The sequence below is a fragment of the Corvus moneduloides genome, chromosome 3, assembly GCF_009650955.1.
Source record: "Corvus moneduloides isolate bCorMon1 chromosome 3, bCorMon1.pri, whole genome shotgun sequence".
NCBI classification, from domain to species: Eukaryota; Metazoa; Chordata; class Aves; order Passeriformes; family Corvidae; genus Corvus; species Corvus moneduloides.
In genome coordinates this window covers 51,177,580-51,249,668 of record NC_045478.1, presented here as the reverse complement: position 1 = coordinate 51,249,668, position 72,089 = coordinate 51,177,580, and positions in this window count along the sequence as shown.

Below are 72,089 nucleotides of genomic sequence, written 5' to 3'. Positions count from 1 at the left end.
ATATTTTCAGGAATGGTGACTCCACCACTTCCCTGGGCAGCCTGTTCCAATTCTTGACACGTCTTTGCATGAACAAATTTTCCAAATACTCAATCTAAACCTTCTCTAGCACAGCTTGAGGCCATTTTCACTCAATCTTGTTGCTTAGGAAAAGTGACCAATCCCCACCTGGCTACTCCTTTCAGGTAGTTGTAGAGAGTGAGAAGGTCTCCCCTCTGAGCTTCCTTTTCTCCAGGCTTACCTTATAAACATATTTAGATATTCAACTAAAAAGCTACATTTATTTTAAACTTCTGATTGTTTCATATTTTCAATGAAAGCTACAATACATTTCTGAACTCTGAATATATATGTCTTTAGGAAAAAAAAACAAAACCCAAAATCCATAGATGCCCCTGTCTGCTACTAACTTGGCTTTAACGTCTGAGCTGTGAACAAAAGAATTATTGAAAAATGTAGGTAAGGAAATAAAAAGTTAAGTACCTTTCCAAATAGCTTTTTACATTGTGGTGGGTTGACCTTGGGTGGCAGCCAGATGTGTTATCAATACCATTCTAGCTACAAATAAAAGGCGCACTGCTATTAGGGCTGCTATGGGAAAGTTAACTCCATCCCAGCCAGACCCAATACACAAATAAGATAAACTAAACTGAAGTTCAAACATAGCCCAAGTTGTATGCCAAGCTGTATGTGCTTAGTCCAAACATAAACTTTTAAAGTGACTTTTTCTCTGTTCCATTTTGTATTTTTTCATCTGTACCATTTATCTAAGCTTTCTTAAAGCTGATGCATTGTGCACAGCTACACAAACCTTTAATATAAAACTACTTCGTGCAAACATCTCAGTGACGTGTCATCTCTCTAAATGTTGCTGTGTTTTTAGAAGTCTCCTATTTTACAATCAAAACTTAAAAAGGACATGTAATCTACTGCAGCAGTATGTCAGAAAAATGTTGTAGATATAGCTCATTCAAAAGGAGGCTTTACTTTCCAAATTCTATGAATTGCTTTGAACCTGTACTTTTAAATATGCTAGGTTTTTCCATAACAGTGATTTTGGGAAAGACATGGTGCTTTCTTGTTATACTAGGGTATAGCTGTGGGATTACATATTTTGGTAAGGTTCAACAGTTGTATACTATACTAACACATTTTTCCTCCATTTTAATCCATGATTTATCATGCTGTCAGTAATGGGCATCAAATGAAGATTAACATTAACATTATATATTGAAATAATTTTTCACAAATCAAACTGCACATGAATTTCAGGGAAGGTGGAGGGTGACCTAATCATAGTTCTCAGCTTCCTTTGCAATATTGTGTGAATACCTGTCACTATGTGTAGCACTGAAACTCCTGTTTAGATGTGAAAATGAAAAACAAACACAAATGTTGGGGAAAAAGAAATCCCCCACAATTTATCGATTAAGAGCTTTTCAAGTTTTGCAGAATATAAAAGGGAGGCACTAAAATAAGGCACAAAATGAAGATCCCATACCTACCTTCACTGCCTTTTACTTGTTATTTAGCCATTGTTCCTCATTTATGTCAGTGTGTGAGTAGTCAACATCTTTTAGTCATTTATGTTACTATTCAGATGGAATAGTGATCTTTCACAATGATAAAATAAGAATGTGAAGCTAGGAGAAATAAGGTAAAATCAGCACTAATATGTGCCTATCATTCATGGTGTGTCAGGTATGATTAGGACATAGCAAGGGTAAAGATTAAACACAATGGATGAACTCATATTCCAATGTGTACAATTAGACATTTTGCAAGCATGGTATGCTTAACAAAAATCAACCTTTTATTTTCAGATTTTGACAATTGAATATGGCTTCTGATATCACTTCTTCCTTCTGCTGTGGCGATACAGTGGAAGAAATAATTCACAGCTGTTAAAGTCTTGAGAGCCAGCTCACATGCCTGCATTAATTGAGATGTTCTGGTACACTGGTAGCTACGGGTGGTTTGTATTCCACATTGACAGAGAATATAAGGTTCACCTTGGCATTTGAAACTGTGTCTGGTCAACTCAACTGGACTTTCTCAACAGTTACTTATATTGACACCTTTAGAAGGTGATTTTTCCCTCCTGCCTTAGCTAACTTTGTTAAAATGGGTTCAGCCATGCCCTGGAAGTACCTGCCTGTCTTACCTTGTTTCCCTCTTCATATCAGGTCTTGTTGAACCTCTGCAAGGGCATTGGTGACCTGTCTATCCCAGTGACATAAAAGCTGAAGTCTTCAGTATTTTCTCTGTTCTCTATTGTGTTATAGAACATGTCTGGGGATGGGTGTCTTTTTTTTTTTTAAATTTCCATTCCATTTGAAAAGCCATTTACTGCATAACTTCATAGTCCAAACTCATTTATATTTGAAATAACTTCCTTGCTTTTGGTATATTCTTGTACCTTCTACATCTCCATTACCTCTTGACATGCTAGTAGTGGTATTTGCTCTCCAAATTTGAGCATTTACAATCTCTGAAAATTTGGGAAAATTACTCAGTTCAACATTTTTCTCTTTTAACCTCATGAGTCTGGGTGCGCATTGCCCTACATATTTTCCATTTTCATTATACATTAACCACTGTTAGAATTATCTGATTGTGAAATAGTGACTGCTAATTAAATCAGTGCCATTTCCAACTTCAAGTGACTTCTTACAACGGAAAAGCACAGCTGTAGTTTATTTATAGGCAGAAAATTTGAATGCCCGTTGTCTGTGAAGGAGGACTTCTGCTCATAGCTTTCTATGTAAACAGGGAGTTGAGTACTTTATCATTCCTTAATGGGATAGGACAAAGGCAGTACTAAGAAACAGAGTAGTTAAATAAGCCTGTGGCAAATAAGAGCTCCACAATGATGAATTCTACAGTGTTTTCCATCTACTGTAAACATGTGTGTTACAAGCCTGAAGTTTATGAATAATGGCTTCATTTTGAAGTAATTAGAATTCTATGCCATTAACAGCAGGAAGTCTGGATAATTGTATTTCAGAATTAAATGCCTGGGAAAAGACATTTCTGTCTCTATTACAATTATGTTTATGATTAATGACAGAAATGACAACCTGCAATATAAATACAAAACAGCAAAAATTAACTGTATCCATCATGGATGACAGTATGAAAACTCCAGTGAATCAGTGATCATAGGTAAAAAAAGAGCTTGATAATCTTGTTTTGTTTCATATTGGAATATCCTCATATCCTTTCCCTTATTTTTGAGGTGTAAGCCTTCCAGCTGCTTCATACCAGAGTAAGCATGAAATAGTAGAGATGATTAGGTGCAAAATGATATATTTTGTAGACCAGTCAAGCACTATTTTGTGGGTGTGCTAGAGCTTATCTTAATGGGGTCAGGAGTGTCACTCAAACACATCTGTAGAGCAACAGAACTAATAGTGTTTTATTGGCACAATATTTATTGAAGTCGATTCTCTTTTCTCTGAGCTAATAAGTACTGAAATACCTTAGGTAATATAAAGTTTCTTACAAAGCAGATTAAACTGCTTTTGGAATTGACCTGAATTTGTTTCTTGATGCTTCCACACTCCCACTTACAGGAAGAACTATTTTCTCATGTATTACTTCATGTGAATTGCTTCCATTCCCGAGCAGCACCACGCCTTTGTGTCTGAGATAAAACCTCTGTCAGCTGCTGATTTTGTAGTACTGCAGCAGGAAGTCTCCTGAGTTGCACCATGAGGAGCCTGCTGGCAGACCTAGAAGGACTAGAGCCATGGTATAACTAACAAGTCACATCAGATCAGGTATCACTGAAAAATTCCATCTTTGACAACAATCCATCCCGTAGCAAATTGTAGACCATGCCACAGGACCCGGAGAGCAGTCATGATCCCAATGAGTCATTTGCGCATTGCTCTCTCCTCCTCCTGCCACATCTATAGATTCAGGTGGAGGCAGACACCACTCTCTTCCCTCCTGTTTATATCTTCATTGACCGTATGGGGTGTTAGCTCACAGGAGTGGGTACTGACGTGGATAGGCCTGGGTCTGCTCAACCAAGTTCATCAGTGTAATGACAGCTAAACTGACATCCTCAGGGTATTGCACTTGCAGGAAACTGACATTGTCCTGTAGGAGAAGTGGAAAGTTTTAAAACCAAAATTTTAAAATGTCTGAACACATTTTCATTCACTCTTACCCCACAACAAATCTTGTCAATACAGAGGTTCTCAGCAGGACATCTTTGTTGAATTGCACTTCACAGTAAAGTTTTCTGAAGGTATTCGTCATCATAGCAGTCTGCACTGATTCTATTTTTCTTTGTTTAGCTAGTTGATGCCTTCCCTTCATGACTTCACAGGTAGGTACTGGGTACTCTGTGTCATGAAACAGGTGTAACTCTGATATAGCTGGTTCCTCTGGCAGGAAAAGGTTTTCTCGTTTGTTTATTTGCTGAAGACTTTATTCAAATATATTGTCTCTGTCTCCTTGTGTTTTGCTCTTGTTCTTAATTAGCCCCTCTATTATCACTTAGGCATTGTTCTGCTTGATCTGTTTATCTGTGTTAGACAGTTTATCAATCTAAACACCTCAAGGAGAAGGACAGCTGAAAACTGTCCCATAGGTTTTTCTTGATAGCTACTGAATAAATATATGCTTTTGGAAGCATGGGCATATCATTGCACAGTTGCCTAAGTTAAGGAGATTGATTGCAAGAACCGAAAGGGTAAGCCCTCCTAGGCAACAGGAAAAAGCCTGCCAGTCAGTGAAGGTTCCTGCATTCTGAAGCTGTTCAGTAAAGAATAAATAGCCTTGAGTGATTACTCTACAAGGGGGTACTGTAGTAGGAAATAACTACTCATGAATATTTTGTAATTATTTTCTCTCTAAGAGTCCTGGCTTGTTCTGTTTATCACTCGTAACACCTTTTGTAGCACCTATCACTCACAGGTCTCTGTACTCAGCTAGCTAGGAATATATTCTTTGCCTGTGGGATTTCTCTTCAATCATATATTGAAAAATGTCTGCACCTGCCATGAATACTCACACTCTGTTGTGCAGGAATGAATGAATATGGGTTTCTGCTATTTGCCTTGAAACCCTTTGTACACACCACTGAGGTGCAAAAACAATGTTGTCTTTGCACAGAGTCCTGCCCCACTGTGCATCAGTTAAGCTTATCAGCAAGAAAATAAAGAAAAGAAACAGTTTGATGCCTAATGTGGCAATGTCCAAGAACACCAAAAGACAAAAAAATTTTTTTTTTTTTCTAAAAGCAGTTTTTCTGCAAACCCCGGGGTTCTGGCTCTCATAAAAGGTGACGATGTGACATGGGGCACAGGTCAAGCTTCAGATCTGGAGATGTAAGAGACAGTCAAAAGATCACCTCAAAGCCAGATCATGTTCTCTTGCTGTCAGACAAAAAACTAAATCTACATGGCCATAGGCATTACCTGCTGGTAATCGATGTGAGACTGTAATGAATTCTGCACGTTATCTTTACTAGTGAGAATTTCTGCTAACAGTTTCTGCTTCTATTTCACACACACTAAATCATACAACTGGTTTATACAATATCATACTGAATGTGATTTCTTTTTTTCCTAATTAATGTTTTAGCAATTACTGAGCTTGTAAATATGTGCTACACTTAAATAATGGTTTTGTGCTAATTTTATTTGTTTAAGCAGTATCCCCAAAAGTGACACTAACTTTCAGGTTTGTGGCATAGATTTTGACTTAGAGTCTTATCTACATATTCAATTAAAGGAGTAAGATTATACATAGGACTAACAGATGCAGAGTTCATCATTGTAATAGAAAGGATAAATAAGGATTGTAAGACTGTGCTTTTACTCACATCCCTTAATCACTGCTCTTTCTTAATAATTAACTTCAATGGAATTCTAGATATTAAGTAAATAAATAGTCACCAGAACACTAATTTTTATGCAAAGATCTCACAATGCAAGATATAATTACTGCCAGGTAATATTATGAATATTTTATAGCTTTTCAGGTTTCTAGCAAAATCATTGTGTTCATTGTGTTTGAATTTTTGTTTCTATTTTCTGGTGATGACCTACATATGACTGACAGTTGACCTGAAAAAGTATTTCCCAGAACAGAAGGGAAGAGAATGTTAAAATAAAACATGACAAAAACATGAAAGGGCAAAGGTAAACCTGAACTTTCAGCAAATCAATATCTCTGTGTGGTATTCTATTAACACAATAAACCTTTACAATGATAAGAATGTTAGAGAAAGCACTATCTTAATAAATTTATTCTCTCTTGAAATAAAGATTGTGGTAACAGTGATCAGAAACATCAAGTCCGAAAATCACACCATCAAGGCAAGAAAGTAATCTTGCAGCCTACACAAGGGTTTAAATTTTCACAGTTCTGTTTTGGCCCAATGCCTACATGAAATCCTGCTTCACTTCTGATTTTCACGTTAAAATCTGTAGCTTGCTGTCATGTAAAAATAGGACAAAAAATGCCTTGCTACAGTTTCATATAGAGATTGTATATTTTAATACTCACTTTGGAATATTTGTTCCTTGGGGTACATCACCAAAAGACTTTTAAGCTAATGTTGTTTTGATGCCATGAAGATTTTTTGCCTTTTCTTTTATACCCTTGTTATACCTTTTTACAGCTTCTGTATTCTTAGTGATTTTGCCTACATTCTAGGACTTGTTTGTTCAGCTAGGAGACTAAACATTTTAGAAGTTTCATAGCTAGGGATCAGTGTGCCCCAGACACCAAGGTCCTCTCCAGAACACATTCTTTAAACTGAGATAGAACTCTCGAGGGGAAGGCTCGTTGGGGAGGGGGGCTCACTCAAGCCTCTCATTGGAGAATTTTCGGTAGATATGCTAATTAGTAAGATCTAAAATGTTATACGAGATCTTTTGGGGGCACTGCGGTGTGCATTTCGGTGCATTCAACTTAGACATAGTGCACCTAAAGATCCTTAAAATAAATACCAAGGTAAAATCCCTTTTTCCCTTCTAACCGTGTTTGGCTCTTGATTTTAAGACCAGGAAAAGGCATCAGTCTAATATAGAGTGAAAAATTACAATAAAAGAAAAGTCACCAAATGGAAATGACTGGGTATATGGTCTTAGAAAATTATATTTGCTATACAGCAGGCAATGTTATTCTTTGTAGCTAAAACTTCAGCAATTAGGGTTTTGTTCCTCCATGCAATTTCTCCAGACTCTTTTTGCTTTCCATCTCTAACAAAAATTTTACAGAGTCATCTCCAGCTGTCACATGTAAAACTTTTTTTTTCATGAACAAATAATGCACAAGAATCAAACTGTCAAGGAAAGAATCCCAACAATCCACATCGATGAACCTAAAGCTATGATTTTTCTGGTGTAATTCTGTTTAGTGTTCAGTGCAGTATAAAGTCTACATGTAAGGAATTAGAAAAGCCCAACAGCATAGAAATGCAGTGAGAATATATAATCAGGACCTTGTGAAAACTGTACCATTAAAAACATTCCCAATTAAATATAAGCACTTCAGGTACTAACTACCTTTTGAAAATTTTATGCACCAGGTAACGAAAAAATCTTTTTAGAATGTGTGGTGATGTTTAGAAGAATTCCATTTCTAGAAAATATGGGCTTGTGAGATACTATGGAAATTGTGCTGAGTTCTATCCTCAGATCCATGGCTTCTCTAGGATAACTGTTTATAGGTCACCAAGTACAAGACGGGCATTCATTTCTAAAAATTTTATGTCTCTACATGCTTCTGGCTGCGCCTTACATATAATATTTTATGTGTGTTTATATTTTTATACTTACAGGTATATCTTTCTATTCAATCTGTGTACATATGTAAAATGCATCAAAGTGAAAATGAAAATGTGCTGCAAATTCTGCAGTGAATGTAATTGTATCTATTCTTGGTAATTGTATGTATATGTAATTGTATAATTTGTAATATGTAATTGTATCCTATATCCTGTCTTTCTCTTGTTAATTCTCTGTATCCACGAAGTTGTCTACTTTTGATATATTCATGCCCTTTGTGGACTACTTAACACATCATATAATCATACTATCATTTACTAAAATTTAATCCTAAACCTATAAGTAGGCCTATTTATCAATTCCAAAATTGTTAAGACATTTCTCTCTTCGATTGGTCAATGACACTCTTTGCCGTCACGCTATGTTTTCAGGTGAACATCTTTGTGCTGCCCCAAAGGCTCCCTCTCTCAGATTTGGAAGATTCCTTCCTTATATTGATAAAAACTTTCCCATTACTGTCCCATTTCCCGGCTTTCTTTTTTCTAAACAATGGAAACACAATGGTCAGGTGCATCACTGAGACCATAGCTTATAATGGTGACCAGAGCTGTATCATCTCTGTTTACATCTACAGGCCTCTTAATCTATTTGTTTTGTCTAAATGTTAATTTCCTGTTTTATGAGAACACAACCAGGTTAAGGTGGGATAGACTGTGAATTACAGATTTTTCAGCAAGTGTACATTCTTCTCATACAGCTTTATTTAGTTTCCTGAAGAATATTTGACATGCAGGAGATCAGATTTTAGACTATCCTACATATTCTTCATAGAGTAACAGATGAAAAATGTGGGTTTTGGGTTTTTTTTTAAGGTACTGGACTTGTTTGCTCAATACTTTTCCATACATGATAAGAGCCTGGTCCAGTTGGGCCCCTGAATGGCTCTGTCTAGCAATGTCTAGAGCAGCAACGTCTAGAGCAGCAATAACTAGTCCCACAGTCACCCAGACTGTGTTAGCATGTCGACATATTAATGACCATTTCTAGCCAGTAGTTTGGGCAGGGCCATGCTGCTCTAAAGGAGGAGAGGCTGAAGTTAAGCAGTCTCTAAGTTAGAAAAAGGTGTGTAACCTCGTCCCTTTCTTGGTATAAGTGTAACCTCTGATAATGCTGCAATACAAGTAATAATTATGTAGGCCTAACACCCAAAAATTTTTATTTCTCTCTATATCTGACAGTGTTGTGGTTTAACCCCAGCTGACAAAAGCCCTGCACAGCTGTTCACTCAGCCCCTGGGTAGGATGAGGGACAGAATTGGAAGAGTAATAATGACAGCACTCATGGGTTGAGACAGTTTAATCCTTAAAGCAAAAGCCACACATGCAAGCAGAACAAAAAGAGAAATTCGTTTACCACTTTGTATGGGCAGGCAGGTGTTAGGCTGTCCCCAGGAGAGCAGGGCTCCATCAAGCTTAATGGCTGCTTGGGAAGACAAATGCCATCATTCCAAAGGTCCACCTCTTCCTTCTTCTTCCCCCAGCTTTACATCCTGAGCATGACACCATATGGTATGGAATGTCCTCTCTCAGCTGTGTCCCTTCCCAGATTTTTGTGCACCTCCAGCCTCCTTGCTGGTGGGGTGGGATAAGAAGCAGAAACAAACTTGACTCAGCGTGAACACTGCCCAGCAATAGCAAAACCATGCCTGTATTACCAACACTGTTTTCAGCACAAATCCTAAAAGAGCTCCCTACTAGCTACTGTGAAGAAAATTAACCAACCCAAGCCAAAACCACCACACACAGTCACTTGTGGATCACATATCTTTCAAGTCCAAAAGAAAAAGATGTTGAGAGGAAGACTGCGAACACTGTGAATTTGAAGGAAAATGAAAATATAAAGATAATAATCCTGGAATGACCTGTAGCTTGAGCAATCAGTTCATAATCTACATTTAAACATAATAATTAACATAATCATTCATAATCAATCCTTGCAACAAGTTCTGCTGAACTTCCTTACAGGAGGGAGGGAGGGACTGGAGGAGATGGGAATGGAATCTGATGAACTACACAGAATCCATGATAAAAAGAATTATGATTGTGACTTAGGGAAAGGAAGAAAGGTACAAATGGCAAGTATGAATGGAAAGTGAACACTATGATCTTAGCATATGCCATTAATGGCTGACTTACAGGTAAATAATTGCAATTTGTCTGAGTTGAGACAACTCAACTCCAAGTCAGCCTTAGATAGCATTTGAGAGCCACGTATATTATTATTATTTTATGTAGGAATACAGAAAAATAATTTAATGTATATTTTAAGGTGATGTATTTTCACAGGTGCATCTTTCTGTCAGACAGCCTCTTAGTACCTTAGCACCTCATCCCAGTGGTGCAGGTTTTTGCGAGAAGAAAAACTTGATAGATGTAAAAAAATCAAACTGTTTTCAAAAACCTGTGCCACTGGGTTACACTGCCATGGTAGCTTAGACAGACTGTACAGTGTGACACATGCCTGAACAACCTTCCAGACAGCTGAGACTCTCTCCTCTGGGATCATGGTAGGACCCTATTTCCTGAGTGACCGCTCATCAGGACTCAAAGCTCAGATTAAAGACACACTAAAGACGTGGTTTTGGTTCATGAGATGCCATGTGACTTTCTGAGTGAATGAGTACTCATATCTTTTATCTGGGCTTCGAGTCCTGATGAGCGGTCGCTCAGGAAGTAGGGTCCTACCGTGATCCCAGATCAGACTGTCTCGACTTTACGCTGAGTGACCTCAAGGAGGGGAAGCCCATAAGAGAAAGCTCTTCTCAATCTGCCTAAAAGTGGGGAGAGTTGCCCACTTGTCATGCTAGCACTATGCTTGTGTGCAGCTGAAGAGTGCTGTCTGTGGAAAATGTCCTGTTTCTATCCCTGAGACTCAGCTTGCGAGCTTTTGGTCTCCATGGAAAAACAGAGGCAGCTACAGAGTACCCTTTAAGAAACTGTATGGAGATCTTTCAGCACCATGATGAATCTGCTGCTGTAAACCTATCACTGCTCATACAGTACTCTGTGTCTTCAAAATGTCATATAACCAGTTTGAAAGATGATGAATTTTCCTTCTCTCTCCAAGAGAAAAACCATATGGATTGACAGCTCTCTGTATTAACAGGGATTTGCTGTAATTAGTTAATTCTCACAAAGTTCAGTGACTGCCAGATGAGCAAAGTAAAAAACACTCTATGTTTTCTTGCTTTAAATTTTTGTGAAAGTCCTTTGTTTTTTAGCTGGATAATTTTTTAAGATAGCTCTTACTTCCAAAGTCATTCTTGACCTCTGAGCAATGTTCCCCACAGTCAAAACCATGCAATGAGGTTCCTCTCATTCATCAAGGTTATATTGGCTTTCTCCCAGCCCTTTTTCCCATTTTCTTTCAGTTTTCTGTCCTTTTCTGTTCCATGCTTCTTTACTGACTTCCATCTCGCATTCCTTCACATTCTTACTTTCCTCAGAACCCTCCACAGTCCATTGCACAGAATCAATCTACACAAGCCCACTTTTTTCTCCCCCAGCACCTCCAGCCACAGCCATGTTTTCTGTAGTCTCATTACATTTTCATTTGTTTCTTGGTTGTTCCTTCAGGTTTTCTTCTTCCTCCTGAAAAATCAATTCCACAACTCCCTCTTCCCCTCTGTGTTCTGTGATTAAAAACAATGTACTGTTATGCAGGAGGAAAAATGAACACACACACACATATTCAGTCACAAGAGAACTCATAGGAAAACTAAAAGAAATGGAAGTGCTCCTGTTGGCCAAAATATTTACTATACAGAAACATTTTAATTGCCATACTTTTAAAAACACTAAGGAAATGATAGTAAAAGTAATCATTGCATGTCTCCACACTATGCAACCGGTGAGAAAAAGGGAAAGTTAAACTGGAATACCTGAAGGTTGTTCAGTGTTCTCAGTATCCAAAGCACTTACTGGCTTTAATGAAAATTCTTTGTCCTCCCTGTGCAATTAAAGGGATATAATATTGTACCACACATTGCCTTGATTTTAATACTGATATTGTGTGGGTCCCAGTTCAGCAAAGTGCTTGCTCTTATCAGCTTCCTGGGACTTGGGTAGATGCTGCAGCTACTTGGTACCCTGTAAAATGGTATTTCAAGTAGGCAGAGGAATTAATGAATATTCATAACCACCGCCTACGATTCAGATTGGATATCATGAGGAAGCTACTTGCTGTGTGGTTTTGTACAATAGAATGTCACAAGTTATAGAAACCTCTCAGTCACACAAAGGGCATTTGTTGTAAATGAATTTAAATGTAAATTGTTACAGAGTAAATTGTTTCTCTGCCTGTTACTTTTTGAACTCAGGACTGGAATACTCAGGAGTTGTAATAAATTTAAAAATAAATGGTTTCCCAAGTACTCACAGAGGCATGTTATTAAAATGATGCATGCATGTATATTCATGAAGAAAATGAGAAAAGCTATTCTTAATCAGAAAAAAAGTCCAAGACAATTTTCTGCAAAGAACTCTTTCTAAAGTACCAATTCACAGATAGCTCAACAACTCACCTCCTGAAATCACAATTTATATATCTTGGTGTCTATGTTGTCTGAGTGAAAACCCTTTTCTGTCCTTGCAGATATCAAACTACATTTAAGTTTGGCAAATGACACAGTCAAGACTTGTATACAGCATTTTTCAAGTCATCAACTCAACCATTTAAAATATTTTCATATAAATATATATATATGCATGTGTGTGTGTACACACACAGCCTTAAGGGAACTGCGTTTCACAGAAAGCTGTCATCACAAATATTCACTCACCTGTACTGTGCAGCTATGGAACATCTGCTTGTACTCACACAAGGCACTACAGACCTTTTGGTAGGGAGCTGCATTGCAGTGATGGATGAAAACACTGTGCTTTATTTATAAGGGCAGCCTTTCTCCTTCCATGAAAGCAAGTGCCTTTTCTAACATTCTGAAACACACAGCACAATGCAAACTGATACTCTCCTTATTAGTCCATTAATAAACATAGTGCTGAGGTGATTGAAGCTTTGCTTCAAGCTGAGCTTTCGTATCCCAAAGCTGCTGAAGCTTGGCTAACTTTATTCAATGAGTTACAAAATCTGAGTAGAAGAACCACCTGGTTTGTGATCAATGCTTACTTGACGTTGTTGAAATGCACTGACTGTAAATACATATCACAACTTTTAACTACATAGTCTTCCTTTAACACTAAGGATTTCATGCCTTGCTTGTTGGCTTTAGTGTTTGTATAAATTGTATCAATGCAAAAACCCAAACAGAATACATTCATATCAGTAATAGTTAAGCTGAGTGCATCGTTTCCTTTAGGGAAACATCCCTCTTTTATGAGGGCAGAGAACTACAGAAGTCAAAATATAACTGGGAAAAGTCCTTCCCACAGTGAAGAATAAATCCAATTGCAGCCATTATGACAAATTTAATCCCTTTCTCATGTCGTATTAATTATCACTTTTACACTTACTGATTTGTGAAATCACATGGGAATTTTCAGTTTAATTTCTGTAGATAAATTTTTGGGAACATAGGACCATAACATATCATACCATGGTCTTACAAGAGGAAGCACAATTTTGCAAGAATATGTTTGTGATCTGATCAGCCCAAACATACTGTTCTAAGGATTCAGATAGAATAGGAGGAAAGAAGAAAATGTATGATGTAGGAATTTTGATAAATAGTGTTTTAGCAGAATTCTGTTGCCTAGCCATAGATAGGCATCTATTACTGTTTGCAAGAAAGCCGTGACTGCCTTTCTGTTCCTTCCAAAAGATGAGGGAACATACATACAGTGGTCAGGCAGTTGTAGAGACTGAAAGCCTAAGATTTGTGCTCCAAACCCTGCACCAGCTCCGTTGCCCTTCTCTGGACTTTCTGCAGCACCTCAATGTCCTTCCTGTAGTGAGGGCCCCAGAACTGGACACAGGATTTGAGGTGTGGTGCCCAGTACAGAGGGAGAAACACTTCCCTGGTGCTGCTGTCAGCAGGGATTTTGATACAGGCCAGGATGCCACTGTCCTTCTTGGCCACCTGGGCACACTTTGGCTCACGCCCAGCCAGCTGTTGACCAGCAGCCCCAGGCCCTTTTCCTCTGGGCAGTTTTCCAGCCACTCTCCTCCAGCCTGTTGGACTGCTTGGGTTTGTTGCAACACAAGTGCAGGACCTGTTGCTTGGCCTTGCTGAACCTCATGTCCTCAGCCCATCCATCTGGTCCAGATCCCTCTTCAGAACCTTCCTGCTCTTCAGCAGATCAATGGTCCCACCCAACTTGCTGCCATCTCCAAAGTGACTTAATGTATGCTTGATCCCTTCATCCAGAGTGTTGATAATGATATTAAACAAAAGTGGCCCCAATGAATATGTTTAAATATGCAACCTGACATACATAAGTAGATCCCAACGCACATTCAATACCACCAGGTATTGAAATTACTTGGAAATGCAAATTTCTTCCTCTCAGTTTCTGCTGGAACAGTAAGAAGAGAAAAGAGAAGCTAATAAGTGTGAGAAAATAGCACATTAATTTGTGTTTATGTTGAAAGAGTAACACTTAAAATTTTCAGTAATGTTTTTCTTCATATGCAGCTGCCCTTTCTAGTGAGAAATCAATACGAACTATCACTCTGAGGAACATGTCTGTGCAAAACTTAAAGTTCTGGAGAAAGTATGACCTAATTCAACATTTAGTGATCTCACTCCCTCCAAGTATGTACTGAATTGTTTTGGCAGCAGGAGAGGTGCCCAGTGTGACTCCCAGGCAGAGTCAGACGCTGATCTAAAAGAGCAAATGACCCAAAAACTAAGAGATACATCTTAAAAGACATCTTTCCTTGTCACATTCCCAAGTAAAGGCCTAAAAGATAATCTGCAAGGACAGTTTTATACCTCTTTCTTATAGATATGTGATTTTTTAGGGCTACTTTGTGTTAATTTCTCATGAGACTATAATTTTAAATTTTTGCTAAAAAAAATTCCTTAATTTTTTTTTTTTAAATACTGTAAAATGTCCCCTGGAATTAAATCCATTCAGAATAAAAACTGAACAGTCTTAATGAAGCATTTTCTCAGTATGCTTTGATTTTCTCCGGTCTCTGAAATTAGGATATCTTTTTACCATCAACACGGCAAAGAAATGGTATTACTTTCTGACCAGAAATCCAGGCTGCTTTTCTTTTTTCCTTCATCCTGATTTGGAAAAAATATTAGCACTTTTTAAAGCAAAAAAGCATGGCAGAAACAACAAAACTAGGATTCTCATTGTGACACAGCAAATTTTGATAGATACTGTTTTGAGAGCAGTGAAATGTAGATATTGTCCAGGCTGCCAAAACACTGGGAACATTTCAGTTTCCAAAACAAATATCCTTCCAGACCCCAGCCAGTGCAGACTCCAGCAAAAGAGCTTGATTTCTGTGATATCAGGTAACCCCCACCCCAGCTGGAGAGCTTGTGAAGCAGCCAGTTGGAGAGCCTGGGAGGCCAGCAGCTCACCAGGTGAACAGCTGGGAAATCAGATGTCCTGGAAAGATTGGCAGTCTACTCTTCAGGCAGCTAGCTGTCAGGAGAACTGTCCAGGAGACAGAGTAGCTGGTCTCGCCAACCTATTTCCCTGTATGATTTCCATCTAAATTAACACAAAAAAATTAGAGGGCTGACAGTAGGTCATCAGAATCTGTTTATATGTATGTGTGTATATATGTGTATATATATAAAAATATATATATGCATTATATGATCTCTAATTCAAAGGTTTCGCTCTTGCCCTTCCATTCCATCTGTCCCTAGAACCTAGTGCTTAAGAAAGCCATTATTTGAATATATGAATTTTTATCAGCGTTATTGCAGCTAAGAGGATGGACAAGCCTCTCTCACGGCTGTCATATCTCATTATTCCTCTGTTCCTTCATTCTTATCCTTCTTTCTTTTCTTTTATCTTCCTTGCCCCTTATTTGTCTCTGACCAAGACATTTTCTTTTGCTTAGGTACCTGGCTGTTCCCCTCTTGAAGTGTCCAAGCTTGGTTCAACCCTTTTGAAATCACATAATTTATTTGGGAGGCAAGTAGATGAGGTATGGATATTTCTTTTCATATCACCATTTACTTACACCATCAATGTAAGTAAAATAAAGTCAACTGACAATTCATGTTATTCCTCCCAAGTGTTGGCAGAATATTTCATAGCCCCTCACAATTGTCACATTTGCTTGTCATTTAACACCTCGTTCTTACTGTGCTGTTTCTCTAGTTGAAATCTAAAACAAACTTAACAAGGGGTTTCAGAATTTAATTTGATGTCAGTAGGACTATGTGGAAATGAAGTGGTCTGATAACTTTTCTTATATTTTTAACAGGAAAAATTAGGTAGGACACATTGTTTTGTAATCATTTTGCCCTTGACCCCTTTAAGACTAACTCTTGAATCACGGAATCTGTGTGTGAGCATGAAACATGGTAGCTCTGTCATAGGTATATAAGAAATTTGGTACATTAGTCTTCGGGCTTTGATAGAAAGTAGGTAAAATAAATTATCTCTAGTTATATTGAGAGGAAAGATTTTGCACAAAATCTGGGAACCTAATTTTAAAATCAGAAGTAGAAATTCAATGTCTATTGTTTAGATGTTATCTCAGGTACAAGAGATAACAGGTACAAGAAATATTCCTACAGAAATTTTTCCAATTTAAAAAAAATTAAATGGTTTAAGTGCACAAAATACTCTTTTTCTGACTAATGCATGCTCTAATATCTGTATGTCAGACATATTTTTTAATTTCTGCATTTACGAAAAGTTCCAGAGCCACACTGTAAGAGAAAAATAATAAATAATTCAAAAAGGTGTTGTAACATTGTTCCATTTGGATAACCAGAAACTTCATCAGAAAGTGAAGAAATCTGAGGTTGTAATAAATCCAGTTATTCAGGCTTTTTTCCATCACTGTACCCCTATTTGATTTTTTTACCCATTTCTGGGTAACGTATAAGCAATTCCACAGAAAGTTTCTCCACGCTGTCTGCCATCTGTCAACAAACTCAATTCTGACAGGAGTAGCCAGCATCTCAAGGGTGCAAATCAATTTACTGTCAGTGTTGGATGTGTTCCAGTGCATTTCCTCAGCACAGATGAAAGAAATTGTGTCAACTGAGCAGTGTTGCATATGTTTTTATCTGCTGTTGGCTGGGGATTGAGCTAAAACTACTAAATTCACTTCATTTAAAATCTCAAATTTCATCTGGTACAGGCATAGCATTCAGTGTATAGGAGACGTAAATCAATAGCATTGGGGAGCAATTATAAAACAAAGACACCCAGGCAGGTATGCTAAGAACTGAAGTAAAAATATAACTGTGAGTGGGCTTTGATAGGGAAGAAAAGCCCAATGCAAATAATGGCAGATAAATTTCATCCCTCCCACAATTTTCCTGAGCTATATATTGCCTTGCAAACCAGGACTGCCATGGCAAGAATAAAGCATCCCTTCTCTAAAAAACTGTGAATAATTTTCATAAAGCAATTCACCAGTATTCACCTATTACCTTTCTTTTCATGAAATTCAGGGTGTATTAAATACCCCATTTCTAGGTACTTATCTCATTTACACCAGACTAATATAATCATTGATGGCAACAGTTCAGAGCCCATGAATTTGACCTCTGTTTTACCTGAGCAATTAGAGATAATAAAGGGCATGCAGAAACTTTCCAAACATAAATTCTTGATGCCTCCTTTGATAAGGAGAATTTAATGATCTGTAAGGGTTTGGAGACATGAGCATGTTAATCCCTGTAAATCACACTGCCACAGTTTCAGAAAGCTGTGAATCCTGAAAGTAATCCACATTTGAAAAAAGCAAGCTAGGTCCCTCCCTAAAGTGGTAATATGCAATGGATAAGAGGGGGCCATGTTTGTCGCTTTTAAATGTTGGTCTTTCTACATATAATCTAACAATTTTTTCACAATTTGAAATGTATGCTGAGCTCATTTGTTTCTGGCTGCTGCTGTGTTCTGCTCCAGGGTTATTGCAGTTTTACTTTTCCATTCACATGTTCACAGATTGGTAAAAAATTGCAGTATTCGTTTATAAGAACCTAACCTTAACTTCTATCAATTTTATTACTAGACACAGGTGATGCTTTCCCTGTTTTCATGCAAGACACTCAAGAATATTTGAGAAAAAAAATAGAAAAAGTCACAATTGTGATACATCCCTTGTCAAATTCCTGAGTGCTTTTTAGAGAGTTGTTGACTAGAACACGGTACAGAGAGCCGTTTGTAAAACAGTGAAGCAGCACGTAACCACCAAACTCCTGCATCTTGTTTGGAAGAGGTTGCAGTGAGTAAGAAATTTTGGAATCATAGAATGGTGTGTGTTGGAAGGGAGCTTTAGATACCATCTAGTCCAATGCCTCTGTCATATGCTGGGGCATCTTTCACTATATCAGCTTGCTCAAATCTCCATCCAACCTGGTCTTGAATACTTCCTGAGATGGGACATGCACAGCTTCTCTTGTAGGTTCAAGGGTGAGTCGGGACGGACGTAGACGGATGGAGAGATCTCTATCGGCAGGTCTTGGGACACAGTCGGTTTATTGTAAAGGGCGTGGGTATTGGGGCACTGCTCAGAGCTGCTAGACTCAGCTCTGAGCAGGCCCAAGAGAGTAAGCAGGTGAGAGAGAGAGAGAGGGTGTAAGAGCAAGAGTGGAAGTAAGAGTAGAAGTCGAAGAGAGGAATAGAGAAGTGTCTGAAGTCCTGGTTACAATACAATAAATCATCTTCTGTACTGAATATTCTAATTGTCACTAACCAATCTAATACAAGATACAAATCCTATAGCATTTACATACAGCCTATAAGAGTTCTTATATTACCATAGAGTGTTACATCTTAACTTCTAAAAACTACTCTTTGGACCCCTTCTGCTGAGCTAGTAGGGTCTGCTCTGACCCTTGGACCTGTTTGCAAGCAGAGGGTATTGTTCCATCAAGAGGGGATTATCTTCAGTGGCCATACCATTGTTTTCTAGTTGTTCAGTAACTAAGACCTGGTATTTCAAAAGTGGCTTTCATTTCGATGTTGCCTGTAGTTTTCATATTCCCAAAATCTTTTGTCAGGCAATCATATTTCCAAGGTTTTCCTGTTCCATCTTCCCCAACATTCTCTAAAAAACTTGTTTCAATGTCTAAATCTACCCTCTTTCAGTTTAAAAATATTGTTTCTTGTCCTGTTACTGCATGCCTTGGTAAAGCCTTTTTCTCTCTTTTTTTATAAGCTCCTTTTACGTATTGAAAGACAATACAGTCTCCCAGGAGCCTTCTCTAGGATAAACAACTTCAGCTTGCTTAGCCTGTCTTTGTAAGAGAGGTGCTACAGCCCTCTGATCGTCTTTGTGGCCTACTCTGGACTCTCTCCAACAGGTCCATGTATGTTTTGTGCTGTACCCCAGAGCTGGACACAGCACTCAAGGGGGGGGTCTCGTGAGAATGGAGTAGAGGGAGACAATCACCTCCCTTGACCTGTTGGTCTCACTTTTTATTTGTACAACTCAGGATGTGACTGGCTTTACACAAGGATCCCCAAAAATGGTTTGCATGGATCTGTGAGAGCTGTTATGAGTTACTGTGCTTAAATACCCACCAAAACTTTGCCCTCATAATTCCACTCCTCTAAGGTAATTTGCTATATCCCCATTGAGTTCACCTCTGTCTGAACTATTGAACCGAACATTTCCCAGGAGTTTCTTTAATGACACACCTAATGCTTGTCACGAATTTCTTTCTTATTCTCTCTCCGGTGGTAGAAAATGTAGTGGAAAACTTCTCTTTCTAAATATTTTGGTTGGGTTTTTCTACTGTTCATGTAAATAGCTGCATTTCTTTTCAGGAAGGTGGCAAAATTTGAGTTGGGAATATAAACTGTTGTGATTTGTAATACCTATTCCAGCATTCATTGCAGAAACAACCTATTGGTCTAGAATATTGTGCAGAATAGCACATATGTATAGGTCACATTCACGTGTATGCATATGTCATATTTTGTCTTTGGCCAAAACCCATTAAAGGAGAAATGCAATAACACAGTCTGAAGGTGTGAGATCGTCCTCTAGTCTCTTTGTCTCATAAATATCTAAAGAAATTGGTTAAGATCCTAGCCAAGGCTGGAGAATTCACTGCTGCAAAAGATAAATATAACCACAATCTGAGCCACTTTTCACTCACAAAATTCTCATCTTCGATTCACTTTTACTCAGTGAAGTTTTCAGAAACATAAAAAATTATTCAGTTGATTTGTCTTCAAGTAGGGAGGAAAGTAAGAGTGGAAAGTTGTTATTTTGATTTTTTAATATTTGGCTATTATAGTTAATAGTTGCCTAGGAAAATAAATAAACAACTAAGAGATTAGATAAGAATATATGAAAGAAACACTTCACATGGCACACTGCCAGTTTACGAAATGAAATACCTCTGGGTATAATGTACTTGAATATTGTGTAGAAGAATAAAAGGGAACCAGATAATAATGACTCAGAATATATCTGTTAGAATAATCAAATCCTGTACTTTTGGATGCATACTGATCACTTCACTGGAGACATTACTTTATTTTTATAATGCATAATATATTACAGAATTTTCTGCGTGGACTTGGGGCATTTTTCATATACCTTTTAAATATTATGACTGGAGGAGAACTGGATACATTAATGCAAAATACAAAAAAAGTAACATAAAATATAGGAGACATTTGAAACAAAGTTTACCAGAATTTAAAAGAGGATATCCCAGAAAATGGGTGGATTCTTTATTGGTACTTTTGTGATCACCCAGTGTAAGGTACATCACAAAATTCTAAAAAAATAATTCGGAATAAGAATAAACACAGGCACCATAACGATCATAATTTGTATCTGCTTTCAGAGTACTATCTTCTCAGCAAAATGAAAGTTGAATTGTATCTCCAAGTATCATGACTGTGGATAAAACATTAAAGCAAGCTCTATTTCTGTGCTCTGGAGTAAGAAAAAAAAAAAATAGGATTATCACTGTCTGCTAAAGAAAGAGCATGACCAAATGGTGAAACAATAGACTTTTGCAATGAAGAAAGTTAGATTAAAAGGAATGTCTCGCTGTGTAAAACTACACTTTCGTTTGTGCCTAATTATGGAATAGCAACAGGTGTGATTCCATCACCTCCATTAGAGCTAAGGGCTTTGGTCATACCTAAAAAGATATATAGCTGGTACACACCAATAGACTCATAATTTATGCTCCCTGCTCCATGAGATCAAAGTGAGAGAAAAATTTTATAAACTTTTCAGACATCATCTTTAAGTAATGTGGATATATTTCTCCACCATTCATAGTGGCAAATAGTTGAAGACCACCACTTTGTTGTGTGAAGAAACTCTAATTTCTAGTTAATGAATGTGCCTTTCTCTCTTTAATGTCATGCCTTTAATATTATACATACGTGTGTGTGTGTGTGTGTGTGTGTGTCTAAAAAATGTATATTTAACTTAAGATACATTTAATCCCTGGAGGTTACTTTTCTATATATTTATAAATAGCAGTAGTATCTTCAAACACACTTTAATCATTATTCCAAAATCTAGAATGTTCATTTATGCAGAAGCCAGTCAGTTCCTTTTACATTCCACCATATTTTACAAGCAGAACCATTTGCTGCTGTTACTAATACAGAAAGATTTGTAGCACTGGAGGCTCAATGTCCAGTTTCTTCCTGTGCATTTTTGAAGTTCTTATGCTGCTCTGAAGCATCAGACAAGCTGCCATTCTCCAGAACCTGAAACTTAAACTTGTTAACAGCCCCAAAGTTTTTCCAGAGCCTTTGGAAGATTTCCCTCTTATCACTACTGTTCAGCTGCAGAGTTGATAGGAACTTGTAGGAACTTGCAAGCTAAGCAAGGTTACTTTTAGCTTCATTATCTTCATGCCTCCTTAAAAAGGGGGAATGCAAAGTTATTCAACATCGAAAGCATTGTATTGTCATGGTCTATAAATGTATTTGCTGGCTGCATACTGTACTTCCTTTATCTGACCTTGCTCATTCAAAGATGCACTTGTTATAGTATGTCAGTCACTAATGAGGCCTAAGTAATTGAGCCTGATTGAACTGGCAAGATGCTGCCTAATTATAATGATAAATGGAATTGGCTGATCAGCTATGGAGGGTGAATGGCGTGGAGAACATTAAAACAAGGTCACTCTGAGAAGGAGAACCACTTTTATTCTTTTTTTTCTTTTTCCTTTTTTTCTTTTTTAATTATTCTCCCCCTTTCCTGTGGCTCACCAAACTCAGACTCTTCATCTGTTCATCCTACTACATAGCCAGGCATCCAGTGTTTAACTGTACTGGGACTGTATAGGACAACAGCACTGTAGACCAGTCCAGCAGCTATCACCTCCTTCCCCTAACTATACTTGAAAATGCATATGGAAAATATCTAAAAGTATATGATGGAAGGGTTAACAGGTTTTAGATGTTCATAGTTACTGGATAATATCATCCACACTCATTACCCCAGAGAGGAAAGCTTATTGTTTTTAGATCGGATGAGTAAGTTCTAATTTATTTTTTAAGAAATCTTTAATTAACACCACCAGCTCTTTATGTTCTTCAGCTCATTTCAAATCTGTGACCAGAAAGAAACTCTGAAGGATCTACTAGGAAAAGTCACATTTTGTGAAGTGAGGTATTGACATTTTATCTCAGAAAGAACCTGAAATGTTCTTGTAAGGAGAAGTCAGAATTTTTTGGGGGGTTTTTGAGCAAATGTTGTACTTTGTATTCCACAAACTGATGGATACTGAGGGGACCTTTTTCTGAATGTGAGGATAAGGAGACAGCTGGAAAGAGCTGGCATAACTTTACCAAGGACAGGTTTTGCATTACCTATTAAATTGCCTTTTGTGATTAGAATAATCCCTCTGTGGAACACGGAAGATCAGTGGATTTTGTATATTGAGCCTAGGAAGGCCTTTAAAAATGTATCTGTAATTTCTTGATAGCCATGTGGTGAGATATGGAACAGAGAACAGTAAGGTGGGTGGACAATGGGATGGACTGGTGGGCTAAAAATGTTGCAAATGGGCAGAAAATACAACTGCTTTCTAGTTACTAATGCTGTTCTTCGGGCTTGAGCAGTGGGATCAGCACTCTTTGCTTTAGGTGTACCTGTCTTCATCCCTTTTTCTGACCTTATTTCCCCAGAATGACCTCAGACCTAATTAGCAGCTTGGTTTCGAGTAATGTATTTGGCCACGTCTCCTGGGTGTACCCTGGAGCTGATTCATTACTGTGTTGGAAGCTGATAGTAAACTCGGTTAGCAGCAACTCAATCTGTCTACTGTGTCTAGACCTGGTGAGATGATGCCAGCTGGTGAGGGTACAGACTGAACTAGAGTCACCCTTGGCTTCCAGATTGTCATCCCTCATACACAAGGCCTGCTCCAGCTGCCTTCTGACACACAGAAGTCTAGCAAAGACTTGTAGTAGGAGAGCAGGAAAGATTATGAGTGCTGCCCAGAATGTGTATTTGCACAAGGGCTTGAACCATGGCACCTCTAAAGGTGCACCTCCACCTTCATTTGGATGCTTCTCTGCTACTCCAGAAACGTCGGTGGACATGCATATACACAACTATCTGGAAATGAAAAAATCACTTGCAAAAATCAGTCTTTCTACATAAGGACAGCGGTAGATGGAAGGGATGTATGATCCTTTTGCCCCCATCTCTTTCCAATGTAGAGATTGAGCAACTAGTTCATGTGTGTTCCTAGCAGAAGTTGAGAAAAGATGGAGAAATTGTTGAAATATTCCCGTCATAGTTTTGTGTGCCAAGTAATCTCAAGGAACAGGGCAGAAAGTTATGTCAGATGGTGGGGGACTGCTTAAATGAAGATCATTGAAGCTCAGGTTCAAAAATCCCAAGATTTAATGAGTATCCATGGGTAGGTTTATTTTATAATTGCAGATGATATTTAGAAGAACAGGACTAATTAGAATTGATTATAAATGTGTTTAGGCTTAATTGAAAGTAAGATTTTCCCATGTTAAATTCAAGATGACTGTGTTTTAATTTATAGAGTTTTACTTTAAGTAGATGTGGTGTAGAACTAAAATCTGATATCCATATGTCTTTTGCATGTTAGACTTCATGGGGTTTTTTTCTACTAAATTTTAAAATAAATTCTAAACATCCAATTTACTTTTGGTCTTGAGGCAATTGAAATTAATTTGTAACTGATTTTAGTACAAATAATAAAGAAAAGAAATAAAATGGCAAAATTCCCTAGACATCACATAGCTTTTTGAATGGCTGTGTTTGTTAGCCTAATGTTTGTCATCCACTACAGCTACCATATATATATAAGCTCTAAAGCTTTTAAATTATTACACATACAAATGTAAATAAAATTAACAGGTATGTTCTATTATTAATTAAATTTCTAATTATTATTCATAAATGTTGGGATTTTTAATTAGTATTATGGACTTTTGATTTACATAGTAATGTTATTATGTCTCATAATTAGACAGCACATAAAGACTGTTCATAACTGATGATAAGAATGGTTCACTACTCCTTATTGCTGAATTTTAGGGTGATTAATAATGTGCAGCTTTTACAATCTGGGAGTCTTGAACACAGCCAATACCTTTATGGGTGTAACTAAGCTTTGTTTGCTAAGTTTCAAAAGGTTTGAAGAGCTCATCTAAATACTATTGCAACGTTTGCTGGAAAGCAAAGCTTGTTCTTCTGGACCTGTATCTTGTTTGTATTTTCTGAGTAGAGCAAAGGGGGAAGAGAGAGACAGGCTGGACATTTATTCAGAAGATAAACAAGTTTTGTCTGATTAGTTTGCTAGGCTATGAGTACCATAATTCACCAATGAAAGACAACAGGTCAGTAATGAATCTCGAATGCTGTCATTTAACAGCTGGGATCTAAATGTATGGGAAGTAAAAAATTCATAGTCATTTGGAAGTAGAGCAGTCTGTCATTGAAGTTTCCAAGAATAAATCAACATAATGTGGCTGATTTAAGAATTCACTTTTTAAGCATGTACGACTCTTATGTACATAATTACCTGATAGAGCAGCCAACTATCTGATCATGGTTGTCCATGGAAAGGAGTGTACCTGCACATTACATTTTTCATAAGATATCAAAGAGAAAGTCTGGGTCAGCTGGCATTCCTTGTCCACATACATTGTTAGAATGTTGTACAGACTTGAACATAAAGCAGGACTTAAGCTCTTCAGGTGTAAGAAGTGCATACATGCAAGTAACTGTGCATGGAGTAGACATCTAAGATTGGATTATAATCATGAGAGGATTTGCTAATACATTCAAAGCTCGTATTCTGACAAGCAGCTCCTAATACTCCACTCATACTAGTTAATTAAAACTGCCTAGACAGATTCTAGGCACTGAGGTCACCTGGAAGAGACTGCCATGTGCTCATGCCAGTTAAGTGTCCTGTGTTTTAAACTACAAGTTGTCTACTGTAATGGTACCTGTACCATTTTAATAGCTAAACCATCCCATGAATTGTCCAAGGTTAAGTCAAATTAATGGCAGGAAATGTTCTAAGTGTTAAAGACATTTACTGTCCATTGGCAGGAGCATATCCAAATCTGACAGAATTTAAAGTGGTACAACTGAATTGCTCTATAGAGTCCTTCAGACTTTGCATGTTGGAGCTCCATTGCCTTTAACAGAAGTCTAGGAACTGAGATGACATGCAGATGCCTACCCTAGATATTGGAAATTTTTGACTTGTTTGTGAGAATAAAAATTTAAAATTTAATTGAAGTTATTTATTAATGTTCCAGAAAGACTGTATTATATCACTCATATACTTGTGGTTTTATCTCTTACAGTAATTTTAACTTTAGTACATTTGTCCTCCTTAGGAACTTGGACTGTGTCAAAGAGCAATAAATTTGTGCAACTCATTAGACAAAATACTGAAGTAAATTAACAAAGGGAGAAAAAAGCCTGTTGGGATAAAAAAAGTACATGTATAAACACACAGCACATATGTTTTGAGGTGGGGGTCTAACTTTGCAAGAAGAACTGTGGAACAAAGCAGACAAAAAGAGAATTTTTCCTTCCTGGCTTTCACAAAAACAAACAAACAAACAAACAAACCAACCTTAAATAAACGTTAGTTAGAAACTGAAAGAAACTGTAAGAAACTGAAAGAAACTTCAGTCCAGGAACTGATAGAGTATGGTTAGATTGCTGGGTCGCTGTAGAACCCTATCAGAGTTAATAGAGCTCCATGTAGCTAAAACAATCTACCTGAAAATGATCAATTTCTGGTTTATGGATAGAAAGAAGACTATTATATGTTATTTCAAGGGATGTGATGACTGTCTGGTGAGGGAGAAGTAACAGTGATTGAGTGAAATCATTCTGAAAAAATACAGACAAGACCACCTCCCCCCCCCCGCCCAATTAGTAGATACTGATCAATAAAAGGCATCCAGCAAATTAAAAATTATGCAGCTGAGAAGATACAGATGTTTCCTGAAGAAAAGGAAAAACAGCTGAGGCAGAAAAGAACTAATAGTAAAATAATACTTATTAGTAATTTGAATTAATCCTATGGAATTTTTTCTATCACTATGAGAAAATTCAGTGAGAAAATGTTATGAGTTGTTATCCATCACTTCTTTCAACATTATTAGCAGCTTTCAAGGACCTTTGAAGAAAACTGCATGTAATAAAGTTAATAATACATGTATTTTATCAGTAAAGGTTACATCTGTCTAGCATTTTAATTTTTCCACCTCTTACTAATGTGGTGGTTAGAATTACAATAAAAATCATTAGATCAGGTATGACTCATCCATTACAGTCTGGAGAAAAGTCAATATTGACACTCCCAATGATCTCATATGCACCTTTCATATATAATTTGTTGATGCTATTATGTATCTGTGATCCATGCTTCCCAGGGAGGAACATCCTCTAAGGTTAAGTTCAATAATCTTCACAAGAAAAGATGATTAGAGGACCTGAATATCCTTAATAAATTTTAGATTAACAGACAAGATGACATTTAAGCACAAGATGTGAGCAATGATTAAAAGAACATTATGAAGAAGGGAACATGCTGTGGTTTCACGATTGTGTCATCTTTTCAACACTTTAGGCTTATATAACAATCCTTGAATACTTGCTTCAGCTACTCTGGGCAAAAGAATCCCAGTGAAAAAAATGTCCTTATACCAAAGTTAATGGTTTCAATTCTTCACCTACTTTACTTATCTTGGACTAACATTTTTGCAAAATAAATATAAAATGGAGTGTTTTGTAGCCAGTTCTGCATGTAGTGCTCTGCTCTGACCTTATCCTCTCCTTGTGTGTGGCAACATAATGTATATAACACAGGGAAGTTCAAAATCCTGAGGGAAGTGAGGAAGGCAAGAAGCAGAGTACAAACCCTGAGCTTCACTAGAACAGACTTTGACTTATTCAGAAGTGGTAGAAAGGATCCTGTGAGATGAAGCTCTGAAGGGCAGAAGAGCTTAAGAGTACTGTCAGACCTTTGAGAACAACCTCCTCCAAGCACAGGAATGATGTGTTCCGGAAAACAAGAAACTTACCATGAATAAAGAGGCATGATTAACCAAAACAAACAAACAAACAAAAAAACCCCAAAACAAACAAACAAACAAAATATATATACAGGAAGTAGAAGCAAGGATAGGGTGTAACAGAGGAATACAGAAACATTACCTGGTCATGCAGGAATGCTGATAGACAAGTAAAAGCTCGAGTAGAGTTGAAATTAGTGAGAGATGTCCAGGGCAACAAGAAGAGCTTTTGTGACTGCACTGACAGTAAATAAACTAGCAATGAAAAAGCTGACCCACTGCTGAAGGAGGTGACCGATGTAGTGACAGTGAATACAAGATGAGGATGAGGTACACAATGCCTTCATTGATTTTCACCAACAAGGTCTCCTGGGCCTCTCTCTGTGGAGGCAAGGTTGCAGAAGGAGAGAACCAACCAGCAGCATGTGAGAGTTGGAGTCAGTGATTTTTTGAGAGAGTTTGCTTCACACTAATTCATGAGATTAGGTGTGTTGCACACAAGTGGACTGGGAGAGCAGCAGCAGGAGACAAATACTTCAAACATCTTCAAGCAGTCTGAGGAAAATTGAAATAACTATGAGCATGTCAGTCTCACTTCAGTTACTGTGAAAATCACAGAGCAACTCTTCCTGGAAGCAATTTTGGCTTGCATGAAGAAACTGACTTGAAAAACTAACCTGAGCTGACATTTAACAGGTTGTGTTTTATAGTTACTTTGCAGAATAAAACTACTGGATCTAGAGAGGAAGGGGAATGTTGACTCTCCCTTAGTCACAGATAGGAAAAGTGTTTTGACTTTAGTGAGGTTTTCAACATAGTCTCCTCTAACATCCTTGTCAACAGATTTGGACATAGTAACATAGATGAATTTATTACAAAATGAGTGGAAAATATTCTGGATTGTGTGGCTCAGGGGGTAGTAGTTAATAGTTTGCAATTTCCTGGCAGGAATTTACAAGTGTAATTCCTCAGAATCCTTTTCTAGGACCTGTTAGTCTTGTTTAACATCTTTACCAGTGACCTGGAGGAGGCAAAGAAATGCTCCCTTTTGTCAAGTCAGAAGACCAATGTTGAAAGACCAATCTATATTTTTGAAGGCAGGTCTGCTGTTCAGAGACTTAGGCTGAAGGCAAGGGCTAACAGGAACCTTATTAAATTCATCAGTCCTCCACTAGGGATGGACCAAGCTCTAGAGGAGCACAGTGTGGGTAAATTACTCACTGACTGACTGCGTAAGTATCTCTGAGGAAAGGACTTGGGAGTCCTGGTGAACTGCCACTGATTAAATAGAGTCCCATGAAAGTCATAGCAGGTGCTGAGACTATGACTTCTGGCAGTGGAAAACTAGCATCAGTTTCCTCACAGTTAAACTAAGATAAACTTTTTAAATATTGCGTGTATATAATGTATACAATTACAAGTACTTATAGAAAGCAGATAAAAGAAGTGTTGTGGTCTAGAAATGGACATTAAGCCCCCCCAGAAATTAAAAAAAAAAAGGTTTTTCATCCCTACTTCAAAGCAAAATATGCAGAAAAACATTTATCTGCCTGTTCATAATTCCATGCCTTTGCTTTGTGCTCACTAGAGATGTGCAAAGTGATTTGGTTCACATATTGTGCAGGTATACTTCTGCTTCCTATTTCCCTGAGTTAAGGTCACCATTGCAATAATTACAGATTTTCTGTTTGGTGAGGTTTTTAGACTGAACACATTGGTTTGATTCTCTGATTCATCCCCTTTTACTGACCTCCTTCTCTTATCCTTACAGCATCATTTATATCTACACCCATTTTTACAGAAAATATTAACTGCCTGCAACCTTAGGTCAGTGATCTCATTTTTTATGAGTGTTTCTACACATTGCAAAATAACCCAAACACCCAGAAATTCATAATGCAACCTGTTAGATGGCACAACATGGTCCAAGTCAGCATGATCCATGGAAAGGTACGAATGCCTTGCATCATTAAGAAACAGAGGAAGATTTAGGTCTCCAGGTCATTAGGTGTCAAAGTCTTTTGTCAACCTGGGTTTCTGAGGAGGGCATATTCTTACTATGAGAGAGGGGGAGGAATTGCAGATTTCATGCTCATGTATCAAATATATTTGAAACCAAACTTGCAGTTAAGTACCCTTCTCTCTGGCTGCAGATTCTACAGCCCAGATTCACCCCCTATACACTTCTTAAATCTTTTATTCCAGAGGCACTACCACTGTCACTGATGGGCTTGGCCTCACCCTGCAGTGGGTCCATCTTAGGGCTGGTTGGAATTAGTTCTCTTGGATGTGGGGGAAGCTTCTCCAGCTCCTCACAGAAGTCAGCCCTGTAGCTTCCCTGCTACAAAAGCTTGCTGTGCAAACCTACGGCAGGGGATATCATACACTCTGCTTCCCTGTAAGTATGTTTGCAGCAGAGACAAGTTTTGATAGGGACTGTTTGCCCTGAAGGGTTTAAACTAGAATTTGGTCATATAAAGGATAAGAGAGTAGAGGGGAGGAAGGAAAGAGAGGAAAGCAAAGAGAGATCAACACCAATGTTTCCAGGAAGTAAACAGCTGATTCTGGTCAGATTTCCAGGAGGAATATGCTTGCTTATAAAATGCAGTCATATTGAATAAGGTTAGTTGTGACTGATCTCATGATAGTCCAATCTACTATTATGAATGAGATTTGCAGAATTACTTTATGAAAGGGTAGGGAGGTGGTTTGTCACCACATAAACGATGCTGTTAGCTTCCAAACATGCATACTCATTGTAGAAACAGGGCTTTGCTTTGGTATTTTTGTCATTGTTTGCTCAAAATTATACCTTGTATTTAAGGAGAAGCTGTTGCTTCAGACACAGCCAGTTTGCTTAAGGTTGCATCTAATTTTCTACAGAGCTTTACTCTGATATAAAAATAAAATATTTGACATAAAATCTCAAGTCAAAAATATGAGATAAAAATATGCTGATAGGTTTACTGTTCAAAAGATAGGGAAAACATCGGGGTAAGAATGATAGAATTCCATTCATAGTGTGAGAAAATACAGAAAAGTTGTTTTTTCTTAAAGTTTTTTCTTGGCACAACTTTTGCAAATTTCAGTATATAAGTTGCTGCTTATGGATCTGCTCAGACCATGGTTCAGTAATATAGTAAATGGCAAATATTAACGTAGGTCTCAGCATGGATTCAGAAATGCTGTAGAGACATTCTGTTGCAGAGTGAGATAAGCTTGCATTTCTTTTTCAGATTTCTTCAAAAATTATTTGTGGATTTTCTGACAAGTTACAGGTGATGTAAACTAGGTATAAAACCAGGGAGTCAAAACTCTTTGAGGGATAGTCTGCATTACGTATTCTGGCTACGAAATGTGATTGTGTGCCTATGCCTAATGTAGATCAGGTTAGTACTGCCTGGTAATGGGACAGTACAATGACAGTACAAAAGTCTGGTATTGGTGACTGTGGAAGAGCACAGCATCATGTATGAGAAGTACATGGCTCCTGAGAGTCACCTGAGGAAAGCAATTGCAACAGAGATGAATACGCTTCCCCACAAAAATCCACAGCTGAATTAATTCAGATGTTTCATAACTGAAATTGTGTACAAGGATTACACTATTGAAGAGCCTTTAGTTGAAAAGGTGTGGAACTTGGTCTCACATGGAACACTAAAAGAAATTTTGAACATGTGGAGAAAGCCAATACCCTGTGTTCTTAGGAATCCAGAAAAAAGCTTTGAGAGGTTAAGCAGTTTGCCTTACACTAATTTGCCAATGTCTTTTTTCTTAACATAAGTACTTCAAGGTACAAGTATTACCCCATGAACATTTGTTTTTTTACATATTAAGGCTGTGAATGTCTTGCCAAGACATTGCAATGAATAGTCATGAGCAGTGTGCTCTACACCCAGCCTCAGACAGAAAGGGCATGTTAGGCATGTGGAACGAGTACTAAGAATCATTGAAAGAGGAAACTGCTTTAATTTACAGTGGAAGAAAGTACAAGTATGATCCATGGTATGACATGTGCAGCTTTACTTATTCAGGCTAGTGCTAGAGGAAGAGGAAACACACATCCTCTCTGTGTGAAACTGATAGAGCTTGCGCTGCCTGATCAGTTTGGCTTATTTTCTACATCGGTACTTACAGGTTCTACTCTTCCTTGGTTTGTCTGGATGCAATTTTCCCACTGATGTCAATGGGAGCGCATCTCCACAGGGAGCATCTGTGTAAGTGTTGGTGTACATGTGCTTTGGTACATTACTGAACACTCTGACACAGATAAATTAATTTGTTCAGATGGTACAAGGGGAAGGGTTAAAGGCTTTTGTATAGAACTGCACCAAGAAGTGTTTTTGTAACAACTAACACCAAATCTTCACTAAAATGTAGATTTTCCTTTTAGTATAACATGAAAAAATGGCAAGGAGGTAGTAAGTCATCTGAGGAAAATGGGAATACTGGAAATTAGAGCGAGTTTTGCTCTATCTCTCATCTTTTTGCTTTTTTAAACTACTTTCTTATCACCTGAAAAGGCACACAGAGAGAAGGAAAAGGGGAAAAAAAAAAAAAAAGAAGCCCCAAAGCTTTAATAAAGCGTTACATTTGACAGAGCAGACAGACAACTAGTGAAAAGAGGAGACATCTTTGGCAAAATGACATCGAGAGCTTTCAGAGGTGCTTGCTGTGTTCATGCTGGAGAAATCCTTTATGTGTACAAAAATCTACAGCCATAGCCTTGAAGGTTTATTTCTCCATCACCTTTCACCTTCCTGACACCTGAGTTCTCAACATACCTGAACACCAGTAAAATGAGCTGGAAGGCTCTCAGCTATTTTTCATAAAATCTAGTGATTGGATAGACAAATAAAGAATGTTTGGGATTTTTTTTTTTTGTTGTTGTTATTCTTCTTCTGTATTTTCCTCTTTTATGTGGCTTGTATTTGGTTAGTTGGGTTTTACTTGTTTCAAAGAAAAAGCTGTTTTACACCTTCAGAGTGCTGTTACCACAAGTGAGCATCGACAGTAATGGACTTCATGTATAATTCATGCAATCAAAACTTTGCAACTGTGCAAAATTGCATACCCCACATCCTGTGCCTTCAAATCCTCTTCCATAAACTGTCAGAAGTTACAGCAGTGGGGCTCACTCAGTGGCCATAAGCTGAAACACTAATGAAGCTGCCTGAACAGCACCATAGAGAGCCATTTAATCAGCCCCTGTTTTTAATTTTGGTTGGCTGACAGGTGGCCAAAAGTACTAAAACATTGAAAAGAAAAAAGGAAACCTGATTCAGTTATCACTAAACAGAACAGGAAACACATAAAGAGATTTTTATCAAGGCTTTACTTTTGATGGCCAAAATTAAAGATTACTTTGAAAACACCTAAGCATTTGTGGTATTAAATATTGAAAATACATTATCCAGCTTAATAATTATGGAATTAGATATGAATTACTGAAGTAAATCCCTTCGAGGCATTGAGAGCAGGGAGGTGTGTTATCTCAAATTTACATATGCCTTAGATTTTTTAAATAAGATTTAAAAATAGTATCAAGTTCTCAGCTCCCCAGATTATACTTGAGCTCCTTTTCTTTCTTCCTTTCCCCACTTAACATTGATTTGATCTAATCAATGGTTCCCTGAATTTAGGCAGGACTGACTGTGCTGCCCCAAGAGACAAGAGTAGAAAGAGAGATTTGTTGAATCTAAATCCATTCAATTTTATTAAATACACCAACTTAAAACCCAGCTGCTGAAGTCATAGGATGCTAATTCTTGCCACTGAGCCCAGTGACTATGGGGCCCCACCCATGAATTGAGCTCAAGCACAGTAAAAATCTGTAAAGAATGATTTTATTCTGTCCACAGCCAGAGAGCTGACCTCCATAAGCATAACTAAGTGTAACTTTGGTTTCTTGAACATTCTTTACCACCTGATGATAAATATGTAGGCTATCCACACACATCTGGAATCTCTGCTTCTTCCTTACAAAATTCCTGATGCTGATATTATCCAGAGGTATGAGTTTCTGTAAAAACATAACCAATTTTATCATTCTGAGGTGTGTCAGCATTCGGTTGCTGAGTGGCCACTGGATTAAAGACTTAGATAAAGGATGAAATCTCCCTCTATAGTATTCTCCCTTATTTGCTCAAACCTGTAAAACCTCCAGCTTTTCAGTCCTAGAGCTTGCATGGTTCCTTCTGTCCCTGAATCATCCATGATACTAAAAGAAGAATCTCCAGCTCATGTTACTGGGAATTATGATTGCTCTGAAGACACTGCGCATGGGATATTAAATATAAACTAAAAAATTACAAATACTGGGCATTTAGATTTCATTTTAATATGGAGTGTGTGTACCACTATCCTGGAAAAATAAAAAAAAAAGTTTAGAATCTACTTAGCCATGAACAGTGTGCACAAAAACTTTTAGTAGTTTATCTTCTTCAAAAGTTCATGGCAACAGTTTCCTTGGTACCCCTGCACATATTCCCAAACCATAGTGGTGTCCCATGTCTTCCTCAACATTCATCTCTTAACAGATGGATAGTTTTCTTAAGCCTATGAATAGGACCAGTGTACAGTCTGTGCGGAGAAGAAATAAAAAAACCAAAGTAGTAACAGCATATAGGATGGTAATATGTTTGGGATCAGAAAAAAATCCATAAAATTCTACTCAGAGGAAAATGAAAGTACAGAAGTGCGTTTCTGTCCATGGCTGCTGTTTATCCTTTCAAAAGATGCCCGAATATTACAAAATCCCATTGCAAATCTAAAGCAGAATTGGCAGATGTTACACTTCCAGTGCTACATCTGAAGCTCTTATCATGGGTGACAACTTTTAACTACTCTTTATCCCTCCTCATTGCCGTGAGTGAAGTCAGGGAGGCTTTGTCTGCTCTCTGATTTCATTAATGAACTGGGTTATTCATTCTTCTAATGTTACTGCATCTAATTCAAGGAACCTATGAAACAGAGATTAGCCTTTATTTCTTGTATGTTTTAGCTCATGAACATGGCTAACAACCTTCTATATGCTATGAACAAAGATGAGATCAATCCTGGCAATATTAAGGTGCATAGATCAGCTCAGCAGAACACTGAACCTAGATACCATTGGGAAGGGTATGAACAGAAATAACTCAGAAAAAATGAATTAACTTCTGCTTGTAACGATTGGCACAATGAGAAAACATGTAATGTACAAAACAAACCTCTCAATATTTATAAATATCATTGTTCACCTATTCATAAAGAAATCAGTATGCCTCTTCTACAGAGCTTGCTTTCAAACATAGAGCTCCAGAGTCTTGAAAATTTTGAGCACTATATAAATTGCTCTTCCACGTTTTTAATAGACTTCCTCATTAATTACATAAGACAGCAAACAACAGTTTTGTGTGAGCTGATAATTAGTGTTCATCTTGGTGCATATGCTTCATGGAAGAATTTCCATCAGACACTGTTTACTTTTCTCCATTCTCCCAGCTTATTAGGTCCTGACTGTACATGAAATAGGTTAAAGAAAATTTTGACAGTTGCAATTACAGTCAGAATGCAGCAAACACACAAAAATTCTACGGCAAAAATAACTTTCAATTTTCACCCCTTTTCTTTGACATTTTCGTCTTCAACTTTGCCTTGTCAATTAAAGTTACTGTTAGACAAAGGCTGTATCTACAGTGATAGAACTAGGAGAATTTCCAGGAAATATCAGCAGCAGAACCAGAAGTACACTGACAACCCTGCACCTTGACACTGTGTGATGAGTGTTTAAGAGAAGAAAGGAGCTGCAAAGTACCCTGTATTTCTTCCCCATACAGTTTTGTTTCAGGCTGTCACCTGTCTGAAATGAGATTGGAGATAAGATGAAAAAGCTTGAAGACATCTAGAACAGGATAAGAAATGCAACAGTGTGTTCAGCAATGTCCTATAAGAACAGTCTCAATTTCATAAATTGAATCTATAAAAATTTTGATTGAAGGAATAATAGAAAATGGCTACCTGAAAGCTACCAAACTGAAGAAAAGAGTCAAACTGCAAACTCTTGAAATCATATATCTTCTCTACCAAAGAAACTACAAAATTACTGCCTGTATAGCAATACAAAAACCAACCAAACAAACCCAAAACCCAATCAAAACCAAACCCACCTAAACCCCAATACCCTGCATATTATGAGTCAGCCTATAGATCTTGTGTTCCCAGTGTCTGAATATCCAAGAGGTGGCAGCAGTCGCCATGTGTACCGTCTGTGTCTTACTGTAAGGTGGCTGGACAGATAGAAGTGCTACAAGGGCTTCATGATAGACTATAAGGCCATAAAGAACTGTGAGCTGTGGAGGCTGCACCAGCCCTTTCTAAGCCTTGTACTGGATGTAGAGGGCAGCCTAAGATGAACGCTCTCTACCTCTGTAAAGTATTCAGTTTAGTTACAAAGCCCTGGCAGCTGTAAGACAGAATTGTGACTGCCGAACAACTACTGAGAAAGAGAATCTGGTCCAGATTCTTTAGGACTTCTTAGTATTTTTGTGCTGTGTGTCTTTGTAATTTTTTCCACATTGATTTAAAAAACGGGTGTTGGAAGAAATTAAAAAATCCTCACCCATATCCTTCTGGTCATTATTTTTATCACATATGGGCAATTTTGGAATTCATCTAAACTTCTTTAGGCAAAATACTAGAGAACTACAGTGTTTCAAACAAAATTTTACTTTCACTCATCATTTCCATCTTGGCAGTGTAAGAGTTGTACAAAAGGATTTTCTTGGATGGGTCGTCCTGACATGAGAGCAATGATTGTTTATCTTCATCACCAACAAGTAGACCATCCTGCAATTCTGAATATGTCAAGAGACTTGTTGTGCCTGGAGGGCTAAATATGTTTGCCTTTCTTGGTTTTGTAATACAATTAATTTCTATTTCAGATATTATTTCATTAAAGTGCATTTTCTCTGTAACTCCATTCAGAACCCATTTCTCACCTCAGTTAAAATGAGCTTATGTGTTTTATATGCCTTTACATTTTGTACTTCAATTTGCAGTCTTATAACTACTGGACACAGCTCTGTTGGTACTGCAGGGAGAATGTTCTCATTCACTACTTTTTCTAACCTATGACTTCCTGCATTGCTGATATTTAATTTCTTGCTCTATAAATTGCCTTTTGTCTACTCAATATATAAAAAGGCACAAAATGAAACCAAACCCTGACTCAAAAACCTGTGTCATACTTGCATATGCATGTACGGTCACTGATTTTACAAGACGCACATAGTGCCTGCATATCTGAAAGCAGACCTGGCTTCTGTAGTTCTTAGAAATAAGAAAAGATTTGCCATTTCCAAGACTGTGGTTTCACTTGCCTTTTATTTCTAAACTTGGGAAGTATCCTCTATCACACCATAAGAATTAAGTTTGCAGAAATCAAAAATACATTCCTGAATCCCTACCAGAACAAGTCTCTTTTATGACACTTTTTACAAAAATTAGTGTTTTTCTTGATTTTCTATTGTTAGAATATATTAAACTTTAATGGATCCAAACAAGAATTGAATTGCAAAAAATTAGAGCTACTGTCATAATTTTATGGACTACTGAAGAAAAGAATGGTAAAAAATGCATGGGGTAAAGCACAGCAGGATTAGAGGGGGAGAAATTTTCTAAGATGTTATATAGAAAACATTCTGAAAATCGTGATTATAGATATACAGTCAGTTCTCAAATTATATCCAGTGGGATATTTTCAGCATGATTGCAGCACAAATTCTTACATAAATGCTAGTATTGCAACTAAGGCAAACTATAAAAATTTTCTCTTCCTCCAGGTTAGACTATCATATTCTGTATGCTCTCCTATCTGCCGAAACATAAATTCAGCTAGAGATAGCTATTTATAGAAAAAAAAATTCCTTAAATATTTAGTTGAAAATGTTAAAGAAGAAGATGAAGATCTGCAAAGATGTACATACCTGTGTAAAAGTTTCACTGGAGACTTTATTCCTATCTCATTAAGGTCTCTGGAGCTTTGCAATTATCTCTAGTATGTATAATAGATGAATTTCTCATTTCATAAAAGGTGTTATATACATTTACTAAACATTATGAATGCCTTTGCCAGATTGAGGGTTTTAAGGTCACTTGATGAGTCCTCATTCTACAAATTAATACATATAATTTCTCCCATTGTCTGTCATTTTTAGGAACAGTTTTTCTGAGAATAAAAAACTGTTTATTTTCTGTGTTGCAGGTTTCAATTTTTTTATTTTTTTCACTGGAAGGATTACTCAATGGGGTGAGAAAGAACAAGAGCTAAAAAATGCAAATTGTATTACTGTCCTTTTTCATCAGATACTTTCAGCAAAGGATTTCTAGCAAAGTAACTCTCCAGTGGTTAGAAAACAGACCACTTAATGTATATACCACAAAAGAAACAGAGAGACACTTCAATGGAAACCTTGGTGAATATTTGAGTATTACCCATTTGTCTTGAAATAAGTGACCCTTTACAAATCATAAAGCATATCTATTTCTAATGCCCTATAAATTCCTGTTGGTTGAAACGTTTTCAAATGCAAATGTAACTCCAAAACAAACTCAACCATAAATTCTTATGTCCTTAAGAAATATAATGAAAAACTGAGGAATTTTGGTCATCTTGTGTATCATGTCCTCCTGTGACAACTGTGTATGTTATAAAATTTTCTAAAAGACTACTGTTCACTGGCATAGACAGGTGGAGATGTATGGATAGATATTTATCTGATGACTTGTTTGATTGTTTTTTAGAGTGATTTCAGAATGGACTTGCCCACCAGTTCTAATTGTAGCCGACAGTAGTGTCAGCAGATTAAAACAACTCAAGTTGACTCAGATCAGCCTGTGCAGAATCAACAAACAAAACAACTGAAAAGGTGAAAGTTAATGTATTCATTACGTGCTTGGGCTTGTAGTCCTTGCTTGAAAACCACCTTGACCTCATATGCTACTACAGACCAAGAGCGTTATTTCATTAATATTTGAAGTAAAGTCATTCAAGGAAAACACAGAGTTTGTGAAATATGGTGCTTGTCACCAGATTATGTTCTTCCCTAGTGGCTGATGTGGGAGTGATCCCATCACACTTCCATCATTTTAAGATGTATCTGTTGAAATACAACATTCCTGGAACAACCTGGGGCTCACCTGTTACTGCAGAAGAGCTCATTTTATCAGGAACAGATTACTTTGAGTACCTCTGAAGCTCTTTCAGCTGTGCACTACAATGGGAACCCCAACATTTTTTGCTGTGAAACACAAATTTTGCAATTACATTTACTAATTTACCATTTAATTTTTAATCACTGAAATACTTGACTAAGAGGTTTTTTCTAATGTTGTTTCTTGAAATGAAAAAGAAAAGCAAGATCTTGACTACCTGGACATCATTACATTTTAAAATTACTCTATGCAAGATTATTATTATAGACTGCTATTTTTCCTGTCTCTTAGTGTCTTCTGAGTTCAATTGGAAATCACATTATTCTGTGTTTATGGATGCAAACAACTTACAGTGTTGCTGTTTCAAATACTTGCAGTGTTTTAATCAGACATTTTCTTTGTAAAACACATCATTTTAATACAGTGTTTGTGTGACTCAAGCTGAAAATAGTAAGTATATGACAGGATATGAAGCATTTTTATTCCTTCTACAGAAACTCCATCAAGTATTCAGGGATATCGTGAGCTATTCTTATTCTGTAAATCATTGCTCTAATAACAAGAGCCAGTGTGATTAACAAACCCATTTTTCATCTGTTGGATTACTCAAACACAGCAGAGCTTTTATGCCCTCAAATGTTCATTCATGTAAATTTATATTTATTCATATATATTCATATATATATTACATGAATATTCATGTAATATTAAAAATTACATTATATGAAAAAAATTGGTGCTTAACTTAGTTTATGGAGAAAAATACTGATCAGCATCTGAACATTTGCATTTTAAACAAGATTCTTACATAAAGTAACATTTTCATGCCAAAAAGATATCTCGGACCGAATATATTTATTACCTGTGTTGTGCTATAATACAGTAAACATAAATAATTTTGATTACTAATGGTAAATTATACCGTAAGCCTCCTTCATCATTTCTGGATGAGCTCTCTATGTCTTGAGAAATCAGCGAGTCTGTAAATGATATTACAGTGCAGTGGGAACACAGGTAATTTTATAACAACCTGCTTAACTTAGGTAAGAGCACATAACAGATACCAATTAGACATATATCTGAATTTGCTTCTAAGGAGTAAGAACAAGGTACTTTTCTACTACAATTCAAATGAAGAAAGAAAATGCATATTATAAAAATGTAAGTAGAAAAGATTATTAGAAGGACTCAGTGATGTTTATGAATGGGAAACATTTTGGTGTAAAAGCTGTTCTTTGTACAGCTTTTACACCAAAAAAAAAGTACAGGTTCAACTATCACTAATATTGACCTTAACATTAAGCATTGCAAAAGACTGTAAAAAAGATGGAGCTGTAGAAAACTCATGGTAATTCAAATTCAACTTAACAGTACGTAGTGACCATTCTTTTAAAAATGAGTCCAGAGAAAATATCTGACCTTAATTATTGTTTTTCTAATGTAATGCATATAAAATATCATCTCCCTTGTTACCTATTTTAATGAAAATATTAAAAATTTTTATACCATACACCTGTTAATACACACACATGTAAGGGTATTGATACACTTTTTCATCACTTTTTTTATGACTTAGAAAAATTCTCTTGAATGTGCAAAAGCCAAGGTAGGCTGTGAATGACATTACCTGTGTATTCAATTTTTGTTTGCTGTTAGAAATAAAATGACATTTTGCTCTCTGTCTGATATAAAGAATAGTGTGATAACAATGCATAAATATAACTCTTTAAGTAGTATCTGACTATTCGGTTTTTATTTTGTGGTGGTCACATTTCAAAAATTTACCGTTATTATTTTCTCAGTATTCTTTATTGTCAGTTTCTGTGTAGAATGAGAAGTATATTTAGTTCCTACTGAAGTTAGTAAAAAATCCAGGCTCTTAGATTAACTATATGGCTCCAGAGTGTGATATAAAGGACAAGAGATGAAAGATTATATGTGTAAAACATCATCACCAAGGTGATGAAAGAAGAATATAGGCATTTGAAAGAAGGATCTTTAATTCCTGAAAGGCCGGTTTAAAAATATAAAATAGAGTAAGATGGTGGCAAGTACACCTGAACCTGAAAAACAAGATAAAGGTGTTTTACTGGTGCTTTTATAACTTTTGAGGTAGCTTGGGTATTATTATAAGGTGTAAAACAAGGGAGAAAAATAAAATGAAAAGTTTGTCTGCTTCTGCAGGGGCTGTCTATGGGCTGCAGCTTCTTTCAGGGAATGTCTACCTGCTCTGGCATGGAGGCCTCCAGGGACTGTGGGTGGATATCCGCTGTACCATGATCCTCCATGGGCTGCAGCACAGTGACCCACTTCACCATGGTCTTCAACATGGGGCTGCAGGCGAATCTCTGCTCGGGCACCTGCAGAGCCTCCTCCGTCTCCTTCTCCGCTGACCTTGGTATCTACAAGGCTGTTTCTACCACTTTTTTATCACTCCTCTCTCTCATGGCTGCTGCAAAGCATTTTATACCCTTTCCTAAATATATCAGAGAGGCCTCCAGGATCACTGACATTCTCATCTCTAGAGTTGGGTGGAACTGTCTGTGGGGGCCATGGGAAAGTACTCAGCCTCTTCTCACAGAAGCCACCTCTGCAGCCCTTCTGTACCAATAGCTTGCCACACCAGTCATCACAGTGCAATATGCTGTGGCATCTATCCCTTTGAGGGATTTAGATCAAGAACCTAACTTTATCCTATTTACCATTATGTTCTGAAGCTTTAACTTTGTGACTTAGAAAGGTGTAAATCACTGTTACTGCATATATAGACAGGCTTAGAGTTACTGGGCAGGTTAGAAGTGGTTATTACATCCAGAGAAGAGAGAGGATTTTTTAGTCTTTCAAAGCCTCTCTTTTTTTTTGTCCTATATAAAACTCCTTAATAAAGGCTCAAGGGTTCAAGTTCCAGCCCCCCACCCAAAAAAATCAGAAAAAGTTATTGCAGATTCTATACCACATGCTATGATTCTCTTTAACTTCATTTATGCTTCTCTTTGCATTGTCTTTAGGGTGTTAAGCTCTTGAAAAACAGTATTTTACATTATTTTCTATTTATCTTAAATTGTATTAAAATGTGCTGTATGTAGTAAACTCCCTTCCAGTTTTATATAATACATTAGAAAACAAAAAGCTTGCAAAAATGTTACTGGTCCCTGCTTCTAATGAAAAATCAAGCTAGGAAGCTGGAATTATAATACATTATTTACCTGTCTATGCTAGCTGTAGCTTGCAAAGCTGGAGTCTGTGTGGTAGAGCTGGGACCAATATTAAAATACAAGATCCAAATTTTTCAGTTCTATTGTCACATAAACCTAGAACCTCTGGTTGCAAAGTTCAGCTAATTTAGCAATTATTGTCCAATAATACTGAATGCTTATATGACCAACCTGTATTTCTTTTTGATAGACAACCTCCACGTGACATATTCATCTTGTTGCAGAAATACAACCCAAATCGCTCAGTTCTAGCTCATTTTACCCAAGTGTAAACATATTCAGATTTTGTCTCCAAGTGTGTTCTAGTAAGCCAAAAATGGCTGGTTAGAGCTAACTGAAATTCTGTTTGACCATTGTCACCTTAGAATTATAATAGGTTTCCATAATTGTCATATTTCAGTTTTGTCTCTTTTATTAGATTTCATCTGCAATCACAGAACAGCTAAGCCCCCTTCTTTCCAATTTATTACTAAAGAATGGAGCACAGAATTGGTAGGCACCCTATTATGTGAAGAAGAAACCATACTCAACAGCATTAAAAACTGCCACCTTGCATCCTTTACAACTTCACAGTTTAAATTCATTTTCAGGAGGAAGAAAACTACTTTAGATTAAAAGAAGATCTCATTGGTTGTTTACATTGAACACAAAGCCATTCCAAAGCAATTAGCAAAATATAAAAAGTAGTATCTGAAGAAAACTCAATGGCTCTGTTGGAAATGCTGCACATAAGTTGGCTCCCTCCTAAACTCTCCCTCTGTTTCTCTCGAAGAGTAATGTGAGAAAAATGAAGTCATTAAACTTTTAAGAATTGGACTTGCTTAAAATATGTGATTTTAATTAGCAAATTAATTTAGGGGTTTTTTAAGTGTAGTATCTACTGGGAGGAGCAACCAGGTAATTAAACAAAAGTATTAGTATGATTTAAATTGCACTTCTTCACTAATTTATCATGCTAACTAATGTCTTAATGCAGCAAGTCACTTCACCTAGACAAAGTACTGTCCACATAGCTACACTCTCCCTACTTGTGTATTTAATGCACATCTTGAAGTTGAAAGATGGATTAAAGCAGAGATAAACTACAAAACAAAAGCCCCAAGAATGAGATTCAACTCTTTATTAAGAAATGTAAATGCATGCATATAGTTATAGGTTTCTACAGAACAAGAGAGATCTTGAAAGTGACATTTCCTCTACAGAGTTGATCATTTTTGTTTGAGACATTTGGAGATGCAAGTGGCAGATATAAGCAGACACTATGGGATTTCTACAACTTTCTGGGAACTCATAATTTTGAACAGCATTAAACATCAGAGAGCCTTGACTTGCACCCATTGTCGATGAAGTCAGTGGAATTTAACTAACAAACTGCATCATAGAAAGTCTCAAATTAGAAGGGACATATAGGTAAGGATCAATAGTATTGTTAAAACAAGTATCTAAACTTTTCTATGCCTTAGACACGATAGGGACATCTTAAGTTTCCAGCTTCCTCTCTGAAAATGTGCAGGTTTTCCACAGGATCTGTGCTGTGACTGAGAGCCCTGAATGGTTGCAAGAGAAATTTTAAGCATCTTACACAGTAATAGAAATCATTATGCAACTGAAATCTGGCCCAGGTATCTTTATTGTTATAAGATGAACAAGCTCCACTGACAGCTCTGACTAGATGTCTGTAGGTTGTACAGGGACCTTACACACACAATGCTCATGTAGACACTTCCATTTAGAGACTTAAATTTAGGTGAAAATCCTGATCTGGGATCAATGCCATTATGCATTTCTTGCCCAAACTGAAAAGAAAAATCAATGTTTTACTGTACTGCTTCTCTCCTTTCATTTGACATGTTTTTAAGCCACTGTTCAGGATCTAAACAGACTTTTACAGCTTCTTAACTTAAATTATTTTTATTTTGAAGAAATAACAGTTCATAATTTATATATTCTCAAGTTGAAAAAAGTTGAAAAAATAAAGACAGTGGACCAATTCAGGAGACTCTTCACTGGAATTTGCTGTTGAAAATTCCCAGTAAAATACCCTCTGCACTAATTCTTCACAAAAATCTGATAGGCAGCTTCTCCAGCATATGTGATCATTATATGCACAATGAGCAAAAATTGGGAACCAATACAGTTCGAATGTCTCTTTTCTATTTCTCACCAGTAAGGTCTTCAACAAGGTGCGATAAATTAAGAACTCTTTATCCATATCTGTAAACCAGGAGGTCTCATTCATAAGCACTCATGGTCTGTTTTTGACTGGCAGGTGTGAGCATCTAATTTATCTGTCACAAAACTAATAATGCTAAAGATCACGGCTCAACTACATAGGACTGCAATGGAGAAAAGGATTTTGATATCTAAAATCTGTTCTGTTCAGCTGTTCTGCTCAGTTTAGGTGTTATGACTTTTATCACTTCTGGTAGTGTAAGAAGTCAATTCCTGGCAGCCACAGACCATTGAAATATGTTTCACTCATGGCAGTCACCATGGCTAGATTAAGCATGTTAAAAGCTATTCAAATACGACTTTCAGTGAAATGTAAAAAAAGAAAGGGAGAAAACTCTTTGCAGTTTCTTATACCAATAAGGTATTCAGGGTATAAAAAAACCCACCCCCAACACCATAAAAAAAAGGAAGAAAACCAGCAAAAAAATGAACCAAAAAAACCCACTGTAAAATGACTTACTGAAATTTATAGATGGACAGAGACTTTAAAATCCTTAAACTTTACCATTAATTTCCAAGGAAATTGTTGTTTTTTCTATTAGAGACAGGGAGATTAAGAATTTAATTACCAGACATGCTGAAAAACACTTGGTGCTATGGGGAACGTGAGCCACTCCTGCAGCTCAGTCCTGGGAGCCTGTTGTTGGTAGAGTGTACTGGGCCACACTAGATGGCTGAGCTGCATAAGGCAGAGCAGTGCAGGGCTGAATTTCCCAGGTCGTGAATTGGATGAGGAGAAATTAAAGAGATTTCCAACAAGGGCTATCAAGGCACTCTTTAGGGCCTCAACCATACCTGGAAGGGTGATGCAGCACTGGCACTAGTTGCCTCTCTTTCCTTGAAGGTTTGTTGGCCTGGGCTACACTAAACAAAAGCTGAGCCAGGCAGGTGTTGGTGATAGTCTTGGTTTGAGTGAGAGCCTGGACTAAACAATGTTAGGAGATTCCTTCCAAACAGCATTTCTATGCTTGCAAGAAAACATCAGATTACTTTTTCCTGTTCCCATTCTAGAATATTTAAATAAATATTTAAATCTTATGCTTTAATACTTTAGTATTTATTTTCAAAAAAATTATTTGAATAAGCTCAAAATATTGAGTAACTAATATTACATTGAACTATTTTAGGCAAATGTTGAATCTACTTTCTACAGAATAAAATTAATCCTGTTGAGAATATTATTTACATTTGCCAAAATTAAAATATGTTGGCATTTCTGAATACAAATATTTTAGTTTCTAAATCTAAGACAACATGGCTTTTGCTTGCCATGAAACTGAGTCTAGAATACTTATATAAACAATGAAACCTGACTTTTAAAAAAGGACTGGAATGAAAAGCTTGAGTTCCAGCTCCAAGCACAGATATTTTGGAAGCAAAGATTATTCTTCAACTGACACAAAACAGTCTGGCAACTGGAAGGATTTTGATTTACAACAAACTAGTGAAAGCACAAATTCTTTTTTTTTTATATCTAGAAGAACCAAAATTTAATCCAATAACTCAGTTATGCAAATATTGCGCCTTTCATTAAAATAAAAAAAAAAAGAAAACCCAAACCAAACAAACCAACACTCCATCAAATTTCTGACCCTCTGTGGACTACATTTAAATTGTACAATGACAAATTTTCCCCCAATTTAATAAAGATCTACTTTTAAAAACTTTACTGAGTTAACAATGATAGCTTTAAAGAAGCTGAAGTTAAAACTAATGCCATGTCTCTCTAATAAAGCAGACATCTGAGAATGTATTGTAGAACCAAAGAACAGGTCAGATTGGAAGGGACTATGAGAGATCATCTTGTCCAACCTTTCATGGGAAATGGAGCCTTGCTGACATTAGAAACATTTTTAGTAAAGACTTAAAGAAAAGAAGGGTATATTGGAAATTAGGAAAATATAAACAATCATACTAGAAAATGTAACAGCACTGTCACAATTGTATGTGATCTTTTGCTTGTCTGTCCCACAAATCTGCCATTTGGAGAGTGTCTTCTGAGCACAAAACAAATTTTTCAGAAATTAGTTATTAATTCATCAGTAAAGAACTTCACAGACTTCACCTAGCAGAAGAAATGTGTCAGAAATCACATGCTAATTTGATTTTTACAGTTTCCAAATTGCACCCTGCCCAAACATCTGTAGATTCTCGTAACAAACCAATCTAGTTTTCCAAATAATTACTGTAAAAATAGTTTTTTGGTATTGTGCATGAGAAAGAAAAGTAGATAGAAGGGACGTAAATATCTCCTGGGATGGAACTTTACAGAGAGCATTCTTGATTGCCAAGAGCACAGTGTGGTGGACTGGTAGTAGTGGCTGCCCCTCAGTGGCACTTGCACTGCTGCAACTCAGTGGCACTTCAGCAAAAGTATATTTCCTATACTGTGTGTAAAACTATATGTGCATGTGTATATGTGCGTTTGCATTTGTGTGTGTTTGGAAATAAGCTGAATGAGTTTGAACATATTTCTTTAGGTGATCAAGTTTCAATTCTACTTTAATTCTACATAAGCTATGCAAAAAATCCTGGTTTTATACACATGAAATACTATACTGAAATACATCTTGTGGAAGGCCAAAAAACCTGATTGGGGGTTAGAGCACGAGACATGTAATAGCAGGCTGAGAATCAGGGTTGTTCAGCCTGAAAAAATGTGTGCTAAGGCAAGGCCTTATTGCTCCTCAGCTACCTCATACACCTAAGATATAAATAAGTTGGAGGCACATGCTCAGAAGTATGGAGAAATTGAAAAGGAGGTAAAAATCATAAACTGCAATGAGAGATTCACCAGTGTAAGGGGGAAAAAGCCCCAAACCGACACTCATCACACATGGGAAGTCAAACACTGGAAAATGTACCAAGAAAGATTCTAGAATCTCCACCCTTGGAAGAATTCAAAACTCCAAAACTTCAAAACTGAAAAACCCCATCTAATCTGGCTCTGCTTTGAGCATCAGCTTCCACCAGAGAACTCCAGTGTGTTTAATGTCCCTTTCAACACATATTATTCTATGTTCTGTGTATATATAATTACTATATCTCAGCAGCTTTCCCTCTTTTACATGTTTCCTTGTCTTTTATTTTTTCTGTATTTTTAGCTTAGATTTTAATTTGGGGGAGAGGTACCTTTACTACATTTACTACGTTTGTAACAGCTAGCTAAAAAAAAAAAACGGTATTTCACAAAACAGTTCACTCTTTTAACATCCACCCTGCCAAAGTTATCAAAATAAGTAAACACTCACCGCCAGTATAAATCAGTGAAATAAGGCCCCAATTAGAGGCCTGACTGACAAGCTGTGACCTGTTTGAATCTATAAAATTTAAGATAACAAAGTTAAGGTTGGATGCAGCAATGTTCACCACCTTTCACTTACTGCTGATATCCAAAAATCAAGGCTTCTCCACCGTGCTAAGTTAATACATGTTTTAACAGCTTGGATGAATATTTGTAACTGGATCATCATATTGAAGACAGTCTGTTGATTCTCAACAAGATACTATTCTTTGTTTGCCTCTGCTTGCTTTTTTCACATAAATGTGGGGTTCAGCTTTTATTAGCTGTTTTCTGGTGACTATTGCAAAAAGGCATAACTTCTGTTGTTTAATGACACCATTTCTCTTGCATTACTATTATTTAAAATCTGTAAGACTTGCCACTGTGTCACAACTACGAATAACTAATTTTCAATTTCTCAAAAAAACAAACATTTAAGAAAAGGAGAAAAAAAAGGCCAACATAGTCCAGTAATTTGTTTGTATTTTGATAAATTATTATATTGCATAACCAAGAGATTTCTGGGGGATATGACATAGATTCAAAGTGCAGGGACTCAGCTAAAGGATTTTCAGCTAAAAACATAGCAACAACTTTAGTTATCATTTAATGTTTTCATGAAATTAACCAGTCCAAATATTTCAGTAATGTTGTAAAATTAAGGGTATCACCTTTTCTTTTCTTTTGAAACTTCTCACAGCCATCAGCAAAATACAGTTCAGTGTCTTCAATACACAAGATTATTGTTTGAATTAGTTTCTGAAAAGTAATTACGAGTTTAACACTTTGAAGAAATCCTCATCCTTTTGGAAACTGCGGTGATACAATACTTCCAGTAAAATCAGGCTTCATAATCTGCTGTCACTTGCACACCACCGCCCTCTTCTTTCTGTGTCTGTAATGTAAGGTTTGGCAGCCCCACTGGGGAAAATGCATGGCGACCTAACTCAGTGTTTAATGGAATAGAGGACCATTCCTGCTGCAAAGCCCCAAGAGGGAATTCAGCTGGGGATTATCTGTGTCTTTGCATGTAACAGCTTGATGCTGTTCAATCTCACCACTTCTTCAATTAAAGAGTGATTTTGTTACGATTTTGCCAGTGGCATAGAGACAGCTGGAAAATGTCTGTTACCTCTGGGTGCTTCCAAATATTGTATCTTCCAGCCCATGGGATATAGAAAATTGTGTGGTTTGATATCACGTCTCAAAATACAGGCTCTGGAAGATGCTAGTGCTGAGACTACATCAAAACATCAGACAATTAGGTTTTTCTGTTATGTGTGCAGAATAAGTCCCTTAAGTACTAGAAGATGTACTGATGAAAAATAGGGCCAGCACACATGTGGCTGTGGCTAACAAATTACTAAACCTTTCTCTCTGTGTTATTGTGGTAACTCAATCAAATAAAATCCATCAAGCTGGTCAAAATTGAAACGTGTGCAGAGGAACATACGTATTGTTGTGTTTTAGCTTTCTGCACACATTGCCAAGAATTTTACTGTTATTAATCACTTTACTCTGGTTCTTCAATAACTGGCCATTGACTCTGCCTCTTTGAATTTACAGATTTAATCTCCTAAGGAAAATGACTCCTGCAGGAACTTTAAACCTGAAAAACAATACCTATATATTTTTCTACAGTGATCTCAGCAACATTTGTGTAAAAGTATGATTTCCTCTGTGTACCTCCTCTATACCATTATGAGTCTTGCAAGAGCTTGAAGTTTACTTATTTGTTGCTAAATCCCTTATAAGGTCTTTATTGATAGATCTGAATGACATGATAGCTCATATATCCAGACTGATTTCCTTGGATAACTACTCAGGCTGTCATGGAAATAGATGTTTGCCCTTTTTTAGACCCCCAACTCTGCAATGACTGCGCGTGGCTTTCTCTTGCCAATTCAAATGCAAATGAGACAAATCTGTGCACATAATCCCAAGTCATTGTTCCGCAAACACAAACATTTGGTATTTGCTGAGTGTCACACTGAGACTCTACAGTCTAGTACCTGACCTCTGAACACGTCATGTAAAACCTCATTCATCGGAGTAACTGAGTCATACTCCAACATAAGAAGAATACGCCTCCTTATCACAGAGCCTTTATCTTTCCTCCTGACACGTGAACGAAATGACTTTTATAATAAACCCACTTCTTTATAATATATCATTATTTGTATCAACGACAGAAACATTTCAGTTCTGCAACTCTTATCAACCAATGTCTTTCACTGACATAGGCCATTTACACAATATCCTCAGCATTGTCCTACTAGTGAATTCCGGGGGTCCTCTTAGCTATACAGTCCTCTGCCCTGTAAATATGAGCTTTAATTTCTAAAGTTAAGGGATTGAGTGGTACTAAAAAAATTTCAGCAGAGAGCACAGTGGAGGCCATGCATTTTCGGAGGCAGTCTCTGCATCTTGGCACTGGTGGTTGGCAGAAGTGCAGAGAAGAGCCTGGGCTTTTTAAAAGGGGGTATAGGAGGTAAAGAACCGGGAAGTCACAAATTCTGTTGTCACATAAGTTAAAAAAACAAATAAATGCCAGGCTGTGTTTTAGCTACTGCATTATGTATTTATGCAAGGGTCATTACAGTGAGTCATATCCTGGCTGAAGAGACATTTTCAACTTATTACAGCAATATAAAGCAGGTTGGTAAACATTGCATCTCATGCAGAGTAGGGGGAAGAGATGTGATAACTCTTTCTCCCATTCTAAATATCAAAATTAGGAAGTATGACCAGCTGCTGTATAGCATACAATAACCATAGCAAAGACTTCATCTTTGAAATGAGAATCCACATTTGATTTCATAAACCTGGTATAGCTGAGAAAGAACTGTAAGAAAGACTGACCAGAAAAATTGGAGGGAAAATGGTTGTCCATGGACTTTTGTTTCAGTCATATGATTATATATGTTCCCGTTATGAATTATTGCAAATATTAATGGGGACTAAACACAGGACCAAAGAGCAAAAAATAAGATCTTTTTGTACTGAGTAGTTACTTGTAGCTCATTTACACCAGGACCATTTGGACAGTTATATTTGATCCTCCATTCCTATGCCTTACAAAGAAATCACAGAAAACTCAGTGAATTGCTACCTGGAAAAGGTGACTTTTTCACATTTGAAGGTAATCAGATAAGTAGCTTATTAATCTAGAATTCTGTGGCTGATGACAATAGAGAGAATAAAACTGTTTCAGATCACAACTTTGTGCCAAGTCCTGTTCCAAAGCACACAAGTTTGTTTTAAATAACCTATTTATTGATAAGAAGGGTGATTCTTCACTAGTGCAGACCTCTGTGACATCTACAAGCAGTAAAAAGAATCTGAAAATACTAAAAATATCAAATCTTCCCTTGTGCAACTGAAGTCAAAGGATTATTTATCATAGAGTCATGTAAGAGCAGGAACAGACAGATTTATAAAAAGTTCCTGTAACTTGTATGGAAGCGCTATGGGAGAAGCTTGTTTGAATGAACAATCCATCCTTCATCTTCCAACATGACAACTAGAAATACAGGAAGTAATGAAAGATTCAGGTGGGGTTTCCTTAGCTGAAATCACACCACAGACTCTTTGCAATACAAAAGTATGAAGCCATAATTTGTTTAATTATCTGTCAGAACACTCAGATCTATAGTTAATTCATGAAGCACTATTTATCTCTGGTGATTCTCTTCTCTCCATAAAAGGGTAAAATAAATGTGGAGTATGTTACAGTCAAAGAACCTGCATTGATTTTTTGGGTCGGCTATGAATTTTTGTTCGGAGAGAGGTGGATATAACACACTGAAGGTTTCTTCTAATGATTGCCAGTCATGAGGCACTTTTGAGCCCAAAATCAGAAAGGTCAGTCACCATTACTTTATTGCTATAAATTATCTATGCAGTGAGAATCCACCTTGGTTCTCTCCAGCTTCAGCTCCCCTTTGCCATGGGCAGCACACAGACACATGGTCTGACAGAGCTTGCTGATAGGTGAGCCAGCTTGTGCGCTGCTGCTGTTCAGACTGTGTGTTAAATCCCAAGTTCAGTGCCCTGGCTCTTGGGTATTTCTACCTCCTTTTCACTGCTTTAAAAATACGAGTAGCAGCAGACACAGCCATGGCATTTATTTCTTCAAGCTCTTCTATTAAGTGTAATGATCTATGCTAATCATAAATGAAGGCCAGACAACAATCTCCTGCAGGTGGCAGGTCCTGAAGTGCTTAGTTGTATTGGAATGGTTAGTTAGAAAGTAGGCAAGACAGTGCTAATAAGAAAAATCTGTTTGAATACCAAAAGAGATTATGAGTGAAAAATTTGGAATTTCTACCTCACTAAATATTGCAACAGGCATGCCGTATGTGAGTGTAATTTGAATTAATGGGCATATTCTTAGCAGTCCTTGTCAATGTGTGATAAATCTGAACTGCTTGAGTGACCTCATAAGGTTTCAATGAATGAAATACAACAAGAATTACATGAGTTTAATTACAAACAGAACTTTTTAAAGAATTCCAGAGTGCAAAAATACTCTTATCAACAGCTTTCCCTTCTCTGCAACCCCTGGCAAATTTCTAGCGTACACTTCCAACCTTAAAATATTCAGCATAGATCAAAGGTAGGAGCTGCATATTGAAATGTACCTCCTTGAAGTTTTCACATTTTAGAGTGATTTTCTTATGGAAAAAAAGGAAATACCATGGAATGAAGCCATTCAAAACATATTAAAAGACAAAGGCTTCTGCCCAGCTAGGCTGGAAGGTAGCTAGAGTCTGTCAAAAAATAATAAAAATATGTTGGCTACATGGGTTTTGTGCTATTTCATTTGCAAATAAGGATATTGTTATCAAATGCCTGAAACATGGTTTTTCAGGTCTGTACATACAGTAAAATAACACCTCTTTCCCCTAATTGCCCTCAAAAGCTCCTCTGTATGTGGCAAGCAGTTAATTCTGAATTCACATCTAGAATCAGAGTTGACACACTAAAAGATACAGCTTATAAATACAGTAGCAAGTAAATATGTTTTCTGTTTAAAAGACAAGCTAAATGAAACAGAAATACTAACAAAATAAATGTTGGAAGATATCTGAGAATAAAATTAGTATTTGGTCAAAGTATGATTACTGGGATTAGTCAGCTCTGGGAAAAAACCAGGAAAAGAACATATGCTTCTTGTTGTAGCTCCTTTCTAAAGGAGAGAGAGGGATATATTTCAGTTTAGAAACTGCAGTGAGCATCACAAAGACTTGGGCACATATTTAGCTTAATTATATATATCATCTTATAATACACAGGAACTGTAGTCTTTTGCTATATTTGTGAAGCTAGTGAAAGGGTGCTTTCTTCAGAAAGGAAGATTCTTGCTTTCTGCTCTTTCCTCTGACTCCTGCCACACAGCTGAGAAATGCAACATGGCTTCTTTTTACATGTTGTCATGTGAACTTCACACAAAGCTAACAATAGCCTAGAAATTAGCTTAGCCTCTGTTACCTCTGCCAGAGAGTGAAAAATAAAGAGTAAACAAACCCTGTCTTGAGTCACTGGTTACTTACGAGTTTCAGTTCAGAGATCTCTTATTACCTGACCTTGCCAGAAAGGCCAGTGGTAAGTGGATGCTGGAGATCATTCCACTCAGAGCAAGAAGTAGTTTCAAAGCTCTAACTAAATTTACTATATACTCTATGATGAATGCATTTGAAAAAGGTCAAGAAAACAATGACAGTTTTATTGTTTTGTCTCATTTATTTTTATTTCATCTGCTCTTTTGTCTCCACATGGCAACCTTTCACAGAAATCTAAGACATATTAAAAAAAAAAAAGCGCCTGTAGTGAATTTAAACATAAAAATTTCATGGGGCTTAAAATCCTTTTCTCTTGATTATTAAATCCTGACCCTTTTTTCTTTTCCTTTTTTTTGATTCTTATTTTATTTTGTAAAAGTAAACCATAATTCAATCAGAGAAATGAAGCAGAAACTGACATTTAGAGCAGAAAACTGATTTTCTTGGAATTGAGAAAATTTATGAAAATGAGTTTCGCTATAGTTATGATCATTTTTATAAATGCAAATTTAACACTTAGATTTTCTTGACTGGAGACACTTGTCCATGCAGATAAATGCAAATACTAAAGGAAATTTATTTCATATAAACTGCCCTGAACCCCCTTTTTTCGTAATTAAAGCATGTTCCCCTCATGCGAAGAATAATCATTCACAGACAGGTTTAAGTGTCCCCAGAGCACAAGTGTTTTTGCTTCTTGCATCAGCTTGCTTTCTTTGTGTCTGGGGAAGAGACTGCACCTCCCTTCCAGGCACGGCTGTTTCAATAAGACCATCAATGTGATTTATCCCTGGCCTCATAACTCCAGTCATTCTATTGCTGCACAGTGAAATATCACTCCTAGAAACTCTTCTAGCCACACTCTTCAGGTCTGTGGAATTTTAAGAGCTGATGAAGGATGGAACTATTTGGCCTCCAAGCTGCCTGTTTGCCAGATGTGTCTCCTCGTTAAAGTTCCCTTGGTACCTTTTTGGTCAAGGAAGACTGCTAATCCTTTTAGCTTGGTCAAATTCCAGTTCATGGAGCTCCATTCCGTCTATATCAACTCCCTTCCCCCACTTTAATAAGAATACCTGAGGGGTTTGCTAGTTTGTTTTTGTGTTCCTCATACAAACAGTCACACAGTATTCTTTCTTATTGTGGTATTTTGTAGTTCATCTCAAAATGCACCATATGCACCAAACAAAAAGGTAATGGGAAAATGTTGGTGTGAGTGAATTCAAATTCAAGATTTAACGTCTTGAAACTATCAGCTTGTAAAATATACAGGGATTGAGATCCCTGTATAAACAGGGGGTCATTATTACATTAAAGAAAATCAATTTCCCTCTTCCCAGAAATATTGCCAGGATCCAAATAATTCTGGATCTATTTCACCTTTGTGTTTTTTCTTTTGTACAATAGTTTTGGTTCAGTTTACATGAACTCTGCCTAATATTCTTCATACTCTTCTTTCTTTCTCTAGGGAATTTACAGGGCAATTTCACACAAACTAACAATATTTTTATAATTCTATAATCATGGGTGGATATTGTTGTATATAAAAAGATGTTTATCAATTGCAACATTGCATTTGTTGATTCTTACATTAAATGTTGTTATGATTCCTAAAGGTGATCCATTAAATATCCAGTATCAAATATTATCAAATATTTGATATATATCAATCATATAGTCAATATTTGATATATATCAGATATATGATATATATAAAATAGTAAAAAATATATCAATATAAATACTAAAGTTAATCCATTTAGTATCTGTGTAAATTGTATGATGAGCTCTATCATCAAGGAAACAGAGTTCAGGGATGAGTTTGGGTGAATTTTTTTGTTTGGGGAAGTTCTTGAGAAGGATTACTTGCCTTTTATTGATAACTTCTCCAAGTAATTGCTCTACATTTACAGTAAAGTTCACAGTGTCACATCTTCAGCCCTAATTTCTAAAAAAATTCTATTCTAGTAGTTCTGGAGAAAATACTGTCAATATCTGATCACATTAATATGCAATTTCGACTCATGTACATTTGTTTCTAATTTAAATATTAAGCCCTTCCAGAACAGAAGACTTACATCTTCTGAGTCTTTTTTAAAAAACAGCAGAGCTCAGGACATGGAACTGGCATAAAACCTGTTCACTGTTTGTCCTAACACAAGCACTGCATATTATTGAAAGGGTGTTTTGGGATTGGTAGTGATTAGGGTACACTGAAACAGAAGGGTGTGAGTGCATCACACAACCAGTGAGAAAATGTATTTGGAAGACAGCTTTGGCCACCCAAGGGTGTAGGAGGAGCAAGAACTCTGTGACAATTTCCTGTGAAAATATCTGAAACTAGTGAGGTAAACCACTGCTTACTGTTAGTCTTCATTAGTTTTTCTCAAAGCCTCATCCACAATAAGCTAAGCCCAGAAATTCATGTTTAATTCTATTATATGAATGACCAAAAGAATGGAAAAAAAGCTTTCAGAAGTACTGAATTTGTGGGCTATGAAAAGAAGATGTAAAAATGAAAAAAGGAATAGAAGTAAGCAATAAAGCTAAAATGATTTTGGTGACACTGACTTTTTTCTGTCCTTCCATATAATTATATAGACATGGAAAAACATTCACACAAACAATGAACAGGTAAATACATAGCAAGAGACCTTTTCTAAGTATGAGTATAAATCTAAGATCCCATCTCATAATTCAAATTCATATGTAGAGTATACTTGTTTACCAGGTAAAAGATGTCTGATTACATTAATTCAGCTCTTTCACACTGAATTTTCATCCTATAAGAGTATACAATGAACTAGCAGAAAAACACATAATTGGTTCTGCAGCTTGTGACTTTGGGATTTCATGCCCTGTCTGCTGGGGGGATGTTTAGGTACAAAAGCTAAATCAGATGAAGCAGTCTGATACCAGTCTGTCCGTAGTAATATTGGCAGTGATTCAAGATTTTGGTTACTCATGTTATAAAATTCTTGTTCTGCTTTTCATTTGATTGACTGATTTAACTTATTTTCATTTGATTGACTTATGCTTCTCCTTTCTGGTCCAGTAATTTAGACAATTAGTTCTATATTTCCAATAACCTTTATGTAAAGAAATAATACCTGAATTTCTCATAATGTCTTACATTTCTTAATATCAAGCTATGATTTAGTTTTTGGGGACAGCTTACAATGTTAGCAAACTGACTCCTTTCACTCTATTTCACTGTTAAAAATAAAAGAATACAGTCTTCCCTGCTGAATATCCTTTAAAATTTGCTTCAGTCTTTCACACAGGGAAAAAGGGACAAAAATTTTAATGAAAAAGATTGAAACCTCTTACACACTGCAGACTCAGTAGCCTCTGTGGAACACCAGCAGTTAAGGATTTGCTATTTCATTTCACTACTTTAATATTAGAGGGTCTAGTTTTGCATATCTCATGCATGTGTTCTCCTTTTTATTCATGTAGACTCACTGACTTAAATATGAATAGAAGGGATCAGTAAAGAGCTACCAGGAGCAAGTCCACTTTTATAACGAAAAGTTAAAAAATCAAAAAAACCCCATCATTCTATTACAGGAAAATATGGCTAGTTTTAAAAATACACAGTTTGTAAATAATATTGCTAGTGATTTTATATGAGCTATAGCAAAATATTTAGGGATGTTTTTAAAAAATGTAATGTTTAAAATAAGGAGTCAACAAATGAAGGGTATATAGGGTAATTATTACTTGGTTAATAAGAACTTATAAATGAAACACCAGCTCTCTCACCAAATACTTTGCTTTCACTTGATTATGTTTCTTATAATTTACTGAGTGTTTGCATATACACAAATGAAAATGCAACATATTTTTAGATAAAAATGCAAAGAATTGTCCTTACATATTCTGATGACACCCACACCAGTGTGTACCTTATCTTTCTGAAAAGTAATAGGATAATGTATGAAGTGAAAAATGGCCAGAGAGGTTCTAATTTACATCAGTTGATTCTCCAGGTAATATGAAGTGGGATTGAAATAAGAAGTACTGTGAATCAGTCTGAACTTTCAGTGTTATAGCAGAATATTGTTCTGACACTTGATGAAATATCTTGCACAAAATGGTCATATTAACTGAGAAGGTAAGCTATATTTATCTTATGATGTGGAACAAAAACTACTTAATTACAGTAAATACACCAGGACTACAGTCTGAGAGACTAATTTGATAGTTTAATATAGCGGAAAATGCACCACATACACTGAAAGTAGGTGTGATGGGAAAGAGAAGAGGAATAGAAAACTTTCTGCTCTGAAGTTGAAGGCAATGAGGCATAAAGATTTCCTGTCACACCGTAGATTTTTTTGCTGTCAGGCAGCAGATTTTTCAATACACAGCATAATATTTTGCATATAATCTTTAATTTATTAGAAGTGTCAGTGGTATGAAGTGGATGTGACCCTCACCTATCTTCACTAAGCATTTTAGTTCCTGAGAATGCCTTAGAGGTGCCAGTACAGTTCTCTTACATCTTGGGGTAATGCCTAATAAGCTTAACTTCAAGTGGTGTACTTTGTGGTACAGACCATTTATGGGAAAGATAAAGTTACAGTTGAGCCCATTTAAAGGGAAGGGAATATTGTATGATCTGCTGGCACTGTTGTGTTAAGGTGACTGATGTGCTTACAGTTTATACTGCAAGTAAATACTTTCTGTAAACTCACAGAAGGATGTATTAGCTTCCCTGTAGAGAAGATTGACATTAAAGTTTAATAATTTAAACTAAAATCCAGAACTCTATGAAATAAATAGTAAGTTCCATTGATATTAGCTTAGTCAGGTCATTGAGCTTCTTAGGACAAACTCCTGGACCAAACTTTCACTTTGGGTACGATCTCTCACTGAATCCCTTCTTTCTATAAATGAGCTTAGCTGTACAAATTCTTCATGAGATGAGACATAGACAAAACATGAACTAACAGGGTTTAAAATCTCATGTTCCTTATTGTCATTGAGGTATACCAGTAGTTTATTTCCATCTGGAATGAAACATCTAAAAGCATTGGGGACTGAACATCTCTAGCAAGTAAATCGAGGCTTTTTTTTTAATGCTCCAAAAATTTGGCTGAAGTTATCTCAGGATAGGCCCATACAATCTTATTACCATGTACATTCCTGGGTCTCCTTTCCAAAATCATGATACAAAAAATTTCCTTCCTCATTCTCTAGATTAGAAGAATTTTATCAGTTTTGCTCTCTCTCGCTCTCTTTCCCCCCATATAAACAGCTGGTGCGATAGAGAATATGGACTTGCTTTGATGATTAGTTTATATTATACTCTACTTGAATAATAGATTAATAGAGTTTTCCTGGAAATAAACCAGGATATTTCACCACATTCCCCAACTAGTCTAATTTAATCTCTGGGCAGCTTGGATTGTATGGCCTTTGGCTCAGTTTCATTTCAGAAAGGCCCTGTAATATTCACAGAAAAATGTAAGTGCCAGGTCTGACTTATGATCTATACCTGCGATATAGACTTCTAAATCCTGTGGCAGTTCTAAAACAGATGGCTCACTCTTTTCACTCTTACTCCTTCCAACATTCATGCAGAACATTCATTTACTTGAATGATGACCCCTCTGTAGTTCTTAAGGCTTAATTCTGCCCGGCTGCAGATTTTTAAGTTTAATGAAGAAATGGATCATAGTCAAGATAGATCCAGTTAGGAAGTTGCTAACTTTTTTCATCTGATTCCATAAGGTGAAAATGCTGTGATTCAGTGAGGGCAATTTTAGAGGGAGAAAATAAATATTCTACATGGAGAAAACAATATGAAATAAACAGTCAAATGGTTCTTGCAATGGTTCAGTTGTTTCTATATTTCCTATCTTCTTTCAACATCCTTCAAGTTTAATATTTATTCATGCTTTACCACTTGCTTATTTTTGCATTTATCCAAATGAAAATCCTTATTGAATCTCAGTGGTTTGGTCAGCAACAAACATTTTTGAAAAATGCATGCATTTATCATATAAAATTTTTACAGTAAGAATAACAAGGGTTCTCGATACAGTTTCTAGATTCACTATTGAAAAACTACTAGTTTTACAAATTATACATTCGGTTCTTGGGCTTATTTATATTATTGGTACATATAATAAAATTGACATGCAGATTTGCTACTGATTGCTCTTAAGGACTGATTGCTGGTTTACAGAAATTATTTTCTTAAATACATATATTCAGGTACGTTCTATTTTCAGGTATAGGTAAATACCTCCAACTAGCTGGTGACTACAGAAAAAGGGGACACATAAGTGAGAGGAAAAAAAGGATCCAACAGAGAAAAAAAGGATTATGGAAAAACATGACAAATTATCTGCATTCTGACTTTCAGACCTTTGAGAATAAAAGGTTTCATTTTCTGAAACGCAGAGCTTTTAAACTGTATTTACATGAACTGTGTTGACAAAAAATGATGATCTAATTCACTCTGTTTTCTAATGTTGCTGTATCATACACAAATGTGACTGTCTAATCATAAAGGAAAGCAATGATAGAGTACTCACAAGAGAACTCAGAAATACACTAAGACAGTGGAGCTAGTTAGGCTTGGAGAAAGAATATGGATTATTTCCACAGGGTATTAGTTCAATATTCCAATTGTTCCATTTTATCCTTACGTGCAGCCTCACTTCTGTTCACTGGTTGCAAGCATTCAAAAGGAGAAATACTGAGAGATTATCTGAGCACCCAGGGATCATATTAGGAAGGCTAAAGGCCTGGTAGAATTAAATCTGGCCAGGGATTTCAAGGACAACAAGAAAACCTTCTCTAGGTACATTAATGATGAAAGGTAGATTAGAGAAAATATGGGCCCTCTCTGGAAGAAAATGGGAAACCTGGTTACCTGGGATGTGGAGAAGGCAGAACTATCTGATGACTTTTTTGCCTTGGTCTTCACCAGTAAGTGCTTCAGCCACACTGACCAAGTTATAGGAGGCAAAGGCAGGGACTGCCACCCACCGTGGGAGAAGATCAGATATGACTGTCTAAGGATCCTGAAGGTGCACAAGTCCATGGGGCTGATGAAATGCATCTGTGGGTCATGAGGGAACTGGTGAAGGAAGTGGCTAAGCCACTATCCATTATATTTGAGAAGTCATGGCAGTCCAGTGAAGTTCCAACTGACTGGAAAAAGGGAAATATAACACTCATTTTTAAAATGGGAAAACCAGAAAGAGCTGGATAAATAAAGGCTAGTCAGTCTCACCTTGTGCCTGTCAAGATCATGAAGAAGATACTCCTGGAAATTATGCTAAGATACATGGAAAACAAGGAAGTGATTTGGTGACAGCCAATATGGCTTCACTAAGAGCAAAGTGCCCAAATTATTTGGTGACCTTCTGTGACAGGATTACAACAGTGGTGGATGATGGAAGAGTAACTGGTGTCACCTGTCTGGCCTTGTGCAAGGCATTTGACACTGTCCCACATGACATCTTTCTCTATAAACTGCAGAGATGTTGGTTTGATAGATGAACCACTTGAAAGATAAGGAATTGACTGGATGATCTCACAGAGTTGTGGTTCAATGTGGCTCAATGTGGCTCGATGGCTCAATATCCAACTGTAGACTAGTGACAAGTGACATTCCTTAGGGCTTGGTATTGGGATCAGCACTGTTGAACATCTTTGTCAATGGCATGGTCAGTGGGCTTGAGCCCACCCTCAGCAAGTTAGCCCACAACACCAAGCTGCATGGTACAGTCAACATGCTGGAGAGAAGGGATGTCATCCAGAGGGACCTTGGCAGGCTTGAGACGTGGGACTGTGCGAACCTCCTGAAGTTCAACAAGGCCGAGTGCAAGATCCTGCACCTGGGTCAGGGCAATCCCAAGCACAAGTGCAAGCTGGTCAGAGAATGGATTGGAACCAGACCTGGGTAGAAGGACTTGGGGATGTTGGTGAATGACATGCTGACATGACCCAGCAATGTGCAGGCTACCTACATGCAGCCCAGAAGGCCAACTCTGTTGTGGGATGCATCAAAAGCAGTGTGGACAGCAGGGTGAGAGAGGGGATTCTGCCCATCTACTCTGCTCTCATGAGACCCCACTCAGAGTGCTGTGTCCAGCTCTGGGATCCCTAACATAAGAAGGATGTGGACCCACTTGAGTGAGTCCAGAGGACGGTCACAAAGATGATCAGATGGTGGGACCACCTCTCCTATGAAGACAGGCTGAGAGTTAGGGTTGTTCACCCTGGAGAAGAGAAGGTTCCAGGGAGACATTATAGCTGCCTTTCAGTATTTAAAAGAGGCCTACAAGAGAGATGGAGAGGCACTTTTTACAGGGCCATGATAGAACAAGGGGGAATGGCTTTAAAATGAAGGAGGGTAGGTCTAAATTAGATATTAGGAACAAATTCTGTACATTGAGAATGGTGTACATTGAAACAGGTTGTACAGAGAAGCTGTGGATACCCAGTCCCTGGAAGTGTTCAAGGCCATGTTGGGTGGAGTTCTGAGCAACCTGATCTAGTGTGTGATATGCTGCCCATGGCAGGGGTGTTGGAACTAGATGATCTTTGATGTCCCTTCCAACCCATACCATTCTACAATTCTATGAAGTCTTACAAGAGCTTACAAAAAGCAGATTTCCAGAAAGTAGGTATGAATTACATTGTCTCCACTAGGACTTGGCATGAGAGCATCATATACTCACAAAGAAACCTTTGCACCACTGGGATTTCAAATATTAACAGCAAATATTCTTGTGCAATTTTTCAGTCAAGAAAGAGAAAAAAAAATTGAACTAACAGTAAATATCTTTACATTTACCTCTGGCCATTCCTCCCAATAGAACTTACAACACAAAGGGAGGTGTTTTGCACACATTCAATTAGTATTGTTAGGAAAATGGGGTCTACTTGCAGATATCATGTTAGTCTAAAAATGAGTTACATGTGTCAAATGAATTATTCATTTTAAACTACTCTTTTACTCCTTCAGTTAGCAAAACCAATACCCAATGCAAGAAAGCATGCTTTTCCAAATGCATGAATAGCTCACAGGCACAGCTCCTGGAGTCTATGCCCCTTCTAATCAGAAGCCATTAAGGGTAGGTCAAAAATGGTAAATGTGATTGGCAAAACTATAGGTTTAATAATAAGTATGATATTATTATAGGTGATTTTTATCTTAATTGGTTTTGAAAATTAATTGTGTGGTAACAAAAGCTGGAAAAAAGCATTTAATTTAAATAAGACAATTAAAAGTCCCAGAGGATTTGTGGCTGATAATATTAACCAATGTTTAAAAGATTAAATTTTAGCTTCAGAACCTGAATCATTGTGTAATATGCAGGTGAATCATTATCTTCTGCTAGAAGCAAGCCTAATGAACCCTGTCCATAGATGTTCATCCTTGTTATTCAATTCCCTATTTTAAATTTGTAAGTTTAGTGTATTATTCCATTTTATAGCTATCGTAATTTAGGGGGAAAAAAAAAAGAGAACCCACAAACATGATTTCAGCATTCAAAATTTAGTCTGTGACATAAAACGGTGGTATTTTCACATCCAATCATATAAATCATTATAAAACTTTGTAATGCTTCCTAAGTTTGACATTTCAGGGGAAGATTTTTCAAAATATCAGTGAAAGAATGTTTTCCTGTGTTTTGAAAGTTATGGCATTTATAATGGGCTTGTATTACTCATTTTGGAAATGCAACTTGTTATCTTCTTTACACACCTTCAGTGATATATATTACCTAAATATTATAGTTGCTACCGTTTTTTAGAGAACTCGAGAATTAAAATGAACTGGTGCAAGTATTCCTCTCTTTAAGACTTTCCAGGATGTGACCATGTGGAGAACCAAGAGGACTGAGCTCATATAAAGTATAGCAATAGCATGTCTTTTTCTCAAAAGTTCTGCAAGAAGAAGCAATGTCCAACTTTCGTATGTCTGAAATTAACTTATCCGCATGAGAAGACAGGGTATTTCCTAGCCTCTTCTGAGCCTGAAGAAGCTTGAATCCATGACTTGCAGATCAAGAAGATTGCTCTTGTTACTCTGATATGGAGATTCTTGGGGCGATGGTATAGCCAAGAAGGTAAGAATCAATGGAGTTTAAAGGTAGCAAAAGTAGAAATGAAAACATGGTTGGAAAGCTCTGGTCTGGGTACCTCTCCACACCCCACACCTTCCGACCACCCCAGTTGTTTATTACGTACTTCATATTATACTGTGACAACATACACCTTGAAAATACAAGCATATTAGGGCTATATTAGCACCAGGGTTATAAACACAAATCAGAAAAGGCTCATTATTGGTTACTGAAGGAATGCAACCTGGTGTCCAGGCTAGAACTGGTTTTAATGCATAAGAAGGACTAAAAAGAAAATTTAGTCAGCATATAAAAATCTTCCTTTATGTCACGGAAACACAAAGGAGTTAACAAAAAGTATAAAAGACAGGTACAGTCCCTTCAAGGATGGCAACAACGAGAAAACAGACAGAGACAAATTACTCTGCCTTTTCTCCCCTGGTTAAGGATGTCACCCCTAAATAATGCCATTATTTATCTGTTGGGTTCACACATATATTACATAACTCTGCTTTTTGCCATTCACCCCACTTTGTTCCTGCAAACTCAGCTTCCACATGTAAAAGATTAACTTTTACTATAAAATTTGGTTATGCAAGCTGAAATTAAAGAGTAAATGTGTCTGTGTGTTTCAAGCTGCAGCCTTCCTTCCCGTGTCAAAATGTGATCATTGATGTGGCAATGAGTCAGAGGAAATGACACTGCAGCAGATAACTACTGCATAAGGATGGAAATTCCTGAGAAAAGAAACATGCGTTTTTCCTATTTACCTCTGCAGCCTTCTCTAGGTGTCATTCTTTAGTACCACAAAGTCAACATGAGAGGCAACTAACTCAGAGAAGTGAGTCCAATACCAGCAAGCTCATGTTTGCATTAATGGAGAACCATCTAAATATTTAGAAATCTAAAAATGAAAAATCCTGGAACCACTGAGCTTGGCTATGTGGAAGTCTGTACTGCTCAGCGGACCTCCCAGTGGACTAACCTACAAAACAATACAGGAGAAAGAAACAAAACAAACAAGCCAATGAAAGACCCAACCCAAAACCTCACCGGATACAAAGCCATCATTCATTTTCCTTCAGTGACTGATCTTTCTTCAAGAACTCATTTCTATGCCTCAAAATTATGTGATTATTTATTTTATTGCTTGGCATCTTCAGAAATTAATAAATGGCTTTGATTTTGTCTTCATTTGTAGAGTTGGTTCTAAGTTACTTAAAATTCAGAAAAAATCAGGGTGCATATTTCCAATTTCCATATAATTTTGGACCAGATTTTTAAATCTACTAAGAAATGCCTCAACAAAACAGTTTTTCTTCTAATGACACACTTCACACAGTTTACTCATATGGAAAGTCTGGAAGTAGTTTTTAGCCTTTCTTTTGCAAAAAAAAAAAAAAAAAAAGGAAAGGAAATTAAGTCCAAATCAAACAGAAAGTAAGAAAGAAGTAAAAAAAACATGTAAAAAATAAAGATTGTATATTTTGGTATAGTTCCTAAATTTTGCATTTAAATTAAGTCTGAGAAATATCAGAATGGCTGAGCTTTTATGAATTCACTATGAGTATTTGTTTTCAAGACTTCCCAGCATTTCAATGAAATTTATGACAAGTGCTTTATGTCTAAGGAAATTCAAAACCCTTCAGAGATTCCCTGAGCAGCCCAAAGATCTCATCAAAAGGTATTGGTGTAGTATGTGGAAAAATAGTAGCATGTCTGAAAAAATATGCTTTAAAGTTTCTGTTGGTAGTGATGCTTTTTTGTTTGCTTGGGGGTTTTGTTTCTTTATTGTTCTGAGGTTTTGTTGTGTTGGTTTTTTCTTTGCCCCTAGAGATTGCAGCTTCCCTCCTCTTCTGTCTTTCATTATCAAATAAAGTTCGGGCTTGTCTGCTTTTGGGCCAGCCAATTTCTGAGATGATTCCAGTTCATTCTGCTAAAACTGTCTTTTAAAAGGTGATTTATGCTCATCTGCAGTCTTCTTGAGAAGAATGTGGTGCATTCAGAATGAGTATAGTTAAAGGAAAAAAAAATATCTCTCATAGCTCTGTTTTTGTATGTACACAGATGGAAATGGAAAAATATGTCAATAAAGAAGAAAATATGTCTCCTGTAAATACTTCTGGTTAATTGACTATCTTTCTGTCTAATGTCTGCCATTACATTTTTTTTAATCTGCTTATGTTATTATGCCCAAGTGGCAGATTGCATCATTGTTTCATTTTCCGCTTCTTTCAACTCTGGCTTCCGAGCAAGGTGTTCAAAGATCAGTTCGAGCAGCACCATGGACAGAGCCCCCTAGTCACCGTCATGGTCTCCATCTCACGTTCGAGGTGGCTGGGTCCCTCACACTGCAGTCTTTCCCTGGCTAGAAGATGCAAATCCATTGCTCTACCCTGACAGCAGTGCTCAAGTAATCTGTAGACAGCAATGTTTCAATTGACACTTCTCTGTCAAATCTGCCAACAGCTTTAAAACCAGATAAACACAGGCAGTGGAGTATACAAAGCAGTGCAAGGCAATAGTAGGATGGCTGGAGATTTGTTTCCTTAGGGAACATTCTAACTTCATTTTTAAAAACACAAAATGTTGCTGCTGTAATAAAATTAAAAATAAAGAAAATGGAAAATGGAAGTTTTTCAGGTTTTTTTGGTCATAGAGTAAATCGAGTAGCAGGATGGTCAAGCAGTTCTATCCTACTTCTTGATGATTTCTGCTCTTAAAAAGGCAGTTGAAGAAGTCAAATCTGGGCCACTTACTGACCAGGTAAACTGAGTCTGCACTCAGTTTTAGGAAAAAAAATAGCAATTGTTCTAGTTTTGGCTGAGGTAGAGTCAATTTTCTTTATAGTAGGTAGCATGGGGCTATGTTTTGGGATTGTGGTGGAAAGAGCTTTGATAGTTCAGGGAATATTTTCGTCATTGCTGAGCAGTGCTTACACAGAGCCTTTCCACCCCTCACACCACTCCACCAGTGAGTGTCTGGGTCCACAAGAAATGAGAAGAGGCACAGCCAGGACAGCTGCCCCTATCTGAACAAAGGGATATTTCATGCAATTTGAGGTCATGCTTAGCAGTAAAATTAGGGGCAAGGTTGGGGGTGAGTCCACTGCTCAGGGACTATCTGGATATAAATCAGTTGCTGAGAAACTGTACATTTGCATCACTTGTCTTTCTCGGGTTGTATTTCTTTCACGCTTTAATTTTTCTTTTCATTGCAATTTGTTATTGTTGTTGTTGATGATGATTATTTTATTGTATTTAAATTCTTAAATTCATGACTTTTACCATGTGAATTCTCTTCACCCAGTCCTGCTGGGACAAGGAGTAATCAAGCAGCTATGTGGTGATGGTGCTGACTGTGGTAAAACCATGGGAGTCCTAAAACGTGTTCAAAGATTAGTGGATCAGTCCAGGACAGGACTTCTCAGTCATGTCTGAGTGAGGTAGAACTTGAACACAGACCATTTATTCTTGGATCTATAAACATCTATTTTGAATTGTGCTATGATCACACCCTTAATTTTTAAAAAATCTCTTTTCAAAAGAGATAATGAAAAAGCCCAAAACAACACAAATTTGAAAAAAATATGGAAAAAGCATAATAAAACCCCACAAATATTTTGCATTCAAAGAAAAATATGTTTTCCATACCATTTGATTGCTACATCTTTCATGATTATGGGTGTGCTTATATTCAGAGACATACACAGCTCTGCTAGCACAAAAGTTGTAAACATTGCTCATGTATTCCTGAGGCCACAGGACTGCCAGAGCTTTCAGCTGTGTCTTTTTCTAAAAAGTGCATATCTGTGGTGGTCTAGCAAAACTTGGTTTGTAGGGGAGATGAAAGGGAAACAGCTGCTCAGTTTCTGTGACTGGCACAGAGCTAATAGTTGATAGACAGGTTACTCTACCAATGAAATAAGCTGGTAACTCCTCCATGATCTACATATTTAAAGAAAGGAGGAAGCATGGGAATTTCCTTTTGTTCCTGCTTCCTGCCGAGGGATGGGTGGGGGGAGGCCTCTGGGCCCCATCCCGGAGTCAGCCCGGCCCCCGTCCCGGCACAGTGGCGTGAGCCAGGCCGCCAGGAAAGCCACCCCAGGAGCCATGAGTAACCGTGTGGCCGGAAAATCCCCACTGAGCCAGGACCGTGCGGCCAAGATTTCATCTAAAGCCGCTGCAGCCCCACGAGGAGCCAGCAGGGCCTCCCTGCAGCCAGCACAACTCATGCCAAACCAAGGAAAACACCATGCAGCTGGCAACATAAGGAGGGTGAGGCTTTCTCCAGTGTAAGCCCTGAACAAGATCAACTTTTCAGACAAAAACTTGTGGATACTAGTTTTCTTCCAGGTCAGAGAGAAAGGAAAAGTGAGATAATGTGAAACAATGCTAGCATGGCGACTCCAAGGTCAGTTGTGAGGGAAGGGAAAATAGAGCGGAGGCGCTTTTAGCGCCAGAGCTGAAAATTCTCCTTGCAAGCCGTGGTGAGGACTGTAATATTACGAACTGTTTCTCTGTAATTCATTGAAGTACACTGGGGGGATGCAGAAATCCACGCGCAGCTCGTGAAGAAGTGCTCAATGCCAGAGATCATAGATGTTGTGAAAGGCTTTTAGAGATTGAAGAAGAGGGCCTTTGCTTTCAGGCTGGAGTAGCTCATCCTTAAAAGAGTAAACCCCATGGCTGTTATGGCCCATGACTGGCAGTGTGGGAAGACTGCAAAGTTCATGGGAGGGATATTTTTTCACTGCAGGAGATTTTCTGGGCGGACTGTTGTTTTGTGAAAGTTTGAAGCACGCTAAAGAAGTTAATAGAGACCTATCTCTTATGGGAAGAATCCCATGGCACAGCAGAAGAAACTCTTTTCCTTAAACATAAAGAAAGACTCTTAAAAAATGAAACACTGACCAAACCCCATATGTTGTTTCCTGGCACAGGCTGGTAGAAAAAGGGAGGTACTGGGAGAGAAAGGTGTTTGAAAGTTACTTTATTTCTTATTATTTCTTTTTACTTTTAATTCTGTTAGTAATAAATCTTCTTTATAATGTAACTGTCTAAGTGTGGACCTGTTTTGCCTTGAAATTTTCCATTTTCCTCAATAATCCTTATTTCACTTCATGAAAATGAAGTTTAAATTTCCCCTTCTCTGCTCAGCTATAACAGAAATAAATAAGATTTCATGTGCTTGGTGCCTAACCAGCATCAAACCACTACAATATCAAAGGCTCAAGCAAGTTTTACCTGAAGAGAGCTAGATAGTCAATCATTTGGAGGAAATTGAGAATGAATGAAAGAGAAATAATGAAACAACTGTCTTCCACTTCTCACTGACTGCTGTTTCTTGTCTGTCAGGACTGTTCTCATTCCAGCAATTCCGTGATGCAATAAATCTCAGATCATGGCTTATGTGATCCTAACAACAATCTCACACTTTTTGTCTCTCAGACCTGGCCTTTTACACCTCTTTTAATCTGTTATATATTTACTGCTTGGTCTCCCTGACTGTTTTCTTTCCTCACTATCCTTTGATTTTCCAGGAAACTTCTGTTTCCAGCTAACACCAGTCTGAACTTCCATCCCAGTTCCTTCCTTGACCAATAATTGACCAGCCAGGGGAAAAAAAAAAACTTTCTTCCTTGGAAGTAACTCACATCTATGTGAATAACAATAGCTCAGATAATTAATAATACCAAAACCTGTCCACCATATATCCTCTCATCTTTTTTCTTTTCAGAAACAATTTTCCACACATTGACATGAGTGCGTAAATCTTGTTGTACACACATGTAAACATTTGGAGTGTCATTCTTCTATTTTTTTTCCCTTGCATTTCTACCAAATTAATTTGAGAAGACATAAAGAAATAACAGAATGTAATTCAAAATGCCTCATAATTCATAGGTAAGTTTCAAGCAATATGTAAATTAAATGTTATTATTTTTCAAGTGCTGTCAAAAGTTGTTAGCTTAATTTGATCAACAATAGTGAAACCATTGGCAGCTTCTTTAAGAATGTCCCTGAAAAGTGATGAAAACTGCATTCAGTGTTTCATCATGTTAAAGACAAATGAAGTGCAGATTATCTCTCATTTCATCATCTTTTCCTCATTAGTAAAATTACATGCCTGGTTACACTTTCACCATGCCACTGATGAATAACATTGGACTCCTTTAAAGAGTCCACTGGTAGCAAAGGAAAACCCATTCTTATTAAAAAAACCTGTCTAATAATTTATAATACAATTTTATATTTTAATTTGAAGAAATTTAATATTTTAGAAGTAAAAGTTAAATATTACACTTCTTAAAATATAAAATCATTTTCTTCACCTTTGAAATACATTAATCCATTATAAATAAATAATAGTATTGAGCACCAATACTGACAAATTTTATTTAATAAATAAAAATTCCATTAGTATTGTCAAGTAGTGCTATTGCTAAAAGATGCTGCTGACTGCATCTCTCATAGCAGAAGTTCATACTGTGGTTGCCAGGACACTGTCCAAGAGAGCTTGCATGCTACTGTTGACCAGTTATACATTTGATCTGTGTTGTAATTATCAGTGAAGATGGCTGTTCCCTATAAATGCAGAGCATGAGAAATGGTAATGATATTTTTCCATGTGTGTCTGCAGGTACATATTTGATTTTGGCAAAATCAGAAAGAAATAACTGCAGGGAATTGCCATGAATAACCCCTGTGTTTTTATGCATGCCTGAAAGCCTCAATGATAGAGGATAATACCAGGGAAGACATAAACTTACCAAGCTTCGCCAGAGTCAGGCCAGGTACATAAACTGTGCAAACTGCACTAAACCATCACATTTTATAAGCCTTTCTTAGCCCCAAGTCAAATTACATTTGCTGGGTTAACAGAACCAACTCTTGAGACTCTCTGAGCTGGAGGAAAAGTCAGGAGAGAATCAAAGTTGGGAAACTTACATCAAAGCTAGAGAGTTAGGTCCACCTACTTTTTCCTTCTGTAAAGCAAGTTTCATACCCATCTGGTGGGTTTTTCAAATAACCGCTCCTGTGGCACTGAAGTTTTCAGTGCCTCTTGAAGTGAAGTTGGAGATGACAGCCCTCCTGCTCCCACTCAGCTGTCAGAAGGGTTGGCCGTACCTTTATCTGCTGGGGAAGAGGAGACCAGATGGAAAATAGACCTGACAGAAAGTACCTCAGACATCAGGAAAGTAATACAAACTACTCTTATTGTATTTACCAGTATTTTAATGGAGTAAATTCAAAACAAAACACACCTCCAATAGCTCACTGACAAATTATCTTTTTACAATAATAAAACCTACCTTGCTCAAATACTTCTTAGTACCAAAAGACAGAATAAACTATGTTCCTTTTGTGAATGACCTTGAGAATCCTGGAACAGTTTTCAAAATAAATCACTCTTCTGTGTTATGCTTAAGTAAACAAAAATCTAACCTATATGTTTTGGTTTCCTGAAATTGGCTTAGGGTGAGGAGCTCTCTGGGAACTAAAACTATAAACATTCAAATAAAATGTTTTGTAGGCTCATTCCTGAAAGCTAGATCTCAAATTGTATGTAATATGCATTTTGTGGTCAGTTTCTCTAATCAGAAATATTAAAAATAAAAAATTTATTATGGATACCTTAATGTTTAGCTAATGCTAAATAAGCCTTAGGAATTCTTCCAGAAGTGAATACAGAAAATTATCTCTTTTACATATTCTCCCATTTCACATATTTTTACATATGGTTTCCTGTTGATTGTGCTATTAGTCCAAACAGTAATAGCATAGCTAAAAAGTTCTAAAAGTTGTAGTGGTGCGACTGGCTGCAGCCACCTGACCCCTGAAGATCCAACAGACACCAAGCTGTGGTGGTCAGGCACCAAAGCTTCACGCCTCACTCTGCGGTTAGGGTGAGAGACCATAATCCCCTGGTTCCGCAGTTTACATATTTTTACGTGATAGGTTCCTGTTTTCCCCTCCCTGTTTTATGTATAAGTTTGTTAATATTCATTTCCCCTAAGTTAATATGTATTAATTCTAGAAAGTTCTGTCGTACTCGACACCCCATTGGTTCCTTCCCCTTGCCCTTAACCCCACCTCCTGTCCAGTATCCCATTGGCTGTATCCCTTATCCCCGCCTTTCCCATCCCAATTATAAAATCCCTGGACACGCTCAGATCTTTGGCTCTCTGTCTCCTTTCCCCATCGTTTCACCTCAATAAACCTTCTGTGTGGAACCTCTACGGAGCATCCCCTCTCTCCCTTCTTCGCCTCTGCCTGCGTGCCTTCCCATCAGCTCAGGGACGGCTCCCTCGGGTGAGCAGCGCAGCCCCGTCTGCCTGCGCTTCTGTGTGTGGCTGTGCCTGCCCTAGTGCAGTGGGGTTGCGGCTACACCTCCGGCCTCTCCTTGAGCTAGCACACAAAAACCTGTCAAAAAGTATTTACTGGAAAGATAGCCTCGATACTTATTTAGAGATTACTTTTCTTAGAAAATGGCTTTACTACCTTTTTGATTACACATTTGCAGTTTCCATAAATGCCAGCAAATTTGGTCATACAAACACAGATACTTACAGAATTTTTGATGCAATCCAATTTCTGAAGCAATCCAATTTCTGAAGCCAAAATACTTCTCTAATATAAAAATTATTGACTCTTTTTCCTAGCACAACTTAACCAACTAAGTCCTAAAGTCTTTATTTCTAGATTTAACTGTTGCAAAATATCCTTGGAATGGCTTTGGCAATTTAATAAAAAAACTGCTGTGCACTGGCATCCTTCTAGAAAGGCACATAAAAATAAATCCCTATGAATGCATTCCTTGCTTTAATGTTTAGTTCATGCAAATTTAACTGTCCTTGATGACGTTTTAATTTCTGCTTCTGCCTCTGGACTAACACAAATGCTAAATGCAGTTTTACTGACAGCATCTCTGGCGCTGTGTGCAATCTGAGAATTAGCAGTCCTCAGCATTTTTGTGAGGAATGTAAACATGCACTGTTGCAGACCTTAACACTTTTCTTAACCCTGCTTTTTTGAGAATTTTGACTTTAACAAGGTT